We start from the raw sequence: 57089 nt of genomic DNA on the forward strand, positions 1-57089 counted from the left end.
CATCTCAAATAATAAATATCTTCACAACATCCAGTCTTCCGTATATCTTGAATTCTTTTGTTTGTTCTGTTCTTTGAAGAATTTGAACAGCGCGGCTTGAAGTACCTCAGTAACGGTCCAGCATCAACTTCTTAGATGCCCTGGTCGACTATCACAGAGATTCGGAAGTAATCCGTTTGGAGGAGTTTCTTGAGCATCTTGCCGGTCGCCGCGTCCCCTCAACCTATGGTAGACCTCTCGGACGCCAATTTCTCGGACCGATTGGCATGAATCAGGACGCTCACGTCGATGTTCAGAAACGACAGCAACACGTCGGGCATCAACGTGATTCCACCCTCGGGTTTTCGTACTTCGTATGAACAGCGGAGAGTGACATCGTTTCTCTCTATATGTCGCCATCTGGGGGCTAACGTCGTAAGAGCTACGTCAGGAGGCTGTCCATGCACAGTGCCGTTCAGCATTCATACATATGCTCTAAAGAATGAAAATGTCTGTCCTCTGTAGTTCAATGGTTAGAACACTCGCCCGGACAGTGAGAGATTGGTGGTTCGATTCCCCACAGAGGAATGTGAATTTTCTTTCCGAACTACATCTCGATCTCCGCCTGGTTATACAGGCTTTCGTATGACGTCAGTGGTCTCAGCATCCATAGTGCTGAGAACTGTATCCGTAACATCATTCGTCGGGATTCGATGAATTAGCAACTTCTAGAGATAGGCCTCCGCACTCTGCTTGTGATGTCAGTAAGTAGTCCATTTTCCCTCAAAATATTCATTGAAAAAATAATTCTCTTCTCGTGCCAGTATCATCGTTGTGCGAAAAAAGAAATGACCGGGCTCCGCATTGGTGATTCCTATGCCCCCACATCCAATCACTATGCGGTATTTGTGAGCCAACCAGGAAGATTCTACGCCAAAATAAGAAGAAACGAAATAGGATGCTGTTTTTCAAAATGTGTCAAACTTGCTAATGATTGTCTGAATGACGTTTATGGCAAACAGTGCAGACGCCTTCTATCTCTAGGAGGTGCTGGTTGAATGCCGGTGCAATCTACATTGTTTTCGTTTGGCATCCATAGGAGTTAAAAATAAAAATAATTTCAGCATCGAGATGAGATAATTCCAGAATTAATGGAAGAAAGAATTCTAGAATTAATGGAAGAAAGAATTCTAGAATTAATGAAAAAGAGAATTCCAGAATTAATGAAAGATAAAATTGCAGAATTGATCAAAGAGGTAATTCCAAAATTAATGAAAGAGATAATTCCAGAATACATGAAAGATAATTCCAGAATACATGAAAGATAATTCCAGAATACATGAAAGATAATTCCAGAATACATGAAAGATAATTCCAGAATCAAAGAAATAATTCCAGCTCTAATGAAAGAAATAACTTCATCGTTAATGAAAGAAATAACTTCATCGTTAATGAAAGAAATAACTTCATCGTTAATGAAAGAAATAACTTCATCGTTAATGAAAGAAATAACTTCATCGTTAATGAAAGAAATAACTTCATCGTTAATGAAAGAAATAACTTCATCGTTAATGAAAGAAATAACTTCATCGTTAATGAAAGAAATAACTTCATCGTTAATGAAAGAAATAACTTCATCGTTAATGAAAGAAATAACTTCATCGTTAATGAAAGAAATAACTTCATCGTTAATGAAAGAAATAACTTCATCGTTAATGAAAGAAATAACTTCATCGTTAATGAAAGAAATAACTTCATCGTTAATGAAAGAAATAACTTCATCGTTAATGAAAGAAATAACTTCATCGTTAATGAAAGAAATAACTTCATCGTTAATGAAAGAAATAACTTCATCGTTAATGAAAGAAATAACTTCATCGTTAATGAAAGAAATAACTTCAGCGTTAATGAAAGAAACAAATCCCGTACTGATGGAAGAAGTTATCTCAGATGTAGTGAAAGAAATAATTCTAGAATTAATGAAAGAAATTTTTTCAGTATTAACGGAAGAAATTATTTAATCTTTATCTTTACAGGATTTCTCTATCCTTTCTTTTTAAATCTTTGAAAGACAATTAACCGCAATATTTAGAGAGACAACTGTACATTTCAATGGGGAAATTACCAGGCAGGAACTTCGTTCTTCAACGTGTCACGTGATTTGCTTGCTTTCGATGTCGCTGCGGCTCGATGCCTCCTCCAATAATATAGAATCTCGATAACTTAATATAAATTTACTGAGTTTTTTGTTCGGCGATGGTGGCAACGCAAATTCATTGAAACGCTTGTGCAAAAGATATTTTTTTCCCCCACATTCTTTAATGTTAAAAATGGAAAATTAGCAGGGTTATTGTCTAGACATTTTTTTCCCTCCTTTTTTTTTTCTGATGGGGGAATATCGAAAACAGAAGGAATACATGAAGAGTTATTTTCATAGCTAAATATATGTTTTATTCACGAGGATATTTAAGCATTATAATATTAATTTATCGAAGTTCTTTAAACCGTTCTTTTGTTTTTTTCCCATTGACTCTGAGTATTTTGGTGGACTTGGGTGATTATTATTTTGCTTCACTTTGTTGTTCTATATATATAATTTTAGGATAATATAATCGTATCATCGAGTAATATGCAGTGAAATCTCGATATAATTGATACTCTGCGGACCAACGAATCCAAGGGACCATTGTTGTAGAAAGATTATCGTTATATCGAGAGGAAGCAACTAAGAGTATAAGCATTTTCAATCAAGATTTGAGAATATATAGCTGCAGAGGGATTTGTCGTTATATCGAGTATCGTTATAGCGAGGTTTCACTGTATACTGCACTTGGTAATGAGTAGATTTCGAATTAAGTTTAATCAACTGTAAAAATCCGGTGAAAATGCATCGTTTTTTTTTTTTTTCATGGAAAAACACTACTTGTGTGTGTGAGTCATCGTAATGAGAGAGAGATATGATGATGATTTCGGAGGGGGGGGGGAATGCCAATAGTACCAAAATTTCCCTTTTATCCTTATATTGCCATAATCAGCGCGGATAGGATCGGATTCCTGATAAACTTGAATACATAGTACTGCCCCAGCAAAGCTTATTTAGATAGACAATCAGAGGTCGACAAAAACTCATAAAACTTTTCTTTGGATATGTGGTAGACACTCTGATAATGAAAATAATACGGTAACAAACTAGAATCCCTTGCAGCTACGGTGAACATTTTTTTTGTCTTTTCATTTCTGCATACCGGGGCCAATTGGATTGAGATCTACAGTTTATAGCCAATTCCAAAACACAGTTCCAGAGGATGGCGATCGCCCCTTCCAAGATCTGAATGCTACGAGAAACCTATATACTGTGCCTGTACCATAAAATATGAGGCGATCTAACGATAACGAACCTATGAAATAAATCGCCCTAGACCTGTGTCTTTTTTAACGGTGGGCTATACCGACAGCTAGGGGCTTGCACATCTGGGAATGGGGGTTGCCTATGCATAGGTGTATGGACAACCAGGCCACAATTTTTCACTGTCCCATCATTAAAATAATGAAATAGCCCCTGTGCAATCGTGGATTAATAGCAGGAAAGGCTCGAGACAAAAGTCTCACCTGTGCAAGACATCATTTTAGTGCCCCTCTAGCATATAAGCCACATGAGTAAAATTATCTGGGGTAACTCGCAGATTTGTACGTGCCATGAGTAATATGGTAAGAGATAACATAAGCAGTTTAGTTGTCAAAGCTCTTATCCTGAGCTTTATATTCACCAACTTCACATAAACTTACACATATTTCTTGTATATTACCTGAGTTGTGTGTTCCAGCTGGATGAAATGAATCAGGAAAGTTATATACAATGTTACAATATTTTCTACAAATTGTTGCATCCAACACAATCATAGTTTGAAATTCACCGGAAAAAAATTTCATTTTTATTTTTGATTTGGCAGATAGATGGCAACATTTGAACACATAAGAAGCACCATACTTACATGCATTATATTTTCCTCCCTTTCAAACTAACCACGACCAGGGGTGGCACTTCTCTCGGTGCGAGGGCCAAAATAATGATCTGACGCAGTGTCGCGGACCGCACCAGGGACAAAACTCCGGTATATGAGCACCCAGTTGATTCAGGGCTGGAATAAGCACGTGCTTAGGGCATCAGTACAAACGGGGGCACCACAAAAAGATATCAAATGGTTTGTTTTTTTTTTAATGTACGATTTTTTTTTTCAACATCGATCATCCGATAGAAGATTCTAACATTTTAAGAACATTATCGCAAGGGTGGCACAAAAGATGAAAAACTAATAATATTGCAAATCAGACCACATTATTTTGCTGAGTTTTTTGATTAGCTTTTCAAAATTTTCATTAAGAACACCAAGGGCTGTCTTAACATTATCATACGCCTACATACAAAGCGATTTTTCTGAGAGAGGCACTACTGCCTAGATAAAAATTCCTACCTACCTATTTGCATATTTACTCTTGAAAATTGGAACCAGATCTAATTGTCACTTGGCACCCTGGTGCCCAGATGGGTCCATGCAGTAAACCAAGTTCTACAAAATAAAGACATGATTTTTGTGGGTCATTAGTGGATCAACTGTGTAGTTTGATCTATGGAAGTAAAAGAAATTCTACCAAATGTAAATTACAATCTTGAGAATGTATCTAAAAGAAAAACTACCCAATATAACGGTGATTCGTCAGAAATAAGATACCTACTGGCAGGGCCGCAACAGGATACTTGGTTAGCCGGAACAACCACTCATTCAGGCACCCTCCTCGTAATTCTGAAGGATAGGTTAAATGGTGAAATTTGCGTCCCCCTTTTGTGATGCGCCCGAAGCACCAGCTCCCCCCCCCCCCTACTTGCGGCCCTGCCTATTGGTAATATTATGGCCAGTCTAACATTCAATGGTTTCTTCTTGGAGTGTTGTTACACCCTTTATCTCATCAACCGTTCGTCGTAGTGGTGGTATGGTTCTAATTTTAAAAATTCTCAAAACGTGACCAGAAATCACCCAGTTTTGAAGATGAAAATACAGTGTACACAAAATAAAAAATGTAAATTTTTATACCCCCCCCCCCACCCTCCTCTAACTTTCAATTAGACAGTTGTTGCTCTTTCTCTTCTGAGCCCAACAAACAAATTACATGTTTTCTATACTGCATCATTCCCTGAGATATTTTAAATTTAGAAATCAGAGACAGGTCCGGGCTTAGGAGAATTTCGCGACCCAATGCAAAAAAAGTTTATGTAGTTTGTTCCCCGACTTACAAACTTTTCGAGTTACGAACGTAAATCTTGGAGGGTAAATTTTTTTCACAATGAACACGCATTCTATTACATTCGTTTTTTTCATTATTTCAGGAACGCGTATGGATCGTAATCCATTGAGTAATCCGTAACACAATCCATTGAGAGGGAATGGCATTTAAACTAATTTTACAAAATTCATAAATAATTATTAATAATTAGCGTGATCCACCTGCTGACACTTCATCGTGGCTCGATGAACGTGGCTTCAACTTTGAAAATTTTCTGAATTTTTTATCACCATTTTTGTTCAATTAATGTAAATTAATAGAAGTAAAGGAATCAAGTACTAGAATTCCATGACCCCCCCCCCCCCCCCCACAAGTGTGAGGCTGACAGGCAGGATCGTCGTAATAGCATCTTGGTTCCCCGGACCAAGGAACTTTTTGGAGACCCTACCTGAAAAATTCAACTACGTCTCGTTTTTCTAAGACACCTCTTCTCTTGAGGCCCTTCGGGCACGGTCCGGGATGGGGAAGGCATGCGTTAAGATGTCACTGCCTAAGTTTCGCACAAGGCGTCCTCCTTTTTCAGTTTTGAATCTGGTAACCCTATCTGAAGACCACATAATCCGTATTTTCACTTATTTGTTCGATCATCCTTTTTGTCCGAATTGTTTTGTGGAAAGAAACAATTATTTTTTCCTACATAAAAAAAAATCGATTATCTCAAATGTACGAATTTTGTTACTGAAATTTTCAAATACAAATACAACGCCACAACAGGCAAAATGCCCAACGAGGTGGCTGATAAAAAGATGCCCATAAAAATATGGATGTCATATGTTTCAAAAATACAGCAACCCAATTAAAAATGCAATTAACACAAATTACAAACAATATATACACATGACAAAATATTATACAATGCCCATAAAGAATACTTATGGTTGTCTTATTCTAAGAATGGATAGCTTCTCGATTTACCCCAACATGTTTATCGTATTTCTTTTTAAACGTGTCAATTGTGTTACAATTTACTACCTCCGGGGGTAAGCTATTCCATTTATTAACAACCCTATTGGAGAAAAATTCCCTGCGACACCATAACCTTGCATTGTCCCTCACCAATCGATACTGGTGTCCCCTTGTAAAAGCAGTCGATTGGCGGTGTACTAAAAGTTCATGGTCCATCCTATCCATCCCATTGAAAATTTTGAACACTTCGATCATATCTCCTCGACACCTGCGTTCATCCAATGTAAACATATTCAAAAAATGAAGTCTTTCTTCATAACTCAAGCCCTGTGTGCCAATAAGGACACGCGTAGCTCTTCTCTGCACCCCTTCAACCAAGTCTATGTCCCTCTGTAGGTATGGTCTCCAAAACCTTACAGCATACTCCAGTCCAGGACGAACTAAGCCTCGAAAAAGCGGAAGAATGACTTTAGGAGAACGCGAAGAGACCTTTTTGAAAATGAGACCAAGCATTCTATTCGCTTTTTTGACAACCGCTGAACAATGTTCAGAAAAGTCGCTCGTCAATGAGAATTCCCAAATCGGTGACTCTAGTTGCATCCGGGATAGTGACACCATTCAACTCGTAAGAGAACCGTGGGTTGTTCGAACCAAAATGAGCGACCATGCACTTATCTACGCTAAACGTCATGCTCCATTCATTTGCCCATGCTGCAATCCTGTTTAAGTTGGTCTGGAGCAACTCCCTATCGCTTTCATTTCCGATTACCCCCATTAGCTTCACATCATCTGCGAATTTGCTAGTAATTCCATCGATACCCTGATCGAGTTTGTCGATAAAAAGTGAAAAAAGTATGGGGCCAAGGACACTTCCCTGAGGAACTCCACTTGTGACGTCTGTCCAACCAGAGAATTCCCCGTTCACCATAACTCGTTGCGACCTATCTCTTAACCACGATTCTATCCAATTCAGCAAGTTGCCCCCTATTCCAATCTCGTGTAAACGCTTCAAGAGTTTGCCATGTTGGACCCGATCGAATGCCTTCTGGAAATCAAGGTAAACAACGTCGACATTTTTGCTCTTACCCAAAGCCTTAGTCACGTAATCATAGAAGCAAAGGAGGTTAGTTACACATGACTTCCCCTTCCTGAACCCATGCTGATTATCCGACAATACAATATTCTCGTCTATCCACTTCACAAACTGCCTTTTGATGATAATTTCCAAAATTTTCGAGAGGGAGCTCGTCAAACTCACTGGACGATAATTAGACACCACTTCTCTACTACCCTTCTTAAATATCGGAACAACGTTAGCCAGTTTCCAATCTCTCGGGACGATACCCTCAGCAACACTACTCCTGTATATCTGTGCGACTGGCCCCAACAATTCATTAGCACCTTCCCTGAGAACCCTGGGATAGATATCATCTGGTCCTGGTGCTTTGCTTGCACATACATTTCTTAGAAGCTTTAGGACCTCCACGTCTTCCACTTGAATATCGTTGAGCGTTTTATTACCCCATGCAACACCCGTATATCGAATATCATTATCTCCATTAAAAACCGACGCGAAAAAGTCATTGAAAGCACTACACATGCCTACATTGCTCTCTACTTTTGAGCCTCCTATCGAGAGGGGGCCAACTGTCCCCTTACATCCATTATTGATGTATCGAAAAAATGATTTTGGGTCAGTGCCAATGTTATCTGCCAACCTAGATTCAACTTGCTTTTTACTATCCATTATCGCGTTCTTCAACAGTCTTCTCTTATCAGTAAACAATGATAGGTCACCTCGTCCACTTTTATACTCTCTGAATGCTCTTTTCTTTTCAAGATAAAGGTTCCGCACGCTATCCGTGAACCATAGAGGGTGTGATGTACAAACACGCTTTTTTCTAACAAAGGGTATGACGTCGTGCAAAACAGAGGATAGCTTCGTACTAAATTCTTCCCATTGACTTACCACCCCTACTGATTCCAACCGGTCCTTGAAAACTTCCGCTAACCTTCTTCGCAAAACATCAAAGTTAGTTCTCCGAAAACAAGGAACCAGTCTTTTGTTATCAACCTTACCCGAGGAAAAGTTACAGTGAAATCTGACGATACGATGATCACTGGAAGAAAACTCTTCCCCCACCGAAACATGTTCAACTAGATCCTCAGAACTAGTAAGAACTAAATTTCAAAATAGCAGTACCCCTAGTGGCTTCTGATACATGCTGATACAAAAAAATTTCGAGCACCAACTTAAGAAAGTCTCTTTCATACTGATTTCCAGATGAAAGGTTCTCCCAATCAATACCCGGGTAATTGAAATCCCCTAGTATGAGAACCCTCTTTCGCTTACACATGTAGGAAATTTCATCATGCATTTTGGCGATGTAGTTTTGATCCCTATTCGGTGGATTGTAACAAACCCCAACAATAAGCTTATGACGTCTTTTGTTCTCAAGTTCAACCCATATGGTTTCAATATCACTTCTCTGCACGTTACACTCTCTAGCCTTCAAACATGATTTCACGTATATCAACACTCCACCCCCTTTCCTATCAGATCTATTTCTCAAAAAAGTATCGTATCCTGAGATGTGTAAGAAAGATTCATCCCCATCGTTTGCCCAAGATTCTGTAATGGCTATAAGATCCAAGCCCTCCACAACTATCATAGTTTCTAAAAAATCTTTCTTATTACCCAAGCTCCTGGCATTTATTAACACACATTTTAATTTGCCCGGTGGTTTGTTGTCAATCGAGAAGCCATCCAAGTCAGAGGTGGGTAATTCCCCGTCAATACTGTTGTGATTATCATTAACTAACCCGCATTCCCGACTACGTGGTCTGGGAGTAAAAAACCTGACCTAAGACTATCGTAAACCTCCCAGACCCCTCTCTTATTTAGATGGATCCCATCCGAACGAAGCCACCTATCGGTAAATGCGGGAAGCTCCAAGAACGTGACCCCAAGTGAGGAGCAAATGTCCTTCAGGCCTATATTGAATTGGTGGATCCTACTCCTATATCCCCTACTACCCCTTGGCAGCACTGGAATCACTGCCACATCTGAACCCCCCCCCCCCTCCCTAGCGGATAATAGTAAATCCCGGTATTCTGACAGAGACTCACTAATATTCGCTCCTACCTGATTTGTTCCCACCCACAGAATCACCCGCAAGGGCAACTTTCGGCGATGAAAAACGTCTCGAACGTTGCCAATCTTCCCCCCAGGAAGACAACAGCGCTCGAAACCCCGAAAATCCCTACACACTCGGTTCCCAAGTTCCCTAACCATACAATCGCCGATGATTAAACCCCTATCACTATCCCCCTCTACCTCATCCACGACAACCCATTCGCCCTCTAAAATGTCGTTGTTCGTGGAGATTGCTTCTTCATCAACAGGTGGCTCGACGACCAGAGGGTCCGTTATAACCGGGCCCTCTAGCACCCTAACTTTTTCCCGTAAAGCTTCGACCTCGAGTTCCAGCCTTTTTCTATCCAAGCACCCTTTACAATTGAAACTATCAGCTACTATACCCCTAGACCAGGGAAACCTCCCGTCGCAAGCTCTACACAACACTAGTCGAGGTCGAGGCATACTAACACTATTGCTAAAGCTAGATAATAATAATAATACTTAACAATAGGAAAATGAGAAACGTTAACTGGAAATTAAAATAATGTAAAATACATTACTATGCAAAATATACGTAAGAGACTATACGAAAAAATTACGTAAAGTAGAATGCTCAGCACTAAATCACGAAGAATAAAATAAATATGTATATAAAGAATACAACACCCTCTAAAAAAAGTATTAAGCTACGAAGTACAATTTATACTTATTAGAATTAGCTAACTATCTCAAAACACTAACACTACAACAATAGGCCCAAATGGAAGGAAAACAAAGTTATTGAGAGTACCAGGGAAAAAGTATACACTGTTTGCTAACACTAACGTCCAAAAACCTACGAACTTATATCAAAGAAGCGAGCGAACCTGGCGAAAAAACAACGAAAATGAAATGCGAACGAGAAAAATAAATATAAGTCGATCGAAAATACACAACGAAAATTTAAAAAAAAATGAGAGCAATATAATAAAAAAAAAAAAACCACTTATCTCACAATCCAACGTGCGCTAAAAAAAAAAAAAAAAATCACCGCAGAATATGACCCAAAAATAAACAACACGCTAAGTAAAACTCACGAGAACGAAGAAAAACACAAAGAAAGACACAAAATGGCGCACTCAAAGCGTCTCATAAAAAAATTTTATGCCAAAAAAAAAACAACTTTTTTTTTATCATCACATGAGTTGCGTGAAATTTCGAGATTAGATGGCAGCACCAAGAACGCTGTCCCGCAACAACTTTCGTCGGAAGATCACGTGACTCGATGAAAACAAACACATCCCCCCCCCCCCGTTATTTTCTGACGGTATCCATAAGAATTTAAAACAATAAATGAAAGAAATAATTTCAGCATCGATGAGATAATTCCAGAATTAATGAATGAAAATATTCTAGAATTAATGAATGAAAATATTCTAGAATTAATGAATGAAAATATTCTAGAATTAATGAATGAAAATATTCTAGAATTAATGAATGAAAATATTCTAAAATTAATGAATGAAAATATTCTAGAATTAATGAAAGATAATTCCAGAATGAAGGAAAGAGGTAATTCCAAAATTAATGAGATGTTATTTCAGAATTAATGAGATGTTATTCCAGAATTAATGAGATGTTATTCCAGAATTAATGAGATATTATTTCAGAATCAATGAAAGAAATAATTTCAGAATCAATGAATGAAATAATTTCAGCATTAATGAAAGAAATAATAATTAATAAAGGAAATAATTCCAGAATTAATGAAGGAAAATCCAGAATTAATGAAGGAAAATCCAGAATTGATGAAAGAAATTATTCCACATTAATGAAAGAAATTCCACCATTAATGAAAGAAACGATTCCAGTATTAATGAAATAAATAATTTAATATTTTTTCATCTTTATATGAGTTCTCTACGCTTTTTTTATTCTTTAAAACCCAATATTTACAGACCGAACTGTACTATTTCTATGGGCAAATTGCCTGGCGGGAACTTTGTTTTCACCGAGTCACGTGATTTCCTTGCATTTGATATCGCTGCAGTCGCGGCGGCTGGATGCTTCCTCCAGTAATATAATCTCGATGCAAGCCTCATAATCTCTGTCGTCTGCTTCTCTCCGGGTTACTTGTTTAGGACGTCTCCTTGTGTCCTGAAAAAATTACTGAACTGGAAGTTCGAACTGTCAGTTCTGTTTGTCAGCTTAGCTTGTAGGGAACCGAACAAACCGACTTCTTGTCTGTCGTCTGCTCGAACTGTCAGTTCTGTTTGTCAGCTTAGCTTGTAGGGAACCGAACAAACCGACTTCTTGTCTGTCGTCTGCTCATTAAGAGGTACTTTGTTTTGGACGTCTCCTTATGCTCGAATAAAATAACCGAACTTTCAGTTTAAATTTCCAGTTCAGTTTATGAGCTTTGCTTATAAGGAATTGAGCGGAATAAAGAATATAGTTTTTTTACTTTGAACTTCATCATCACCACATGAGTCACTTTTCAATTTGAGAATAGATGGCAGCACATTACTATAAAGTGAAGTGTGGGAAAATTCACTTTTTACGATCTTACCTGTCGTGTGCTTGTTTGGAAGTTCTTTGTTTTGGATATCTCCTTGGGTCTTGAAAAAATTACTGAACAACTGATTTCAGTAACTGAAGAATATTCTCATCGAGGGGAATATTCTTTGGAGAAGGACTAATTATTAATAACTTAAGAATAATTCTTATTATTTTCTTTAATAATATTCCCCAGTAATTTATGAAAGCTGCGAATGGAGCAGAGGCAGAAATATTCAGTTGGGAAAGAAGCCGAGACAGACATCTTAAACTGCGAAATGAGTGGAGGCAGAAATATTCAGCTCCGGAATGAGTGGAGGCAGAAATATTCAGCTCCGAAATGAGTGGAAGCAGAAATATTCAGCTGCGAATGGAACGAAGGCAGGTATCTTCAGTTACTAATGAAGCCGAGACCGCATCTTTAGTTGCGAATAAAGCCGTGGCAGACATCTTCAGCTTCGGATCCAGGGCGATGTGTCGAAGAAGCGACTTCCTGTGTAGGTGCATTGGATTATCCGTATTTCCACGAGATAGACAAATTTCTCCCATATTATTCGGCTCTTGGGAGGGGCGATCGCCCCCGTCTGGATCCGCACTTGGGAACTGCTCTAAGAGGAGTGCAAAATTCGAGTTGGAAAAGTGAGAAGCTTCGTCGACAAAAAACAAAAAAACACTAAGGAAACTAAAAATAGGTTCCGCACAAGTACAGATATCTTTTCGAGTCACCCCTGTCCTTAACGCATATTGGTGCATAAGCCCCCCCCCCCCTAGAAGCAGGGCAGCTTTGTCACATTGTTTTACAGGATAATCATTACTATGTAATAAATTTATTAAAAAACCATGGACCCCATATCCTACAGCATGGCTCCTGGGCTGGGATCTCTGGTACGCCTCCGGGCCAAACCTTTCATGTCCTCCTCCCCCCAGAGTAAGTTTATAATGTGGGAAAACACAAAAAAAATTATAATTTTCGTCCCGTGTTTGCTCTCCATCTAGTTGCGGTCCTCGGGAGCAGCGTGTCTTGTGACCCGGACGTCGGACCAGAGGGGGTGGGCACCAAAATGCGTCTTTGCCCCAGCTGACTAAGCATCTAGTTGCAGTCCTGCCTGCTCTTGTGGGAAGGGCCGCAACTAGTGGGGGTAGGCAAGCGATGGGGGTGGCAGAGAGGGCACCAAACATTACAAAGGGCGCCAAAATGTGATCTTGCCCGGCCAACCAACCTATCCAACCCTGTTGCGACCCTGCTTGTGGGAAGGAGCCTATGGGGATCCACCCATGGACTTAGCGTGGCTTCTCGGGGCCTCTTGAAAAGACTTATTATCATGGAAAATAAGTGAATATTTTTTTGTAAGCCCCCCTATTTGCTCAAGGCAGTACTCTGATTGTCCCAGCCCTTTTACGGGCCAGTTTCCACCCGGAGGCCTCAGAATAATAAGATTTGGTAAACTTTTTTTCGGATCATTTTTTCATACGAGTTAGGTGAGCATTTTCAGCCAGAAGTGGGGTGGGGGCTCAGATATATCACTTTGTTCGGGTGCCAGGGCCGTCTCAAGATCACCATGGGCCCCGGGCCAAATGATTTTTCCTGAGGCCCTACCAGGCAAATTTACATGTATGCACCTCGAAAACTTCGCCTGTGTCTCATTTATGTGAGGCCCTTTTTCTCTTGAAGCCCCACAAGCCGTGCCCCAGTGGGTTCATGCGGTAAGACGGCACTGCTGACAGGGCTGCAGTCCTAGGATACGGGACAATAACCATTTTTTTTTACATGCAATAAATTTAGTACAGAAGGATCCGTGATAAGTCTGTGACTTGGGGCCTGCTAAAGATCTCAGCCTAGGGGCCCCGCTCCAGGATGTGGGGAGGAGGATGTGGAATTCACAAAAATAAAGAAAAACATTCTGAAACACGTGAGAACTACATTTGAAAATGTAGATTAATTTAAAATTTTACTACTGTATATTCCACTTATAACACGTTCCCATTTAGAAAGTTTTCTCGCTTACTACGACTTATTTTCGTAATCCTAACTTTTACTAACACTCATTGAAATTTCCCGTTTAAAACGTTTTCCCGCCAACAACGTTTTTCATGAGTTCTTGGAAAACGCTATAAGTGGGATTCACTGTATATGAGCTCTTCAATGTTATTGCTTGTTTATAACCAAGAGTTTCTTACAAACAAAAATCCAAGATTGAAATCTCAGTATTTGAATATTCAAATTCAAAAAGACGCTCTGGAATAAGTTGTGTCGTATATTAACAACACTAGCCGCAAAATTAGCCTAAACCTCAGATATAATTTATTTAATAGTAGGCAATGAACTACCGGGTCTGTAAGCAACGTAGCCCACATTCTAAATGTTCGGAATTTGTGCTCTTAAATGTTTTCATGCATGAACTCTCTATTCACGAGCAGGATCGGTTCTGGATATTTTTCAAGTGTAAGCGAATGATGTTTTGGTGGTAAAAAAAATTGGCCCTTTCAGTTGGCGCCTTTTGCGGCCGCGTAGTTCCAAAGATTCAAGATCTGTTCATGAAACAAAATATCTCTAATCTAATGTTGGTACTGTACTAAGGGAATAATTAGATTGAGGAAAAAAAATCAGAGAGAAACGTTCTTACCCTTTTTCGGAAGTTCAGTAGTAAACATTGTCAAAATTTAGAATTTATATATTGTATATCCGTCTTCTGGAATATGTGAGAGAGTGATTCGGAGATGGGGGGTGGTGTTTATGAAAGAAAATTTCGAAGAAGTTCTCAAACCTCCTTAGGGAAACATCAAGGCATGACAGTTCAGAGGTTCCCAGGAAGGCATGCATTACACTCCGAACAATCTCCTCGACAATCGATGTTGCCTCGCCCCCCGGGCAATCGTCATCTAGAGATATCCATGCTACAGTCTACTATGGAACATCAATAGTCGAAGCATCGCCGAATGAAACTGCAAACATTCACCTTGTGCGCTTTATTGGTACTTCCAGACCAGATGGTTTATCTCCCAAATTCCATCAATTGTCATATTAGACTCTTTGCAGATGATTGCGTCATCTACCAAACAGTGCACAACGAATCTGACCAAGCATCTCTCAAAAATAACCTCAACATTGTCTCTGAATGGTTCTCGTCCTGGCAATTACCCCCCTTAATTCTTCAAAAACAGTTTTTATGAGAATTACTCGCAAAAGACTTCCCCTCGTTTCTTCTTACACTATCAATAACTCCTTGATCACCGAAGTTTCTAATTATAAATATCGATGTGGCTGAAGAAAGATCCCCTAAAAATATGGATGTGATTTAATACAGCTTTGACTTACACTGTACAATAGGAATCTTCAACGCATGGTGGCCCTCGAAGTTTTTTACTGTATGGCACGCATACGAAAATTTTTACATAGTGACAGAATTTATGGAAACCCTGAAAAAAAAATCTTAATGAAAAAATGTACTTCAGAATTGGTAAAATAAATACTGTAATTGAACGTGTGTAAGGAATCTCCTGATTTCTTTTATTGAAATTCGGAAAAAAGCTGAAGCGTTATATCAATAGTACTATCCGTGTGTAAGATATTCCTCTTGTATTTGGGACTCAATCTTTGGCAAAATGGGTTTTCTTTATAAACGTTAGAATACAGTAATTTAATCTTCTATAGAGTACAATGTCGAACAGAACAGTTGATCAAGTAAGACAGAACTGTGCAGAACGAAGTACAACATAGGAAACGGTATCAGTATCAAAAAAATGCCGGAATGGTGAAAATAATGTATAGATCATCGTGCTTATATTACTGGAGGGAGTATGACGTCAGCGGTCTTCGCTTTGGCAGTGCTGAGAATAACATCATTCGTCGGAAGATCACGTGACCCGGTGAAAACACACTATCACTCCTTATTTTCTTACGGCATAAATAGGAGTTCAAAACAATAAATGAAAGAAATAATTTCAGCATCCATGAGATAATTCCGAAATTAATGAAAGAGATAATTTCATCATTAATGAAAGATAATTTCCGCATCCATGAGGTAATTCCGAAATTAATGAAAGAGATCATTTCATCATTAATGAAAGAGATAATTTCATCATTAATGAAAGATAGATCCAGAATTAAGGAAAAATATATCAAAATTAAGGAAAGAGATAATTCCAAAATTAATGAAAGCGGTAATTCCAGCATTAACCGAAGATAATTTTAACATTAACCGAAGATAATTTTAGCATTAATGAAAAATAATTCTAGAATTAAGGAAAGAGATAATTCCAGCATTAACGAAAGATAATTCCAAAATTAATGAAAGATGATTTCAGAATTAATGAAAGATATAGTATAGTATAGAACCGAGCACGCCCGAGCTCTGTCGCTTTTGCGATATAAGCTCATTGATCGTGAGATCGTGGGCGTGCCGAAAAAAACTAAAGCCGGCCGGGAAAGCACACCCGGTTCGGACCAACATCCCGCCAACCCCCCCAAGCAGCACAACCACACCCAAACCCCCAATCCCAGGGCACATCACCGCTTGACAAAGCCAGGACAGCACCGCGGGCACGACCCCCCTCAGCCCCACACCCGCGACAAGGCCCCGCCGGCGCGGTCCACAGCGCCCCAATACGCTGTGAAAGAGATAGTTCCAGAATTAAGGAAAGAGATAATTCCAGAATTAAGGAAAGAGATAATTCCAGAATTAAGGAAAGAGATAATTCCAGAATTAAGGAAAGAGATAATTCCAGAATTAAGGAAAGAGATAATTCCAGAATTAAGGAAAGAGATAATTCCAGAATTAAGGAAAGAGATGTTTCCAAGATTAGTGAACGGAATAATTCCAAGATTAGTGAACGGAATAATTCCAGCATTAACGAAAGATAATTCCAGCATTAACGAAAGATAATTCCAGCATTAACGAAAGATAATTCCAGCATTAACGAAAGATAATTCCAGCATTAACGAAAGATAATTCCAGCATTAACGAAAGATAATTTCAGCATTGACGAAAGTGGTAATTCCAAAAATAATGCAAGTGGTAATTCCAAAAATAATGCAAGTGGTAATTCCAAAAATAATGCAAGTGGTAATTCCAAAAATAATGCAAGTGGTAATTCCAAAAATAATGCAAGTGGTAATTCCAAAAATAATGCAAGTGATAATTCCAGCATTAATGAAATATAATTTCGGAATTAATGAAAGAGATAATTTAACATCGATGAAAGAGATAGTTCCAGAATTAATGAAAGAAAAATTCTAGTTTTAATGAAAGATATAATTCTAGTTCCAAAATAAATGAAAGCGATAATTCCAGCATTATTAAAAGATGATTCCAAAATAAATGAAAGCGATAATTCCAGCATTAATGAAAGATGATTCAAAATAAATGAAAGCAATAATTCCAAAATAAATGAAAGCAATTATTCCAGAATTAATGAAAGAAATAATAATTTATAAAGGAAATAATTCCAGAATTATTGAAAGAAAATTCCATAAATGATGAAAGAAATTTTTCAGCATTAGTGAAAGGAATTATTCCAAGTATTATATTGAAATAAATAATTTAATCTTTTTCATCTTTAGATGGGTTCTCTATCCTTTTTTTTCATCTTTAAAACACAATATTTAGAGACTCAAATGTACATTTCTATGGGGGGTTTCTCACCGTCACGTGATTTCCTTGCATTCGATGTCGCTGCCGTTGCTATATACTCCCTGCACTAATTAATGTTTTAAAACTGCGGGACATATGGTCATATACGCGTTGTAAAAGAAACGTTCAGGGGGAAAAAGCCAAGTAGCTGAAAGCCCCGTATAAGCGGAATCGATTATAAAAGAAGCGTTGTTGTGTTGATGGAGCCATGAATCAGGTTGTTGTTGCTTCTTTACCAATTGATTTACATTGTTAGGCTTCAATTGTTGCTCATGATGAGAAAGGGAAGAGATCAACGACTCATGGAAGGTGAGCACTAAGTAGCTCTCTTTTTTTATACCTATAATTGCTCATAATCGGATTGGGTCATTCTTGCCATCTATGGAAAAGGCATTAATTCTTTTCGAGAATTCCCCCCCCCCCCATCCGTGGCCCCTCTCGATGATTTAATATGATGCATGAAATTAACCAACCTTTTTTTTTTTTTTGCTAAGAACTCTTTCTTTTTTTGTTCTTGTGGCCCCCTCCGCTAATCCCTAGATGGCACCCTTTCTTTTTATTGAATTTATATATCATTAAATTGATTGCATATGCTAATAAGGTCGATTTTCGGGCCTACGTGACCATGATCGTGCCAGCTCCCCTCTTCAGGGCTGTCCTAAGAACCAGGGTCTGTTCCTCATCAGTTCGGTTTTTGGGTCCCTTATATATATAGTGTTCTTCGAAACTGAGGTGCATCCGGGGATATCACACGCACCCCCCTTCCCTTCTAAAATAAAATAGCCAATTACTGGTCCCTCACCACGTGAGCTGTTTGCCCATGCGAGAAACAGGACGCTGTTAAAAGAGCATCATCGGCCCTCCCAGTTGAAATGATTTTTTTAAGGCTTCTTTCAGTGAGAAATTGTTTCCGATTAATTTACATGTTTTCCCTCAAAAATCTGATCCAGATCTCATTTTTGTTCGATGAATGAGGCCCGACTGCTCTCATTCCCGGGTGAGTCCCATGTGTTGATTCTGTACTCTTTGCGTGGATGCCGATAAGACCAGATACAACCCGCTTTACATCTTTTACGGATTTGGAGGCACACCAAAAGTAGTTGAATTTTCTTCACCAAATTGTTCCAGTTATCTGTGCCGTCCCCACCTTCCTTTCCATGCTTCTTCTTTCAGTTGATTTTTTTCCCCTGCAGACCCTATCAGAATATTCTAGGGCTATGAGGTGACCAACTTGGCAGGACTCTATTCCCAGCATGTGGAAAAAAGTAACTTTACTTTTACTCTAATTTCGGTTATGTCGTCACTATGAAAAAGTTTGAGAAAGAGGAACACAGACTATTTTTATGGCTCCCATTAGAAAAAGAGTGTGTTAACAGCATTGCCATATGCTTAAAAGTCACCATAAAATCCTATATACCCAAACGGAACTGTTTAAGTAACAAAAGTTACGCTAGGGAAGTTCATTTGCCGACTAAGGTTTTTGGAACGTTGGGGACTGTTCAAGCTAGATCTTATTTCTGCATGGGCTCTCTACTGGAGAAACCGCAAAACACCCAGGCTCTGTCGCAAGATGCATCGTAAGCACTTCGCCCCCCCCCCCCCCCCCAGGGCATCTCCAGCAAAATAAAAATTTATTGATGTGTCAAAGATTACATATAGTGCAAGGAAATCAAAAATTTATGTAAATCGAAGAATCAAATTAATCAAGTTGAAGTGAAAGGGCAACGCGGGAACGGATAATAAATAATCATAGAAAGCATGGGCTCTACTAATTTAGGGCTTGAAATTTAAACAAAATATCTTTGTTGAAAAAAATTAGACATTCTTTCCCAAGTTGAGGGCTTCTGTTTACTTTTCCCTGCCCAGGGCACCCCCACCGCAAGTCAAAAGTGTTCGAGATTACTTTGTAGTTGCATCATGAACTACTGATGAAGAATTCAAACGCTGAAATTAAATTAGATGTATATGTAAAATTAATGTGCAATAGAGAGTTCTGTTATGAAGAAAAGCTACTTATAGCTTTAGACTAACAGTTTCTCTGTTAGTCTAAATTAAAAATTACTCAAGTATAAATCAAAGTGTACAGTACATTTCACCGCAATAATTTAAGTAATAAGAGATAAAGATAAAAAATTGCTATTTTTTTCTTAAAAAATGCACATTAAATCTGACGGAACTCCGCTTAAGTCGTCATAATTTTTCGATAACTTGAGGTGACAACTTATCAAGGTTTTACTGTATATAGGTGATTCTCACAAAATTGGCCTACATTGTGTCCCCAGCATTAAATATATCTGCCGTAGAACTTTATACTCGAGTTTCTCAAAAGTCGTCACTCAGTTTTCAATTTTTTCATCAATAGATTTTTAAAATTTGCTTGAACAAATTTTCATTTGTTAAAGTAATGCCCTTCTCCTGGCTGTCCCCAGCCCATTTTTAAATGAGAGTCAATCTCCCCATTGAAAAGACTCGCCACTGAGAGCAACAACCCTACAACGATACAATTATTCAATCATTACACTTCACTCATAATCAGAAAAAACTGGTGGCAGATGGCAGCACTACGCATAAAAAGTATTACGCAGAAATGAACTTCACGTCAGGTTTCACTACACATACACGCACATTCCAACATGTACCAGTTCATTAGAGGTTCCGCTCAGAGGAATATGGACGAGGTACATGTTGGTTTAGTAGTAGAAATCCATTTTTAAAGTGATAATTTTATATCCTTAAATGGAAATATGTTATTTTTTTAACCATGAATTTTTAACGAACTTCATTGCTGACTATAATAAAGGGTGCATAACAAACAGGGGGTATGACATTTTATCAGCGAACCATCGAGCCTAGAGATGTACTTCCAATTATATAGAAAAAGTTTCTATAGCCAGAAGTACTCAGATATGTCATTCGTGTTTCAAGGGGCTTGTATAGTTGTTAAAGTGAAAAAATTAACCTTTTTATACAGTCCCAATGTGTCCCTAAACGCAATTAGAAAATTGTTACATTGTCCTGATGCCAACAAAAAAAAACCCCACGTTTCTCAGTGCATTTACTGATATATTCAAATTTCAGGCTCCTACTCGTCCTACTTTCTTGGTTTTTGCTTACTTTTCCACCAAATCCTATCAACAAAACTTGTGCAATTGATTTCAATTATGCAGGAAATCATCAATATATTGCCAAATATTACATACGTTATAACCAAAGCAGAAAGTGTATTGTTCTCAAGGTTATTCGAGAGGTGTATATGGATCATTTGACTTATTAATTTTTCATTTGCTTAGTTTGAGGGTTCAAAAGTAGAGTAGTCATTAAAATTTCTGTGTCAATGGAAAAAAATAATTTTGTATTTACTACTTCATGGTCTTGTACAGCAGTTCATCATTCAAAATTATAATGCACAATTCATGTATAAATGAAACAACAGTTTGCATTACAAAGCAGTTGGATACATAGACCTATTGTAGGTTTGTACCATTTAATTGCCTTCTGTATTTTTAAGGCATAAACAATGTTTGCAATGCTCAGCAAAGAGCTAGAAATGAAAGTGCTTCATTTGTCAAAAACGATTACGCTGGTATTGAACAGTAAAATGTAAACAAATCCTTTTAAAATGAGGATGGACAACACAATAAAATTATCCAGTTCACCTTGACTTATTTACATCGGATCTTGTAATTTACACATATTGCACTGTGCTTTTTAAAGTGGTCTCGAAGGAGCGTCATTCTTAACATCTTAAAAAACTAACATGCCTTCATAATTTGCTGTGCATTGCCAAAGAGAGTTGACAGACTGAACGTTGGAAGACTCCAAAAAAAAATAGGCCTATATGCCAGTATAGTGTGAGGAAAGACAGAAAATATTTATCTGTGGTTGACTAGTACACTGTTTTGGCCAAAAATTGTTTTCGTAATCAAGTCATTTCTGTCATTTTGCTTTGGCTCAAGTCAATCTTATAGGATACTAAAACTCCCCAAAGCAGAATGTGCCAAAATCTGCGACGTACGTCGCAGAACTATTAGTGCTACTGCAGAACAGTTTGGAAGAATGTTAAGAAAAAGTGAAAGAATGCACTATTACATGTATATGGATTTTTACCGCAGAACATTTCGTCAGCTGAGATCTCGTTGCAGAATAGTGCTTAAACATTCTGCTTTGGGGCTAAAATTGCACTATGGAAAAAAAATTGAGTTTTGAAATTTTTTTAAGGGTGTCTTTTTATTATGCCATGATTATGTTGTCTGGGGGTACCTTCCTCCGTCCTGTCTCTGGGGAGGGTCTCCCCATCCTACTTTTTTTAGTCCTGTTTTTTCAAATTTTTTAAGTGGGAGCCCTGAAATTTGAAAAACGGAGCGAAGTTGGAAAAAAATAGTTTTAAATGCGGAATAAACGTTTTACCTGCATTTAATGTTGTTTTTTCCGAATTTTCCTCCGTTTTGTGAATTTGAATGTCTCAGTGAATATTGCGCTTAGAAATGTGGAATTTTTTTTTACTTGGCATCAGAAGAGGTAGGGCAACAACAACTTTCTAATTGGGTTTTGAGGCACACAGGGACTGCATAAAGAGTTATTTCTATTTTAATAAATATATAACCCCTTGCAACACATGAATGACATATCTGAGCACTACATGTTATTTGAAAACTTTTTCTAATTGAAAATTGAAAGTATGTATCTAGAATCAATGGTTCACCAGTAAAATGTCATACCCCCTGTTTGTTATGCACCCGTAGGGCGGCCATGTGTCCCGTATTTCCCGGGACAGTCCTTGTATTTTTTGTTTTTCTGGCCATCCTGACTTTTTCGTAAAAGTGTCCTGGTTTTTACTGGTTTTTACATGAAGCCTACTTGAATTTTTATTCTTTATTGAAGTCAAAAATTGAAATTATTTTTCAACGTAAAATATGATAATCACAACTATAAATAAGAATTTTAATCTCCCACGTTTGTCTTGGTGAACAGTGTTTTTTCTTTTAATTCATTTTAATCAAGTGCAGTTTGCAGTAATGCTTCATTTCCCACCATTGTGATTTTTCCATAATTTCAGCTATATTTAGCAACTTTGTTCAGTTTTAGGGATAATTGGTGATGCCCGGCATTTTCTCGTATTTGGATCCCCAGTTTCCCTTATTTTTCCTCGAGGAAATATGGTCAGCCTACACACCCTATATTTTATTTATTAGCAGGCGAAGAAGAGCCCTAAGAATTTTTTTTTAATGTTTTATTCATTTTTTGTTGAATTTTGAAAGAATGAATCATATGTATATATATAAAACATCTACTATACTCTTTTTATAACATCCTCAATCAATCCTTTTTTTCTTAACTTAATTCGTTCTTGAACAAAATTGTTCGCGAACCGAAAAAATTTCTCCTCTAGGAATCCATGTAAAACGAAGTAATCTGTTCCTGGGACCATATAAGTTTCTAGTGTGAATTTTTACAACAGCTCCTGTGCATAATGTTAAAACTGATGAAAATCATTAAACGAACCAGGGTTTAAGCAAGACAAAAAATTTCTTTTCACAGAATGATGACAGAAAATCAGATCTGTTCATGAAAAAATTTATTATTACAAACCGACTGTGATGGTGATTTTTGTTTCCTCTACAGGCAGTTGGTGAATTTGATTGAAACTGATCTCCCGAAGCATCTGACTGAATAATGAATTATAGATGGCAATCCTAAATGTTTGACTGATTATGTTCCTTCGTTTCATCTAAACCTGCTTTTTTCTTCACTCTCTCTCTTTAATAACTGTCTAAATAATAGAAACTATATATCATTGGTGGCAAAACACAGGTGAATTAGTAAATTATTTCCGAATGGCCTCATACGTGAATATGTTAGTAGTCATCAAAAAAGAATCATCTAAAGAGAAAAAGCACCAAAAGTATGTTTTTAGAGCTTAGCTGAAGAAGCTGTCATAAGAGTTTTAATAAAACATAGGTGTTTCATCTAGCATCATCTCATTAAGGCACACAATGTCTCAGTCCGTGGATGAGTTACGTAGATGTGATGTCTACAATGACAAATACGCTGAACACCAACAGTATCAAAGCCAACCACCCATCTTGGTTGTTCATGATCAGATCGACAATGCAAAGAAGCGGCATAAGTGCAGTGTTTGCTGCAGGCTGTTTTCGCGGAAGCATCATTTAAGCAATCATATGACAGTACACACTGGCGAAAAGCCATATGAATGCAATGTTTGCAAGAAAAAATTCAGTCGCCCTACTAACCTTTTTTCTCATTTTCGCACCCACACTGGGGAGAAGCCGTACGAGTGCATCCTTTGCAAGAAAAGATTTTCACAACGTCCTATGCTGATTGCTCATAGCAAGACCCACACTGGGGAAAGGCCGCATGAATGTGCTGTTTGCAACAAAAGATTTTCAACACGTACTCGTTTGCTTATTCATTGTCGGACCCATTCTGGGGAAAAGTCACATGAGTGTGACATTTGTGGTAGAACATTTGCGTGTAATTCAAGTTTAACAAAGCATAAGAGAGTAGTACACACTGGTGAGAAACCATATTCTTGTGATGTGTGCGATCAAAAATTTTCAACGAAGTGGGGTTCAGAAAAGCATAGGGAAAGAATACATCTCAGGGAAAAACTGTCCCATGCATGTGACAAAACATTTTCAACAAGCACTCATTTGCGTGTTCATTCTGGAGAAAAGTCACAAGACTGTGATATTTGTGGTAAAACATTTGTGTGCAATTCAAGTTTAACAAGGCATAAGAGAGTAGTGCATGCTGGAGAGAAACCATATTCTTGTGACGTTTGCGGTCAAGAATTTTCATCGAAGTGGGGTTCAGAAAAGCATAGGGAAAGAATACATCTCAGGGAAAAACCACCCCATGCATGCGGCGATTGTGGTAAAGGTTTTTCGTGTAGCACTCATTCGAACATGCACACAAGAGCCACTGGTGTAAAAAAAAACCATGAATGTGAATTCTGCACTAAAAGATTTCCGAGCAATGCTGCTTTAAGCAGGCACAGAAGAATGCACACTGGAGAAAAACCATATGATTGTGAAGTATGCGGAAAGCGATTTGCTGAAAAAGTTCACTTAAAGAGGCACAGAAGAGTGCATTCTGGAGAGAAGCCGTATGAATGTGTTGTTTGCGGTAAAACTTTTCCGATCACCACTCAATTGAAGTTGCACCAAAGAGTACACACGGGAGAGAAACCATACGAATGTGAGATTTGCAGTAGAATGTTTCGGAGTAGCTCTGCTTTAAGCAAGCACAGATTGGTACATACTGGAGAGAAACCATACAGTTGTGATGTGTGCGGTGTACGTTTCACTCAGAGCTCTTCTTTAAACACACACAGAATAGTACATACAGGAGAAATGCCGTATAAATGCAAAGATTGTGGTGAGAATTTTCCAACGAATCGTAAATTATACTTGCACAAGAAGACCCACTCCGAAGGAAAATAACTCATTCAACTCAGCTGAGTATAGTTTCACAAATATTGCAGGACTGAAATCCAGTTCTGTCCTCTAAAAGTATCAACAAAAAAGCCACGAGAGTGCATATAAAATGCTAATCATACGGAAACCATAAATCATTTTATCAAGAAAGACTTTTATTCATTAGACTCAAAAGGCTTTTAAATCGTTTATTTATAGTTTGTTTCTTAGTTTATTCATTAATGCTGAATTAAATTTGGGAGATTAGGTGAAAAAATATGCATTTTTAATAACGAACAAAATTTGTTTTAATTAGGGCTGGTCCGATTAATCAGGTTGGTTAATCGGTCAATTTTTAATCGCAGTTGAAAATTTTAGTTGAGTTAATTGAGTCGATCAATTCGATTAAAATTGTTATTAAAAGTTTGTGAATTGACTTGGATTTTTTTTGAAAAAACCGATTAAATGTCTTGTTTTATGCAGAACATTTTTGGTAAGTGGATAAGAGTGACCATATTTAAAAATATTTGAATCAATATTTTGATCGAATTAGGTTCAACCAAAACAGGATTTTGGTTTCAAATTGAGTTTGATGGAAGTTTTAGAAGGCGACCAAAATTCTTTGTCTCTATTATGAACATTGGTTTTTGTATTCTTGGAAGCATTAATTCATCTCACGAGTACCATTCAGATGGAGTCTCTAAAAAAAACAAGTATCAGTGTAATCGAAAGTAGTTTCGAAATCAGTGAATAATAAATAAAAATAACCAGTGTTTTTTAAAAGAAACATAAGATCCAAATGAAGAAATTACAGGTTATGGCAATTATGTGCAGCATATTAAATTGCTTGAAGCGGGCAGCCTTAATTTCTTAACCTATTCCTACATCATAGCTGCCAAGTCCCCCGAATTTTTATTCCGTCTCCCGAAAAATTCTTCTCCCCCGAATTTACCCGGAAGAAAGACCGTTGGTTTTTTTTTTATGCCCGAAATTATATAACAAGCGTAATGTAAATTGTCACCTTTTCGTCAAATCACAAAATATTTCATTTTCTGGAGGGTTGAGAGAAGATGGACAAAATTCGCCGAACAGACAGCATTAATGCAATCTTTCCACTTCCGAAATTAATGAGATGATTTGTACCTGCTTTGACTATATTTCCCGTTGAGTCTCTATACGCCCCGTTTCGGGCCGGATGGCGTGCTTTTTTTTTGTTCGCAAGATTTGATCTGAGAGTTGTAATGACAGGTAATTTAACTTACTGGTTGGCCACGACTTTGCGCTAATCGGCGATGTCACGTTTCTGCAAAGGGAAAAAATCCCTACAATTTTACTTTTATTAATGAAAAATCCCCTTATTGTTTTTGAAAATCCCCTTTATATTTACTGTAGTGCCGAATTTGGATGCGCGCGAAAACCTCTCGAATTCTCATCTTCCAAAGTTGGCAGCTATGCTATATTTGCTTACATCTACCGAATAGGTGAGTGAAATGCATATTATTTATAGCATCTATTAACATTATATAGTCACAAAAAATATTCGATTAAAATTTATTAATCAGCCGATTAATCGATTAAAAAATTTGATCAACCAGTTAAAAATTTTTATCGATTCCCAGCCCTAGTTTTAATTAATAAGCAATTATTATTATGTTAATTGAAAAAAAATTGATTTGTTTAATTAAAAAAAATCATGATTTTTTTTATTATCTGGCAACTATCTCATTACATAGTTGGCAACCAAACTTTAGAAAAATTAATCAAGATCCCTGTCTTGTGCATGAGTACTTGAAACAACGCATTTCAGTATGGAATGGTTTTTGAAGTAAAGCTTCTATATCGAGGTAAGATTGAATATCTGTGAGGGAGAGAAAATCATCACAAAAAGTGAAGCGCTTTGTTTTCCTCAAAACCTGTTCCATAGAATAACTGAATTTATGATGAAGCAGATGGGTTGTGGTGGTGAGATAGTAGTAGCTATGGATCGGAACACGGAGCAAGCTACTCTCGCTCGTGACCTATTGACGCTATTAATATATTCAGGGTTGGAAAATCTGCTATAATTTCCAACGTTTACTACATTCTGTTACGAAAATGTCAAAATTCTTCGATTCGGTGCCATCTTGCACCAAAATTTTCCTTCAAGGTACTTTGAAGTTATGCCACAATAGAAGCTGATTTTTCGATGACGTCATTTGTTTTATGTTGCATTATGTTCTTTTCCATTTTTGCTGACTGGCTGCACTTAACAAAAAAAAACATTGTGCATCCTTTTACACAACAGAAAAGTTTGCGAAAGAATGTATTATCGCACTGGGAAAACAGAAACGACGAATCTGTCTTCACCATCAGGAGTTGCGCCGCAAAAGCTGAGGTCACTGATTTTTTAAAATTGATTTTTGTGCATTGGTGGTGGCTGAAAAGAAGTTTTCCAACTTTGGGTACGAACATAGTTGTGGTTGGTTTTCGAATCTTAAAGTCGGCACCGTTATGGAGTGGTTTATATTGGGTTGAAAACCTGAATTTTTTAAATTTTTTGAGTAAATAAATACAGTAGCCGCCGCTTAAAAGAATCACGTTTTGTTCAGTCATTTTGATTCTTACAAACAGTTTATTCTTATATCTGGAAATTTTTGCTGTTACCCTTCCAGTTACCGCTAGAGTATGCAAGGGGTCGGGAAGCCTTCAAGCGAGGTTATGATGTCTTTAATTTGAAAAGCGATATTATTTTTTTTATTGAATATTTTAATTTCTATAATTTGAAATCTACAGCAATAGCATATCATTGCCCTTGAAGATAGTTTGTTTTCAATGTAGGCTGACTAAAATGTTACACAGTAACAACTGCTATTATAATGCCCCCCCCCCCCCCCCCCACAAGGGTGGAGCTGACAGCTGCAGCCCTGGGACCCAGAATGATTCTCATCATTTTTTGTTTTTTCACGCTATATATTCACTATAGAGTGTGTCTGAGTCTCTGAAGATTCCAATCCCCAAGGGCTGAGGTCTTCAACCTTTTTCTAGTCACGAGCACTGCTGCACATATCAAAAGAAGAGTACCCTTACTGCAAGTTTGACATGCGAATGCAAGAAGAATCAGGATTGATTTTAATCCTTGACTGCAATTTGTACAAGATATTTAATTTGAACGTTGATCATGTTCACGAGCACGAAATCTGGCACAAGCTATGGATGCTTGCGAGCAACAGGTTCAAGATACCAGCTCTACGGTCTCTGCTCCAGGATGTCTTAATTCTCTTAATTTTGCACACGAGTGTATGTTGAATCGAACTGAGGTAATGATCAAGAGCGAACTCAACAAGAAACACTCATCATTTTAAATATGAAATGGGTAAATTCTGGTAAAAGAAGCAACATCAAACGTTCAAAAATGCTTGAAACTGAAGAGAACAAAAGCACAACTTAGACTTGCATCAGCGGCAAAAGCAAGAAAAATAATTACTTTTCTAATGAGTGTTTGAAGTCTCTACTCCGGCCAATTTTTTTTTTTTTTAAGTAGTGATTACCAAGTCTACAAGCTAAATCTAAAACACTCATTTTCAAATTATTTTTGAAATCTGAAATACCATGTTGGCCTCTCATTTGTTGATATTGTAGAGAATGTAAAAATATAAATATCAAGAAGTCTCAAAATTTTTTTCAATGATTTAAAAATTAAAAAAAAATATATTTAAAATCTGTATTTTGTGCCTGGGGGGGGGGGGCAGAACACCCCCTTCTTCTGAGCTGAGTACGCTATTGCATATATGTATGTAAAAACTATTTCATTTACAGCCAAAATTTTAAAGTGCTACAAAAATAAAATTTTCATTTTCCACCCCTGATATACAGTTTATACTATACCCTGTATTAGTATGTTTCACACGCAAATGCAAGTTTTGTAACGTCACAGTGATAGCTCCTAATTGGTTGTGCTGTCATAAGGCTGTACATTTTTTTTCTTTCTTTTCTTACTCTTCACTCACGATAAAAAGCCTCCCACCCCTGCCGATTTAGAGCCAACTACGTTTATCGCCAGAAATTTTTAGTGAACAAATTTGCCACATTTGGTATTTACAGCAGTTCAATTATGATTCCATATGACACCAAACTCATTAGAACTCTACGGGGTAGATGGTGTCTTGGGGATATAAGGGGTGAAGTTTAAGGGGGGAAGGGATGGAAGTTAAAGAAAAATAAGAGAATCAATAATAAAATCAAAATAATAATCAAAAATAACAAGATCAATCTTATTTAAAATTTCTAAATTCAATTTTAAATAATTAAATTTGATTTAGGTGAATCTAGTCATGTCAAACCTAGCAGTTTCACTTCTATCGCACAAGATTCTCGCACAGATTTTTATTTAAAATTTCAGTATAATGTGTTTCTTGTGAAGTATTATTGTGAAAGTTATCAACCATTTTCAGCTTCTTATGATATAGGGTTGATCAAAAATATATAAATATTTTCGCTGAATATTTTTTAGTCCCCTAAATAAATTTGTTAAAACCCCCAAAGCAGAATATGTCGAAGTGTGCGACATACGTCGCAAAACAGCCAGTGCTGTTGCAGAACAATCTGGAAGAATTTTAAGAAAAGTGTAGAAAAACGCTATTATGTATATGCAAATTTTTAACACACAACATTTTCAGTCAGCTGAGGGCTCGTTGCAGAACATCACAAAACATTCTGCTTTGGGGGCTAAAACTTCCTGCCTCCAATTTTGAACTCAAGTATTATGTGTACATGACCAGAACAAATCAGATTTTTTTTCTAGAAATTGTAAAAATAATCTTAAAATGAAGCAGATGGGTTGTGGTGGGGAGGATGTCAATACACACATATTCGGGTGTGTAAGAAAATAAAGTAGGGACGATAAACAGTTGCTTTAAATTAAAAGTTCAAAATTATTCACAGACCTTTTCTATTTAGTACATATATAATGGAATTATGATAGTTGTTTGTTACAATAAAATTATGGTGTTTACACTGAGAAAAATTTAACATATGTGGCATTGGATGCACTGTGAGTCTTAGTACTGTTGTGCATTATGATTTCATTAATGGAGTTTTTCTCACTTTTAAAATTTCTATCAAATGATCTATTAAAATGTCGATGATGACAGAAAATCAGATCTGTTCATGAAAAAATTTATTATTAGAAACCGACTGTGATGGTGATTTTTGTTTCCTCTACAGGCAGTTGATGAACTTGATTGAAACTGATCTCCTGAAGTATCTGACTGAATAATGAATCATACATGGTAATCCTAATCGTTTGGCTGATTATGTTCCTCCGCTTCATCTACACCTGCCCTCCCCCTTTTTTGTCTCTTTAATAACAGTGTAAATAACAGAAACTATGCTATTGGTGTCAAAACACAGGTGAATTAGTAAACGATTTCCGAATGGCCTCATTCGTGAATATGTTAGTAGTCATCAGAAAAGAATCATCTAAGGAGAAAAAGCACCAAAGGTACGTTTTCATCGCTTAGCCGAAGAAGCTGTCGAAAGAGTTTCAACAAAACATAGGCGTTTCATCTCATTAAAGCACAAGATGTCTCAATCCGTGGATGAGTTACGTAGATGTGATGTCTACAATGACAAATACTCTGTACACCAACAGTATCAAAGCCAACCACCCATCTTGGTTGTTCATGATCAGATTGACACTGCAAAGAAACAGCATAAGTGTAGCGTTTGCTGCAAACTTTTTTCGCGCAAGCAATATTTGAACAATCATATGACAATACACACTGGCGAAAAGCCGTATGAATGCGATGTTTGCAAGCGAAAATTCCGTCAACCTGCTAACCTTTTTACTCATTCTCGCACCCACACTGGAGAGAAGCCGTATGAGCGCGAACTTTGCAAGCAAAAATTCAGTCAACCTGCTAACCTTTTTTCTCATTCTCGCACCCACACTGGAGAGAAGCCGTATGAGTGCGAACTTTGCAAGAAAAGATTTTCACGTCGTTCTATGCTGATTGTCCATTGCAAGACCCACACTGGCGAAAGGCCATATGAGTGTGCTGTTTGCAACAAAAGATTCTCAACAAGCACTCGTTTGAGTGTTCATTTTCGCACCCACACTGGAGAGAAGCCGTATGAGTGCGACCTTTGCAAGAAAAAATTTTCACGACGTTCTATGTTGATTGCCCATTGCAAGACCCACACTGGCGAAAGGCCATATGAGTGTGCTGTTTGCAACAAAAGATTCTCAACAAGCACTCGTTTGCGTGTCCATTGTCGCACGCATTCTGGAGAAAAGCCATATGAGTGTGATATTTGTGGTAGAACATTTACATCTATTTCAAATTCAACACAGCATAAGAGAGTAGTACACGCTGGAGAGAAACCATATTCTTGTGACGTTTGTGGTCGAAAATTTTCAACGAAGTGGGGTTCAGAAAACCATAGGGAAAAAATACATCTCAAGGAAAAACAACCCCATGCATGTGACGATTGTGGTAAAGGTTTTACGTGTAGCACTCATTCGAATATACGCACAAGAGGTGTAAAAAAACCCCCCGAATGTGAATTCTGCTCTAAAAGATTTTCGACCAACGCGTCTTTGAGCAGGCACAGAAGAATGCACACCGGAGAAAAACCATATGATTGTGAAGTATGCGGAAAGCGATTTACTGAAAATGTTCACTTAAAGAGGCACAGAAGAGTGCATTCTGGAGAGAAGCCATATGAATGTGTTGTTTGCAGTAAAACTTTTCCGGTCAGCACTCAATTGAAGTTGCACCAAAGAGTACACACGGGAGAGAAACCGTACGAATGCGAGACTTGCGGTAGGATGTTTCGTTGTAGCTCAGCTTTGAGAAAGCACAGATTGGTACACACTGGAGAGAAACCGTACAGTTGTGATGTCTGTGGTGTACGTTTCACTCAGAGCTCTTCTTTAAACACACACAGAATAGTACATACAGGAGAAATGCCGTATAAATGCAAAGATTGTGGTGAGAATTTTCCAACGAGTCGTAAGTTATACTTGCACAAAAGGACCCACTCCGAAGGAAAATAACTCATTCAACTTAGCTTTATATAATTTGACAAATATCGCAAGGTTAAATTCCAGTTCTGTCCTCTAAGAGCACCAACAAAAAAATCTTGGGACTGCAGAGTGCATAAACTATGCTAATCGTACAGAAACCATATTATCAAGAAAGACTTTTCAACATTAGATAAGGTGGCTATTGGATGCAAAATAGTTTGTCTACGAATCGCGTTTCAAGCGAAGTTCGTGTTTTGAAGGAGAAGGAGTATTTGCAAGAAAACTGGGAAGCCAGCTAGGAAAAATAAATTTCAGAAGACAAAATAACTTGCCATAAACACAGTTGTGTATGATTGGTTTGCTTCAATAAAAAGCAAGAATTTACCTGTGTCTGACCAGGTTCTACAAGAACCAGTTTAAGAGGCTGCAGAAGGACGCAGACTCATTAACTTAAAAGCTTTAAATAGTTGGTTGAATCGTTTTTGTGTGAGTTACGAAATTGTATTTAAGAAATGCAGTGAATCTGCTGATGTCAGTGAAGAATGGAGTAAAAAATTATCGAGGGATATTTTGCTAATGATATACAGGGTGATTCAAAATTGAACATACAAATTTTTAGGGGAAGTAGAACAAAAGCAGAATTACACCGGAAGCAAAAAAGAAAATTTTTTTGTGCATAACTGTGGATGGCAAGAACTGAGCGGTTGTTGTGAAACTTAGCATGTACACCTACTGTCCTTGTATAGAGTACCTCTAAATAAAGAATTTTTTTTTTCACAGATTTGGCTTGTCATTTCTGCATCTTCGTTGATCAGGCTGAGATTTCCTATGTGATTCAGTTTTGTTTTTGTGTTTCTACCTCACCTAAAAGTTTGTACGATGAGTTTTAAATCGCCCTGTATACCAGGGGTTGCCACATTGGAGGACTTGAGAGTTTACTGGGGGTGGGGGGCACGATCATTATGATGGCTATTCTTATATACACGTATGAGCTAAATAAATAGTTTTTCCACAGATTATTGGCTTGTCATTTCTGCATCTTCGTTTATCCTCCATCTGATCAGGCTGGGATTTCCAGTCATACATTCGTATGTGTTTTGTTTTTTATACCTCCCCTAAAAGTTTGTACGATGAGTTTTGAATTGCCCTGTATATACCAGAGGATGCCACATATTAGAGATAGACTTGAAAGTTTCGTGGGGGGGGGGGGGGCCACGGTCATTATGATGCCTATTCATGTATACACATGTGCATTAGATCAGTCGACTTCACCTTTGACGCTGCGGGGGAGCATGCCCCGCATCTCTGCCCATTGGTTGCCAGCATCTGACCCACCAGTGTGTTTTCTACCGTCACGGAATGAGAAAAAGTCAGAAAAAATTTGAGTGAAGGTCGCGGAATTTTTTTGATTCTCCAGGGATCTTTCTTCCCCCCCCCCCCCTAAAATCTACACTTTGGAGAAAAGCTGTGGAATTCAATATTTCTTTTCTTCTCTCGGGTTTTAGGATGGATGGGTGAGCAGCAACAGAAAATAACAATGCCAATATGTAGCCACCCTACATTGAGGCAGATAAAATAACTTTTTTCTTTTTTTGCTTGTACTGACCTTTCAACTTCTGTAATATTCCCCCGAAAGCAGTGTTCTCAGGATCACCTGATAATTCTTAGAGGAGGGGGGGGGGGTCCTCTTGGGAACAATATTGGTTTTCCGTAGAAAGGACATGATCTTCCCCCACATCGTGGAGCAGAGCTGTTGGATCTTTGGCGGGTCCAAAAGCCAGAGTTTCTTCTGGAGAGGATGGCTGCAGCCCCGTCCGCTTGCGGGCACCAATTTATCCCCCTGCGAGCGAATTTTTTTTTTAATTATTTATTTTGATCGCATCCATCTACGCATGTGACAAAACGAGAGAGTTCAAGAGAAGACCGACATCAGACTCGTTCGCCATTAATAGTGTTGCGCCATAACTTTTAGGCTGAATTTAAAAGAGTACCACGGTGCTTCCAAAAGTGTGCGCCGGAGCTCCTAGGAGCGTCGTGGTGAGCTCAAAATATGCATTTTTACGCACAAAACCTATGCTTTAAAGTTTTTCTTTTATATGGTGAAAAAAAAACTGCCAAAGTTCTTGGGAAGCCGCCTATGAACCACGAATTACGTGAGGGAGGAAGCTGGGAAAATAGAACCATTGGAATACAGTAACAAGCTTGCGATCTATGCTAGAGGTCTTTAACCTTTTTTCAGTCGCGAGCACTGCCTGTACTCATCATCAAAAGAAGAGCACTCTTACGTCATGTTTGATATACGAATGCATGAAATCCAGATGATTTTAATAACTGAATGCAGCTTGCACGAGGTGTTTAGGGGTCATTCAAGTATTACGTCAGCATCGAGGAGGTTTCGGATTTGCTGACTTTTGATGACAAGGGTGGGGGGGGGGGTTTGAAGGTTTCTTACGTCATCAACCACCCCTTTTTGAAGATATGAAATATTCTAAGCTGCTGACGGGGGGAGGGGGTCAAAAATGGCTGAAAATCTGCTTACGTGATACTTGAATTGCCCCTTAAATGAAACGTTGATCAAGTGCTCACGAGCACTCTGGGTGCTTCGGGGAGCACTATGGTGCTCGCGAGCGACGGATTGAAGCTGCATGATCTGGATGGATACCTAAGCATGACGATAGAGCAAATAACAAGCGTCTAATATTGGACTTCGAAAAAATTGAATAGGAAAAGGAATACGTGAAATCGGTCCTTCGAAAGGGCCCATGGTTGGTCTAGTGCCGTGTTCCTTAACCCCCGGACCCTGGCTTCTGCCTAACTGGGCCGTATTGGTTTATTGCTTCATTTTTACCCATTTATTTCCCATTAATCTTGTGTATGCCCAGGCCTTCCAATCAAGAAAAAGAAATCAACCGTGCCGCGGGATTCCAAAGGCTACTACTAAACCAAACATGCACCTCGTCCATATTCCTCTGCAGAACCTCTAACGAATTGGTACATGTTGAAATGTGTGTGTATATATAGAGTGAACCTTCCGTGAAGTTTGTTTCTGTGTAATGCTTGTTATGTGTAGAGCTGCCCTCTGCAATCAATTTTTTAAACTATGAGTATTTCCCTCAACTCATAGAGCATGAAGTGTAATGAATGAATAATTATACCGTTGTAGGCCTGTTGCTCTCTGCGGCGAGACGTTTTAACGGGGAGATCGGCTCACATTTGCGCCTCGAATTGGGAACCGCAGAAAATCAACATCAGCCGATCACCATTGCGGCGACGGTGGGGTTTGAACCCGGATCCTCGCGATGTGAGTCCTTCACTATGACCACTCGACCACCACAGCGGCCGGATTCCAATGGCTGAGAAACACTGGTCTAGTGGCCCCACATCTTGCAGTAAGGCACTTTAAGCTGAGATCTTTGGCGGGCTCAGGCCAAATTTTTCACAGGCCCCGTATAGTAAATTTATAGTGTGAAGAAACAAAAATGAGAATGATCTAATGAATGCAATATTTTTACAATTCGAATAGAAATAGGTATTTCTTATCGTAACTTCCTTCTACATAGAAATATTAAATTACCTAGTGTCCACGAAACACACTGTCTGCACCGGGAGAGGTTTACACGCACTTTAAAAATTTCGTGTAAATCACAATATAACCTAAGATTGTTATTGTCCCAGCAACGGTTCGCAAGTATGTGTGAAAGCTGTGTAGTTGACCCTGCTGCAATTACTCAAATGAAACACTTGAAGAGGCTCTTACTGTGATAAGAAACAAACAGATGCTTACCAATAAATGTTTTCTTTCAAACTAAGCACAACTCAGGTCTATCACCATCTATGGGTGATTTACTACCTAGTGAGTTGTACCTAGGAGTCTGAATGCGTATGTAGTGTTGTGTTTGCTCCTATGACGTCTATTCAAAAAGCCCCAGCCTCATTAAGTGAAAATACCAAGGCTGTACTAAAGACAGCTTTGGAAAATACAGTGATGTTCTATACTGGGACGTATAGTCATTGTCCTTGTAGTCAGAAAAGTGCGGGGGGGGGGAATGCCAAGTAGCTTCAGCTACTTGTATAACTGAAATCGTACAAGAAGCGTTGTTGGAAGCAAGAGCAAAACTATCGTACGGATGATCGTAGAGTGGTGAAAAAACTCTTCATCTACTCTTTTCTATTGCCTCCAAAGTACATCCTGGTGGCGTAGGGTAAACTTCCTTGGGAAAAAATATCTTAACACGCCAGTGCTACAAAGCATCCAGCGACCAGGTCAAGCGATTGAAACATCGATTCGCAAGAAGGCCCACGAATTGTGGATGCAAGAAGAGCTAAAGAAATCATCATTGAATTACTATTGCAGGAAGTTAGCCTATTCTTGGGAGAGCACGTATGATGGATCTCTTCCATCAACACTCTTCTTCATAGCTCAAACTCGCTTACTGGAGGCAAACCACCGTCTTTCTAAGTTGACTGTGAACATGGACGCTACATGCTCTCTCTGCAGGATGAACGAGGACATCATAGAACACATCCTATTACAATGTCCTGAATTGTCACGCTGCCAAATGTACCTACACCAGTGTTTCTCAACCGCCGGGCAGCGGCCTATTACCGGGCCCTGACACTAGTCACACCGGGCCGCGAGAGTGATTCGCAGTTTAATTTTCCCCATTAATTTCTCGTTAGTTGTGTGTATGGCCGGACCTTTCACTCACACAAAAGAGATTTACCGGGCCGCGGGCTGACAAAGGTTGAGAACCGCTGACCTACACGAGCCTCCAGATGTAGATGACCGTGTTGCTTTCAGACTCGGTCTAAACATAAGACCAGGAAAAAATCGTGAATGACACGAAAGCACTGCTAATGCAGCAAAAGAAGTTAACTACGATAAGAAGAGGCACCGGTGTTGTGTTGCTAGCCATTACAAAAGGCATCCTTATCCTGCCTTCTACCAATTACTCCATTTTGCGAATGTTGTTGTTGCGTCTCCCTCTCGTTTGTTGTCGTTACAACTATGTAAAATTATTCGTGGGTGGATGAATTTACAATTTCTTTACCAATTTTACATCATCTTTATTTACATCGTTAGGTTCTCATTGTTGCTCATGATGAGAAAAGAAAGAGATCAACGACTCATGGGAGGTGAGCACTAAGTAGTTCTTTTTTTTTTATACCTATAATTGCTCATAATCGGATTGGGTTATACTTGCCATCTGTGGAAAAGGCATTAATTCTTTTCGAGAACCCCGTGGCCTCCTCCTGATGATTAAATATGATGCATGAAATTAACCTTTTTTTTTTTGCTAAGGACTTTTCAGAGACCTATTTTGTTCTTGTGGCCCCCCCTCAGCAGGATTGGTTAAAAAAACTGGTTTTTTTTTTTTGGTTTAAATAGCATTTAAATTAAAAACAAAATGTCTGAAAAATTTAAACTTCTAATAATTAAAATATTTATTAACGTAATTAACACACACAATTCTCTCTTATTAATTAATCTATAAATATTTCTTGGATTTTAATAAAAACCAACAAACTTCTGCAATCTAATTACTCTAAAACCTCTCTCTTTCTTTTGCAGATACCAACGGGACCAAAAAAAAAAAAAATCGCCCATAAAAGAGGGGAGTGACTGTTAATCAGGAGCGTGAAATGCATACTTTTATTATCAGAGACGCCACTGTACTTTGATTTACTTGGGACCCAGGGTATTGGCAAAATCGGGGTCCTTTTTGAGCGAAAGTGGGCCCCTCAAAAAAAAAAAGATTTTGGAAAAAAAGTATGCCCGTCCCCCTTCATTCACTGGTGCTCTCTTTCTCTCTCTGTGAATTTTTCGTAGCATAATCCAGGTCTTTGATCACCTGGCTTATATCTCTTCATTGAGACAGAGCGAGGGCCATGTTCTGGTTTGGAGGAGGAGGTATCTTGTGAATCAAATAATTCATTTCTATAAACATGTTCTATCCAAAGGTTCATTAAAAAAAATAATTTACACCAGTTTATGACTAGGTTCTTTACTTTTATTGTCTACTGGTAGAAAAACCTTGCAAAGAAGCCCATTAACACTGAGAATTTAACAAATGTAATAAATATAAAACAAAAATACACAGTTGATACCGCTTATAATATGTTCCCATTTAAAACGTTTTAGTACGAAGTATTTTCGTGGTCACAACTCCAAGTATTTCTCATTAAGATTTCCCATTTAAAGTGTTTACCATTTTTTTTTAAACGCTATAAGTAGCATCCACTGTAATTAAAAGTTAAGCATACACATTTATATATTTACTAATGAATTTCCTGTTATGTATCTATCTGGCAACACCAGAAAACAAGCAGTAATATGTTGTATGAAGGTAGCAACAGTTCAAGGAAATAACAACATGCCGGGAATGGGTTGTAAATACTGTTCCGTAATAGATAGTAAGAGTTATCGTTCAGCTCATAATTCACTAACAAAAACTGCTCATTAAGTATAATAAAGTTGGCGACGAGTGAAAGAAATCGGAAATGGTAGACATCGATGATCTAGTAACCATTTTAAATAATTTCGTCTTGAAGCTAAACCAAACTCCAAATTTCCTTCTGATTGATTTTCCATTTTATTAAAAAATCCTAGCTCTTTCAATGATGTCTTGTGATTAAATTTAAAGCAAATCAAATTCTGGTTCAATTATTCGTAGAAATCCGATATCTCTAGTTGTATAAATTGTGAAGCAATTTCCTGGTGTGACAATTTTCTTTTTCCTCCCTGATGGTCCACCATTCTGATCTGACACCATTTAACTGCTACATATTTTCATACCTGAATATAGGAGCTGTCAGATTCGTGTAGGTGAAACTTAACAGTGTGCTTGTGTGTTTTGTGTTCAGTAGTTGGTGCCATCTATCTAGGCCAGCAACTATATACTTTATCAAATGGGGCAAGCACATACTTTGGTACCCCGCATAATGTAGAAGAAGTATAGTTGCAAAGGGTGAATTCAGCACCCCGTCTAGTCCAGAGCCCGGGGAACTAGACTCGCTTGTCCTCTCCCAGTTACAGCCCTGCACCTATCCTCCAAATTGGTAATGTTAAATTTGATATTTAATGTATATACATTTGTGTTGTAGGTCTGTGTGATTGCCGTGGCAACCAGAGCTTTTTTAAAGGAATAACCAACTCAAAATTGAAAAACCATAGAAAATTCTATTTTTAGCCAATTACCACTATTATATTGCAGTTATGTGTACAATCACAGGTTCTCTAAAGGTTAGAGATCCGGGTTCCCAGATTTTCACTAAAGGCAAAATCTAGGGGGAGGGTATGTGGGACCTTTGTCGCAGACCCGTGATTCGAGGGTATTAGGGGGAGGCCATTGTCTCTCCCGGCTTTATAAAATACACTAGAAATTATATATATACATAAATAGAATATATGTTCTTCGCCCCCCCCCCCCACCCGGGGAAAAAGTTGAAATGACGGTCCTGCTGTGCCTCCCTCCCAGAGAAGATAGAAAATTTAAAATATTTTTGCAGAAAATTAAAACATTGGAAATAAACTCATTCACTCAAAAAGAATTTTCGATTAACATATAGGAATATGCTAATTGAAAATTATTTTTGAATGTTAGTGATGCGAAATTTCTATGGAAGAAATCCTTGATTCCTCCAAAAACTGATTCCGAGTACACACCCATAATTTACGCGATGCAAAATGAGGGCTACGACATAGCAGCTAGATGGCAAAACTGTGTATATTCGAAGTAGAGTTTTAGAGATTCATTTTTTTTCTCAACGATCTCAGAAAAAAAAAATTTACAATTTGAACTGGTATTCCAATCCTTTATAATTTTTCAAAAATGTGCATTCACAATCTTGTAGGAACAAAGCGAATTTATACGCCATATGGAGATGGACGCTGTCTTCGAATGCCGATGGAGAGCCGTGTAATTTCTGGTATGTAACTGGAGGAGAGAAAACCCGCAGGGAATAGATACTCCAAAATTTGAAAATTTGGTATACGTTCCTGATTCAGGGACGTAACCAGAGATATTCGTCATCTTATTCTTCAACAACCGGCATGTATATCAATACAATATAGTACAGTAAAATGCTTCATTTGTACTTCAAAGTAGTGAAACTACTTTTTCAATGTTGTGCGATCATGGTAGACGGTAGAAAGAAGAAAAAAGAGAGGAAAAAAGTGTTAAAAGTTTCTTCTCTTCTGAAAATGGGAAGGGGAGGACTGGTGTTAGATGTGAGGTGAGAATATTCTCAGAGAACGAGAATATTCTCCTGGATGTAAAAATTGGGGAATAATCGAGAATATTCATTTTTTGTTTAAATAATTAAAAAAGTTTTACTTATTTTGTTTATATTATGAAATATAAATCAGTTTTCATTTCCTGAAACATTTACAACAAAACAATTTTTGGTCTATTTACCCCCAATGACAACTTTAAGTTCGAGAATATTCTCCAGGTCATGATGAAAGGTTTTAAAAGTTTGGTTATGATTATTTTAGAAACCTTAAGATTAAAGCCTTAAAAAATTATTTTAAAATTAGATAAATTTTCAGAAATAACTTCAAAGCAAAGCACAAAAGTTGATTGGCAAAGGAAGCTATTCTTATAGTCACCTTCACTCTAAGAAGATGCAGAACCGTTGTTTTCTTCAATGTACGTACACTTAAATTGTGTATCACTTGCATTTCTTTAAAAGTTGTGCAAATCAGCCATGTTGGTTTCATTTCCTTGCTTTTAAACTGTAATATTGTGGACTACAAACTTCAATATTTCCTGTCTTCTTGACGGGAAGAGAGATGGGAGACAAAGGACTACTATTATAAATTACCAGGGAATATTCTTATCGTAAAATAATAAGAATTGTTCTCAAGTTATATGTAGAGATAATTTATTAAAATGTTATTACACAAATATTCTTGAGAATAATCTCAGGAAAGACTACTATCATAAATAACTGAAGAATATTTTCATTAAGAGGAATATTAGAGAATAATCTCTGGAAGGACTATTATTAATAACTTCAGAATAATTCTTACTATTTTCGATAAGAATATTCTCCAGTAATTTGTAAAAGTAGTCCTTTCAGAAAATATTTTCAAGAAGCGTACCATAGAGAGATCTGTCATGAAAACAATCTACTGCTAATTTGAACGTGCGAAGCCCTTCTATGTTACTCATGGTGAACTTATCTTCTACTTCTTTATCTTGATCTTCATCTGGTACTGCTTCAATTTCAGGAGCAGTCAACTGCATTTACTCCTCTTCAGTCAATACCTCTGAATTGCTATTAATTATTAATCCAGCCATGACGAATGCGCTTGAGTTGAGATTCGGAGAAACTTACCTAAAGGACTTTCACCGACTGCAACTGATGACCAGGCAGCAGAAGGCCAATGAGAGCCTCATGATTGCCCACCGGACATCAGGGAAGGACTGACCCTGCAGTACTTTGTTGACTCCATCAAGGACTCCGGCATCCAGCAGGCATTGCATTTGGGCAAATACAAGAACGTGAGGAGTGCTCTTGTCTATGCCATAAAATTTGAAGCAGCCCAGCAAGCTTCGAGGATAGACAAATGAATGTAAAGCAGTGCTGTTGCAGAGGACTCTACGACGGACATCATCAAAGAGTTAAAAGGACTCCTGAAGAGTGCCACCAATGATTGTGGGAACTGAAAAGACAAGTCGGGTGTGCTGGAAAAGCCCTGAAAAAGGCCACCTGCGGAGTTCATGCTCAGTCACAGCTGCCAGTATGGGAAATATGCCGTGCCGAGTGTACCACGTTTCACAGCTACATAGTAGTTCGTCCCAACGTGAGCATCGTTGGGACAAACATGGCTAAAAAATTCCAGCAACAACTTGTCTATGTCCCTCTTTTTTATGTCATTTTCTCACATTTCGGGTGAGAAAATATGCATTCTTAATGATCAACAAGATTGGTTTTACTTATTAACGGGTCAGTTAGTTTAAATCAAAAGAATCTGATTCAAATCAAATTAACCCTGGTAACGGCAATCCTGGGATATCTCGTTGAACTTGATGTGCTTTATTTTGGTCACCCCGAAATATCTTGTGTTCTTAACACGCTTTTATTTCCAGTGGGACAGTTTTAATGTGGACCAAAAAAAATTTAAAACCATTTAAAGGGTTGATTTGATTGTTTTTATTTATTTTTCAAATCATAATTTTTTCATATCCTGAGCCGCGACTCATCTTTTAGAACTTAAATAATGAATTGAAAACATTATTTGAACTTGTACTTTCAAATCTTATAACTTTGCAAATATTATCATATACTGCATGTTTATGTAACAATTTTTTATTTTCAAGTATAAGTAGCTTTCCCGTGCAACTATGCATTTTTGCCGGGTTCATACACAGACGAAAACGCTGATTTCAAGCGTTTTATTTTTTTTCCTCCCTCATCCTCCAATACCAACATGCTCGTTCAACTAAAAATATAGTTCTGGAAATTTTTAAACGTAGTAGTATATTCAGAATGACTGATTGTGTTCATTCTCCTCTGCAGGTGTTTCAAAAGTTCATCGATAATAACTGACATGACCGGAAAAAAGACATGAAAGCTAAACATTCTCAAATTGATGATAAACTATGAGATTTGGATCAGTACCTTTCTCTTTTGAAGCCTCTCGTTGGAATTTTATTGGATCAGTTATTTTGGTGCACAATGAAAATGGCAACGCCGTCTTTGAGTGATTTTGAATTGAATAATTCCACAAACTTATTGGTGAATAACAATGAAGCTGATGAGCAAAAGTCCTTGCCGAAAAGCTGTAGAAAACCTTCAATGAAGATACAAATCATAAAATCAACTGGCGAAATTTGCCTTGACACAACAACTAAAAAGCAGTACGAGTGTGATGTTTGCTTTCAAACATTTAGTAATATTGGTAATTTAACCAGCCATAAAAGAGTACACTCTGGGGGGAGAGAGAAAAAACACAAAAAATATCACACTAAAGAGAAGTCGTTTGAATGTGCTATGGATTCCATGATGAAAATGGATACGTTGTCTTCATCTGAATTAGAGCCGAATGATTCCTCAAACTCACAGACTGGTGGAAATAAAACAGATGAGCAGAAGCCCCCGCGGAAAAACACTAAAACACCTTCAATGCGGATACAAATAATAAAATCGACCGGTGGAATTTCCATTGACAGGACGACTAAAATACTGTACGATTGTGACGTTTGCTTCAAGAAGTATACAAATCTTGGTAGCTTAACCAATCATAAAAGGATTCACTCTGGAGAAAAAGAGGAACTCTATGTATGTGCTCTTTGCAACCAGGGGTTTTCCAAAAGGTTTCATCTAACAAGACACCGGAAGGCTCACGCTGAAGGTAAATACTACGAATGTGCAACTTGCAACCAAACATTTCTAGAAATGAGTCGTCTAAAGAGACACGAAAAGGTTCACACTATGTTGATCGAATGCGCCATTTGCCACCAGACATTTTCACAAATGTCTCATCTAAAGAGACATGAAAAGATCCACTTTAGAGAGAAACAACATGAATGCACTGTTTTCAACCAGTCGTTTTCAGACACGGCTCATCTAAAAAACCACTCCCAAAAACTTTACAAATGTGAAATTTGCAACAAGAAATTTGCTCGCTGCAGTGATTTAAATCTTCATTCAAGGTCTCATTCTTCAGAGAGGCCATTCAAATGTGAACAATGTGATAGATCATTCACATTGAAGAGTCATTTAGTCAGACATATAAGAATTCACACCAAAGAGAAGCCTTACGTTTGCCCTATTTGCAACAGAGGATTTTCAGATCCGTCTGTTCTAAAGATTCACAAGAGGGTTCATACAGGAGAGAAGCCCTTCGAATGTGAAGTTTGCGGTAAAAAATTTGCACAGCGCGGTAACTTGAGGGCACATGAAAGAGCCAGTGCTAGGAATAAATTTTGTGTTCCGTTTGTTGGTAAAAATCCTGAGTGTTGGTCTACCTAAAGAGACAAGAGAAACCCCACAATTGCCATATATCTGTTGAAAATTATTCTCCTATTCAGCTAACTGAACTAGTCCAAAAAAATTCACATTGTAGGAAGAATTTTGTGAATATTTTATTTGCAGGAAAACATTTAAGGGACTACATTTTGGTGGTGTGCTTTTGGCTTGTCATTCTCTTCAACTTCTCTTGCCATTTAGCATCAACTTTCTTCAACTGTTCTGTTCAGAAGAGGGAGTTTCGCCATGATTGTTACAGATTGTCATAGTGTGCTTCTTTCAACATTCATAAATGAATTCATTCTTATGGGTTAGTCCCAGACCTTCGAACTCCCACAATCATGCCTTTTTTGGAAGTTAGGGTGTACATAGTCGTTTCACTGGCAGCGGAATCATGATGAACTGAATTTGGCATTCACGTAGTGACTTCTTCTTCCATGTCTGCAGATTATTTATTTTCATTTCATTTCTGTTCGTCTTCATCCTATTTTGACTCTTGTATCTTTGGCAAGTTTGTATCGTAAATGTATTATTATATTCTGTACCCTTATTATCTATTGCTACGTTAATAGGGAAAAAAAATTAAGCAATTGTTTATTGTTATTATTGTGTCCTGATCTCTTGCTTTGTGTAAATTTGATTCAGAAATTTACTTGTTCAAAGAATTCATAAGGCTTTGAATTTGAAGAGGCATCAAAAACCTTTCAAATACGCTTTGATTTCCTTATGTATTGCAGGAGTTAAAAATCTGCTACAAACAGCTACAATTTCCGACGTCTGATTGATGAAAAGAAAAAAAATATTCGAACTTATCCTGAAAATCTTTTCAAACTTGGGGATTAAAAACAGCTATTTGTGATATTTTAGAAATTTTTGGTTTGTGCTTTAATTGGCAATTTCGCCATAATTTGGTGACAATTACAGATGTTCCATATTTGCTAACCGAATTTCACGTATTTTTCCAGAGGAAATATGGTCACCAGGCCCGTCATTTAGGGGGGCTGTTTCCCCCTTGGCTTTTGAAAATACACTAAAAATGGTATATATATACATACATTGAGTAAATGTGCTTTGGCGCGCCCCCCCCCCCTGGAAAAAGTTCAAATGACGGCCCTGATGGTTACCCTACTCTTGCCGCAAAATATAGTTCCAGCATATCGGAAGCTGTTAGAAATTATTTAAAGTATACAGAACTTTTCTAAGTTCGAGTGATTTTTGAAAAAAAAATCATATTGAAAAACAATGTTGAAAGCAATAGATTTAATTCAAAACTTAATTTATCTAAAAAAAAACATGGTTACCATTATTCAATGCCCCATAGCAAACTGCATCCATATTTTGGCTCTATATCCCTAAAGTTTCCTCGCCAAAATCGTCTTTACATGTTGGTCTATATTTCGTTATTTCTCGAATCGAACAGTTGAGGAGCCACGATATAAGTTTCTTCACTTAGTTTTTTTCTTGCATTCAGAATAATATGAATACAATTATTCTGAATCTGTTATGTCTTTATATGAATACACTTACTCAATCTAAAATACTGTACATCTTTTTTTTTATTATCAGGTTTAGGTTTAGTTAATTCAGATAATTCACTCCTTGATTACAGAAAGTGTTTCAGTTGACAAATAATTTATATGCAACCCCCCCAGAAGAGACATGCTTTCCTGATGTCAAGGAAGTGTGAGAGAGGCTGATTAGGGGGGTTTTGTTCTTATATCTTCTTCCCCCCCAACAAGTTAGTGGCAGTTGTGGCTTTAAAGCAACCCCAGGCATAATTTTTCTTTAGCCATCGAGAGCTTCAGAAATTCTGTTGAATCAACGTTATCAGAGTATTAAATATCACTGCTGACTTTCTGGAGAGAATAACGTATGCGATGAAAATTACCGTAATGAAGACCAACATTTCTGAGCTCTGACCGACTAATGGACATTAGCCTGTTGTAACATTTGTTCTTGTATTTGTGTCTAAATGGTACCAGGACCAAAACAGCACAATATTCAATATCTAGGATTACTACGTGGTAGGTTAAATTGCTTCCAGTAGTAATTTTGTGTTCATATCTGATACCGTTGGAAGAATCGCATCTATTCATAAGTGAATTTAAAATTATAACAAGTATGATCATAGTTTTTCGGGTGCTGATAGAGACAGTAATTCATAATCGAATATTTATCTCCAGCTTGGATAATGATGATAACTTTTGTTTCCTCTGCAGGGAACTCGGAGGTCATGTGAAAAGTTGATAAAGGATTCAGAAACGATTATGAACTCTCGACCTGTTGTTTTTTTTTTTAGTGCTCCATCGTAATCTGTTCATCTTGACATCTCGATATATGGCATGCAATCACCTTTTATGAACAAATTAATGTCGTTTTTGACGAATACTGTGATCATTAGAAAAACAAAGCATCTGGACGAGAAACGAAAGCACTGGGGATAAGGACTCGTTCCAGGGTCTGACAGACGTTGTTTCAGTTACATTATAATAACGGAATATACACCCATAGTGAAACCTTTTGAATGTGACTTTTTTCGACGGAACATTTTCATCGAGCTTCATTTCAAACGAGCATACAATGGCTCAATCTGTAAAAAAGACGTATAAATGTGATGTTTGCGATGGAAGATTCACATCTAGTTCCTATTTAACCGTCCATAGTCGGATCCACACTGGAGAGAAGCCTTACGAATGTCCCCATTGTGATTTGAAGTTTTCGACGAAGTACTATTTACTGCGCCATAAAAAGAATCACGACGGAGAAGCAGCATTTGAATGTGACGTTTGCAATGAAAAATTTTCATCAAACCACCATTTACGCAATCACCGATTGACTCACACTGAAGAGAAGCTATATGAATGCGATTTTTGCAGTAAAAGATTTAAGCGTGAACCTGCATTAAAGAGGCACACGCTGCTACACGCTGGAGATGAACTTCACGAGTGCGAAGTGTGCAGTAAAATATTTTCAAGCGTCTATAACTTGAAGGTTCACAGAAGAATACACACTGGAGAGAACCCCTACGAGTGTGAAGTTTGCGGTAAAAAATTTCATTGCAACTCTCGTTTGAGCAGGCACAAGAAATCACACACTGGAGAAAAACCACACGAATGTGGGATTTGCGGCAAAAGGTTTATCAGTCAGTCGGAAATAAAGAGGCACATTCGGATACACACTAGAGAGGAACCGCCCGAGTGCGAGGTATGCGGTAAAATATTTTCGTGCGTCTATAACTTGAAGGTTCATAGAAGAATTCACACAGGAGAAAACCCGTATGAATGTGAATTTTGCGGTAAAAAATTTCATTGCAACTCCCATTTGAACAAACACAAGAAATCACACGTTGGAGAGAAGCCGTATGAATGCGGAGTTTGCGGGAAAAGATTTGTTAGTCCTTATGAAATAAAAACGCACGGGTTGGTGCACACGGGAGAGAAATCGTTCGAATGTCAGGTTTGCGGTAAAAGGTTCTCGCTGAAATCTAGTCTTGTTTCTCACCGAAGCATACACACGGAAGAGAAACCATATCAGTGTCAGCTTTGCAATAAGCGATTCCGGCAAAGCTCTTATTTGAACGTCCACAGAATAACACACACTGGAGAGAAACCACACGTATGTGGGGTTTGCGGTGAAAGATTTTCATTTGCCTCGCAATTAAGCAGTCATAGAGAAGAACACGCCGGAGAGAAACCGCTCGAGTGTGAGGTTTGCGGTAAAAGATTTTCGCAAAAGGTTCGTTTCAACCGTCACAGAAAGACGCATGCGGCAGACAGACAGCTAGACAGACCATATCAGTGCGAGATCTGCGATAAAAGTTTTCGGGAAATCTTTCAATTAAATAAGCACAAACTTGTTCACAGTGGAAAATTTTATGAATGTGACTTTTGTAGCAAAAAATATTCAACGAAGCATTATTTAAACGTGCATAGGAATACACATACTGGAGAGAAGCCGTATAAATGCGAGATTTGCAGCAAAAGATTCACGAGTCAATGTGCATTAAAGAGGCACTTGCTGGTACACACGGGAGAGAAACCATACCAATGTGACGTTTGCGATAAAAGATTCCGGCAAAGCTTTCATTTAAAAGTGCACAGAGTTATACACACTAGATAGAAACCTCGCGGTTGCGAGATTTACGGTAAAAGATTTCCGTTTGTTCTCAAATTGAACAGTCATAGAGAACAAACACATCTGAGAAGAACTGCACAAGTGTGAGGTTTAGCATGAATGAATGAACTCCATGACCTACCACTGGACTTTCCCGTTGCCGTGATATCTTTCAGCCCAGCTTCATTGCGAAATTACGATCATATACTTCCCCGGACAATTGGGTACTGTCACGATTAATTGATTTTGTGGTGATTACAGATGAGATGGATTGGGAGTTGTTGGAGAAAGTTGCAGAGTTTTGTTAACATTTGAATGTGTGTGAATGCTATTTATCAGAAGCAGTTATAGGACCCATACCATGTCATCTGTTATCATACACGTATCATATTACACTCGTAGAAAACATAAATATATATTTTCGGAATAGCTATAGTAAAATCCTTTATTTCTTTGGCGATTTTCTTTTCTAGCCTATTAGCGCTTTTCTTCCTGGTCGGCCATTCTCTTCGGTTGGCTTTTTTTTCCTTCTGCCGGCTATTATTATTATGATGAAGGTTTTTAACAGCTGGCTGATGCGAAAATGTATTTAAGAAAATTCAACATTTCCTGCGGGGAATCGAGCCCTCATCCTATCATTTGCCGGGTGAGCGTACTAGATTACAAAGGCAACAAATATCTCAATCTTTCCTTAGAGCTGCTGTGCTTTGAACGGAACCGTACATGGTCGGTCAGAGACATAATTCAGACCAAAGCTCACAATTGCTGACACTTTCACCAGATGGGGACTTATCCGAGGATGATGTCACTCTCCGCTGTCTTTACCAAGGTTTTCAACAGCTGGCTGATGCGAAGATGTATTTTAGGATAGAGAGAGAAAATTCAACTGTCATTGCGGGGAATCGAACCCATGTTCTTTCGTTTGCCAGGTGAGCGCCTTAGACTACAAGGGCAACGAATATCTCAGTCGTTCCTTAGAGTTATTAAGTCGCCATCTGGTGGCAGTATCAGCAGTTGTAGGCTTTGGCCTGAATTAGGTCTCACTACATGGACAGTCCTGTTCAAAGTACACGAGCTCTAAGGAAAGATTGAGATATTCGTTGCCTTTGTAGTCTAGTGGTTTAGGGTGCTCACCTGGCAAGTGAGAGGACGTGGGTTCGATTCCCCGCAAGGGCAGTTGAATTTTTCACTCTCCTAAACTACATCTTCGCATCAGCCTGCTGTTAAAATACCTTATCGTATGGAAAGCTAGTCGTTATAATTTTAATCCCGCAATCGTGTTTTTATTGAACCCAGAGCTGCTTTGTCCTGGCCGATGTATTATTTATGTAAAGAGAATCCGAGTTTTTATTACTTAAAAGAGTGTCCTGGTTTTTATTATTCTCAATTCCGTATCTGGTCTTGGATGTTATTTTTTTAATCTCGTAGTTAAAAAGTTTATGAATGTGACATTTGTGTGTGGCAAGAAATATTAAAAGCAGCGTTATTTGAACGTGTGTGTGTAGAAAGATTCGCTTAGAAGATGATCATTCCATGTCTGAGAGTTTTTTTGTGGAATTTCCACTTTTAAGAAACATCAGTTTTCTAAACATTTATTACGCACACAAAACAAAGAACAAAAGACGTAAGGGTACGTTCATGGGGTATGACAACAAGGAGCGTTAATGAGTGACCTGACGCCATGGCGAACCTTTGATCCTAGAGGCATATTAGAAAAGTATGCAAATAACATGTAGAGCTCAGGTACGTCATTCATGTTGCAAGGGGTTGAAATGTTATTAAAATACAAAAACCAACATCTTACGTACGGACACCTTGTCCTCAAAAAAAAAAAAAAAAAACTCCAGTTGTAAAGTTGTTGTCCTGTGTCTCCTGCTGCCATCGACGAATAAAAAGTTCTGAGTTCAATATTCGCCGAGATATTTGAATCCAAAAAACATAAGAAATTTGGGAAAGAAATGCATAAACTGTCGGACAACGATTCTTTTCCTTATTCATGCTATTCTTTGCCAACTTCCTTCCGTTCTTTGAATTCAAATATCTCAGTGAATATTGCACTTGGAAACGTGGACCTTCTTTCGTTAGCTTCGGGAGAGACAGAGCAACAACTTTCTAACTGAGTTTTTGAGCGTAGGATGTCCATATAAAAAGTTAATTTTAACTATACAGCCCCTTGCAACACGAATGACGTGTCTGAATTTTCCCCGTTGCTTGGATACATTTTCTAATTGGAACTATGCCTCTAGTATTAACAGTTCGCAGTAAAATGAGGCAAAAAGAATTATGTCATCATCCTGTGTAATACACCGTCCATAAGAAAATGCGATTGTCTTCATGTATGTATGGCTAGCTTCTCGATTTCAAAATATCTTCAATTTTTCTTTGTCTTCAGAAGGGGTGCGCTTAGTACACAATTCCATAATGTACTCAGGTTTCACCATGGGATACGCTCATTGGCGAAGATCACACATACGTCATTAAAAATCGAGGGAAATTCTAACTCCGAACCTATCTCGTGACGTAGTAGCCGAAGAGCCGAACAGTACCGATTCGGAGCTACGACTGTTACGTTTAGCAACTTATCGCCAAACACCAGGTTTCATGAACGATATCGCTTTTAATTCGTCATGACTGCTCATGTGATAATATTACAGAGATCTAAAATTTTATAGTAATATAATATAACATACAAGTTATACCGACTACCTTTATTAGTAAATACCCCTGTAGGGGCCGCAAACGGCTTCGCTCCTCCTGCCGTTAAAAGGGGGGGGGGGGTCTGGACTGAAAATATCAACTCTGTTCTCACCACAACCGGAAATGTGACAAAACTAATAAGTTGAAAGGATGTTCCAAAATCCGACCGCGGGTAATACTATTAAAAAAAAAAAATTCGAGTGGGTTTTTGATGGATTCGAACCCAAAACCTTCATTACACATATACAATGATCTAACCATTACACTGACTGGCACATGCCAATCGCACGTAAAATTAGGTATATCTATCATTAAACGTTGCTAGGAAATATATTGGCAGTCGTATATGATATACAGTCAAACCTCGTTAGTGCGTCACCCGGTTAACACGTCACTCTGCTTACCGGGTCACTTTTTGGAAGTCCCAATTGTCCTCGGGTAGGAATTGGCACAGCTATGGTTTACTCCGTTTAACGCGTCACTCCGCTTACTAAGTCATATTTTTGCTCTCCCAAGAGTGACTCATTAACGAGGTTTGACTGTATATGGTCTGTTCCAAAAATAACTGAACTAGAACCAACAACAGGGAGGGAAGGAAAAGGGGATGACGTCACTTCCGGCGGTAAAGCCCCTGACCAACAACAGGGCGGGAAGTAAGGAGGGACGTGTGACGTCACTTCCGGCGGTATAATGCCCCCTAAACTACTTACGTCACACTCGATCGTGACTTCGGACCACGATGTAATGCGCATGCGTGACATAGTTATTGGCGCGCGTTTTCCGTTACAGTCTGTTCACTGGATTATCGATTCAAAACTCTCTCTTTACGGTTTCGTTAAACGTCATCGCGTGTGGTCCGTGGCACATTTTCAGATTGCTTGAGGGACCCGCGGTACATTTACAGATTACATAAATAATCTGCGGCGCTATTCTAGTCCGCGACACGTTTCCACATCACTGAAGTGCTACACATTCTTAAAAGGTTAAGTCAAGTTGTAATGTGCCGCAGGTCGCTTGAGTTATCTTAAAAAATGTGACACTGGTCGCTTGATATCGTGTGCCTCCAGTAATCTACAACTGTGCCACTTGAATGGCGTGTCGTGGATAACGAGTGGTCTGGAAATATACTTTACTGATAAAGGAAATGTGGCACTTGAATGACGCGTAAAATATATGAGAGATTTAATCATAAACGATAATTATTATTTACATACAGTTACAGACACTATTCCTATACGTCTTTCGTCCACCGCGTCGTCAATCCTCCTCTCTGCGCATGCGCGCTCACACACACTCGCCAACTCGAATCCGGAATGTGGCGCCATCTTTCCCACAATCGGCCATCCTGCTGATCTTCCGTCCCGGAAAATCTGTTTTTCCGATACTTCCACTTCATTATGCACTCAGCACAGCTGACGATCCTCGATGGTACGTCATAATCACCGATCTCGTCGTATGCGTCTTTCATCTTGACTTTCACCAGTCTGTCGAGGTTTCGAGACACCGACTACGTCTTCAAGTCCTCAAACTGATATCCCTTGATCACGATCCAATGAGCAACACATTTTTCTGCGATCCTCCGTCTTGAATTAAACGTCTTCCTCTTTTCGTCTGTCACTTCATCAACTCTCAGTCAACAGTGTTTCAACTCTCATTTGCATTTCACCCATGCACCGTGAAACAGTTCTGTCAATGGCTTGATGTAACGAATCTTTTAATGCCTTCATCTCTTCCTCTTTCTCCCTTTTGTAGGAGATTCTTCTGCTCCGTCAGCAAACTCTCTCTCTCTCGTTCGAATTCAGCTTTCAGTTCCATCTCTTTTTCATCCAGTCTAAACATCAGCTCTATTTGGTGGCTTTTCGTCATCTCAGATAGTTCTTGTTTCAGGTGTTCAATGACACTTTTGTTCTCCAGCTCAATCTGCTTACCTTTCTTCCCTAACTTTTCCTTAACGTCCTTGTTTATGATATATCCCACGTCAACTTCGTTTTCACTCATCGCAGCTGTCAACGGAACACAATTTGTTGATGCTGATGATCCCGCTTCAGTCTTAAGGCCCGTTTACACGAGGCAAGTGCTTCAGTTAGTAACTTAATTGTTAGTTTCCAAGTACGATACAATGTATGCAGATGATAAGGGCCGTTTACACGGCTTTAGTTGGCAAGTGCACAAGTGATTTAGTTGGTAAGTTAAATACGAACGGTTATATTTTTTCCGGTTAAGTAGACCTATGCGCATGCGCCAGTGGGCGTGACCTGCCGCTCTTGGAAGGGTCTTTTTGCTCTCTCACGGAGGGGTTTATTTTGATCTCAAGCGTGAACCTGTTCATACTCCGTCGTCTCCTGAAGTTTCGCTAGAATTCCGCGGAAATATTGGATGGTGAGGTGGCCAGAGGACACAAGCTTCAAGTTTGTTGAAAAATATCTTCGCCATGAATGTTTGTTGAACTATTGAAATGAAAATTACCTTAACAAACAAGCTAAAAATTATTCGCTGTTGGAAAAAGCTATGGAATATTCTGTCGATGTGATGTCGGGAGTTGAAAAAAATTGAAGATTCAAAAATATATATCAGGTGGGGAGGATTTATAAATTAAAAACTGGAAGGGGGCTTTCGAATATTTCCCTCGTCCAGAACGAATTTGCTGCCACCTGTTGTAAAAATACATGATCAAATATTTAACATAAAGATATCATCTCTATAGATTAAATTGAAGAATAATAATGATTTCGAAAATTTGGAAACAATTTTTGTTTAATGAATTTTTATTATTTAATTTTTAACCCTTAGAATTTCCTACGAATTCCCAGAACCTTCTCCCGTCTTTTCGGCTTACATAATTCATAATTTATCTCCTCTTTAACTTCGATTAAAATATCATATAATCGATATTTACAACTTAAAGGAGGAATAGAGAAATCTTATATTTCTTCTCGATGACTTACATAAGTTTATATGTTGTGTATTCTTTTTTCCCCTGTGGCGTCATCTCTCCCCCCCCCCTTACGTGCACCTCCTGATGCGTGGGTGGCAAAGGCGAAAAAAGGGGACAAGCGAACTGTTTCTCTTGCAGAACCTACTTCTTGCTCAGTGTGTTGCTCTCGCGCAAGTGAGAAAAAAGTTTCTCCTTTTTTATTATGTGGAATTAATATTGTTAACCAATGTAAATAGTTTTTTTTTAATTAAATGAACTTAGATATTATCAACCGTTTCTTCAATTGGAGTCAGAATATACACTGAACAGCCAAAAAAACTGGTACACCTACCTAATATCGTGTAGGGGCCCCGCGAGCACGCAGAAGTGCCGCAACACGACGTGGCATGGACTCGACTAATGTCTGAAGTAGTGCTGGAGGTAATTGACACCATGAATCCTGCAGGGCTGTCCATAAATCCGTAGGAGTAAGAGGGGGTGGAGATCTCTTCTGAACAGCAAGTTGCAAGGCATCCTAGATATGTTCAATAATGTTCATGTCTGGGGATTAAGGTGGCCAACGGAAGTGTCTAAAGTCAAAAGAGTGTTCCTGGAGCCACTTTGTAGCAATTCTGGACGTGTGGGGTGTCGCATTGTCCTGCTGAAATTGTCCAAGTCCGTCGGAATGCACAATGGACATGAATGGGTGCAGGTGATGAGACAGGATGCTTACGTACCTGTCACCTGTCAGAGTCGTATCTAGACGTATCAGGGGTCCCATATCACGCCAACTGCACACGCCCCATACCATCACAGAGCCTCCGCCAGCTTGAACAGTCCCCTGTTGACAAGTAGGGTCCATGGATTCATGAGGTTGTCTCCATACCCGTACACGTTCATCAGCTCGAAGCGATTGGAACCGAGACTCGTCATACCAGGCAACGTGTTTCCAGTCCTCAACAGTCGGTGTTGTCGGGCCCAGGCGAGGCGTAAAGCTTTGTGTCGTGCAGTCATCAAGGGTACACGAGTGGGCCTTCGGCTCCGAATGCCCGTATCGATGATGTTTCGTTGAATGGTTCGCACGCTGACACTTTTTGATGGCCCAGCATTGAAATCTGCAGCAATTTGCGGAAATGTCTGTCACGTTGAATGATTCTCGTCAGTCCCGTTCTTTCATGATCTTTTTCCGGCCGCAGCGATGTCGTAGATTTAATTTTTTACCGGATTCCCGATATTCACGGTACACTCGTGAAATGGTCGTACGTGAAAATCCAAATTTCATCGCTACCTTGGAGATGCTATGTCCCATCTCTCGTGCGCCGACTATAACACCACGTTCAAACTCACTTAAATCTCGATAACCTGCCATTGTAGCAGCAGTAACCGATCTAACAACTATGCCAGACATTTGTTGCGTTATATAGGCGTTGCCGACCGCAGCGCCGTACTCTGGTTGGTTCCATATCTCTTTATTTTCATACGCATGCCTGTACCAGTTTTTTTGGCTCTTCAGTTTACAAAGGAAAGAAAAAGAATTACACTGAATCCATATTCTGATAAAAACTCCCTAATTAATTCTATTGACACCATGGCGTATGGGAATCATAAAATTTATTCAGCACCTAACTAGTGTTTCTGTGTATATTTATGTATGATAAGAATGTTTTGGTGGATTTGAGCTAAAACCAATCTTCATACAACAATTTGATAAAAATGTCGGCAATGGTTTTTGATTAATTGTATTTTTTTTTTATTACACGTGTACATACATAGAAAATGAATAGACTTTTAAAAAAATCGAGACTTCAGTGTATTTGATGGTGAAGGAAATATTGTAACTTGAAATATATTATTTTCTAATTGTATTTTTCTCGATAAGATAATCTAATGTATGATCACGTTAATTAGATTATTTTATCTAAGATTATGATAATTTGTTGTTATTTTATCGATAAGATAATCTATGACCATGAAATTTAGATTATCTTATCTAAGATTTTATGCTTACTTGTATAATCATTCACGAAATGAATTAATACAAAAGTGCTTACATAGTGAACAATATTGACTTGAACAAATTTGGCTTAATTTAAAAGAGAAACACTACGGTAAGCAATTAGTTAAATGATCGGAGGTACTTTTTTCCTAGTTGGAAACAAAAAAAAAAACCTCCTCTTCAAAATTTAGAATACCTGAAGAAAGATATTTCAGGTATTCTTGGATGGATGTGGTATTCATTTTATGGGGATGGAGGAGATGAACAAAAAATAATAATATAATTATTTTTAAAAACTCAGGCGTGAGTATTTTAATAACCATGATGTGACAATTTTAGGTAGGTATATCAGCGAGGTAAACCAGTGAACACCGAGCCAAAGAACAAATGATGAAAAGGCATTAGTCTCACGCGGTTGAAGAGATTGGTAAACATTTATCCCTTCAACTGTGTGGGGCTAATGAAATTTTGAAAAATCTACAACGAAAGACACTCCAAAAATCTCGAGAGTGAGTATTTTGATAACAATGGTGTGACAATTTTTTTTTTAGGTGGGTATATCAGCGAGGCATACCAGTGAATACCGTAAATGTACCGCGGGTCCCTCAAGCAATCTGAAAAATGTACCACAATCTGAAAATGTACCACTGAAGCAATCTGAAAATGTACCACTGAAGCAATCTGAAAATGTACCACTCAAGCAATCTGAAAAATGTACCACTCAAGCAATCTGAAAAATGTACCACTCAAGCAATCTGAAAAATGTACCACTCAAGCAATCTGAAAAATGTACCACGGGCCACTCAAGCATGTTTAACGAAAGCGTAAAGAGAGAGTTTTGAATCGATAATCCAGTTCAGTTATTTTTGGAACAGACTGTAAGAATATTTCATATCTTCATAAAGGGTGGTTGAGGACGTAAGCGTCATCCAAACCCCTCTTTCTTCCCCCCTTGTCATCAAAAGTCAGCAAATCGAAACCCCCTCCGTCGATGCTGACGTAATTGAATGACCCCAAAGGTGCGGAGGCTATTTGCCCCTCCCCCCTTCGTAGAAGTGGCAGTAAATTTATCGCCCGGCTGAACAAAGAGAAAAGAGAGGTCATCGCGCAGAGGCTTTCTGCTAAGAAATCCGGATTACCTATTTTTTGACGAAATAGCGATAAATATGGTTACATTGCTAACCTAACCGCACGTTAGTAAAAAAAAATTACGTACAAGGTGTTCTGTTAATGGACCGATAAACTCAGATGGCTGTTAGTAGGCATCGAGAGGAACAAACATTGCAATGGAACATGGTATTGCAAAACACGTTGAGAGGGTGAAAATCGCGAAAAAAACGCATACAGATTTCGACGTCATGCTGGTACGACAAAAAGTTCAATAATAAGTACAAAAAGATTTATTTGATTAATAATTAC

General features: G+C 38.2%; 2 protein-coding genes across 2 annotated transcripts; both read left to right on the forward strand.

Annotated features, from left to right (window-relative positions):
• Positions 1 to 17681: 17681 nt before the first annotated feature.
• LOC149068258 (uncharacterized) lies at positions 17682 to 44527 on the forward strand. Its single transcript, XM_089251910.1, has 3 exons — positions 17682 to 17838; positions 30168 to 31996; positions 42587 to 44527. The coding sequence occupies exons 2-3, from the start codon at positions 30526 to 30528 to the stop codon at positions 43951 to 43953; spliced, it is 2838 nt and encodes a 945-aa protein (XP_089108036.1). The 5' UTR covers positions 17682 to 17838; positions 30168 to 30525; the 3' UTR covers positions 43954 to 44527.
• LOC149068259 (uncharacterized) lies at positions 36925 to 49539 on the forward strand. Its single transcript, XM_089251783.1, has 2 exons — positions 36925 to 37107; positions 46170 to 49539. Exon 2 carries the CDS (start codon positions 46531 to 46533, stop codon positions 48067 to 48069), a length of 1539 nt encoding a protein of 512 aa, XP_089107909.1. The 5' UTR covers positions 36925 to 37107; positions 46170 to 46530; the 3' UTR covers positions 48070 to 49539.
• Positions 49540 to 57089: the final 7550 nt, after the last annotated feature.

This window comes from Pholcus phalangioides, unplaced genomic scaffold (assembly GCF_987345545.1).
Source record: "Pholcus phalangioides strain wild (caught in Gottingen) unplaced genomic scaffold, Ppha-v1.0 ptg000027l_1, whole genome shotgun sequence".
Taxonomy (NCBI): Eukaryota; Metazoa; Arthropoda; class Arachnida; order Araneae; family Pholcidae; genus Pholcus; species Pholcus phalangioides.

Coding starts and splice junctions, on each gene's coding strand:
- LOC149068258 (XM_089251910.1), top strand. CDS start 30,526: ATGTCTCAATCCGTGGATGAGTTACGTAGATGTGATGTCTACAATGAC. Junction 31,997..42,586: donor AAGGACCCACTCCGAAGGAA/AATAACTCATTC, acceptor ATAAACTATGAG/ATTTGGATCAGTACCTTTCT.
- LOC149068259 (XM_089251783.1), top strand. CDS start 46,531: ATGGCTCAATCTGTAAAAAAGACGTATAAATGTGATGTTTGCGATGGA.